General features: G+C 33.0%; 3 protein-coding genes across 3 annotated transcripts in view; 2 read left to right on the top strand and 1 right to left on the bottom strand.

Moving 5' to 3' along the window:
• The first annotated feature begins 11135 nt into the window (after window positions 1-11135).
• Window positions 11136-14516, top strand: LOC106773762. The gene is made up of 2 exons (XM_014660510.2): window positions 11136-11232; window positions 13964-14516. Exon 2 carries the CDS (start codon window positions 13989-13991, stop codon window positions 14373-14375), a length of 387 nt encoding a protein of 128 aa, XP_014515996.1. The 5' UTR covers window positions 11136-11232; window positions 13964-13988; the 3' UTR covers window positions 14376-14516.
• Window positions 14517-19105: 4589 nt separating this feature from the next.
• Window positions 19106-20903, bottom strand: LOC106773842 (pentatricopeptide repeat-containing protein At5g56310-like). The gene is given in 3 exon segments (XM_014660599.2): window positions 19106-19891; window positions 19894-20257; window positions 20259-20903. Coding segments are annotated over 3 exon segments (1518 nt in total). The 5' UTR covers window positions 20781-20903; the 3' UTR covers window positions 19106-19259.
• Window positions 20904-71978: 51075 nt separating this feature from the next.
• Window positions 71979-72089, top strand: part of LOC106773009 (riboflavin biosynthesis protein PYRD, chloroplastic) — a 2380-nt gene continuing 2269 nt past the window's right edge. Inside the window, exon 1 of the mRNA XM_014659670.2 lies at window positions 71979-72089. This exon is cut by the window's right edge and continues 319 nt beyond it. Within this exon, the coding sequence (XP_014515156.1) occupies window positions 72043-72089 (47 nt within the window). The 5' untranslated portion in view covers window positions 71979-72042.

Consider the following 72089-nt stretch of genomic DNA (forward strand, 5'->3'; position numbering starts at 1 on the left):
TTTCCTTGTGTCTAAGCACCCGGCAAAATCAGAATCCACAAAACCTTCAATATAATCTCCACCTTGAAAGTTATTCCCAAAAAATAACCCAGAATCAAGAGACCCCCTTAAGTATCTGAGCATCCACTTCAACGCTTCCCAGTGAATTTGTCCAGGATCAATCCTAAACTGACTGAGAACACTTACCCCATGTGCCAGGTCATGTCTTGTGCAAACCATACCATACATGATGCTCCCAATCCCATTTGAAAATGGAACAGATTCCATCTTCCTCCTTTCATCCTCGGTTTTTGGACATTGTTCCTTGGTGAGTTTCAAGTGTTGACCGATCGGTGTGCCAGCAATTTTAGATTTAGCTATCCGATACCTTGAAATCACCTTTTGCAAAGAACACTTTTGAGATAAAAACAAGTTTCCACCCAATTTATCTCTCTTTATGTCAATGCCCAAAATCCGCCGAGCTTCCCCTAGCTCTTTCATTTCAAAAGCACCACTCAACTTTGCTTTCATCTCGCGAATCATGCTCCTGTTACTGCTGGCAATCACGATATCATCCATGTAAAGCAGAAGATATAACACCTCACTGTCACGATTCAGAGTATATACACAGTCATCATAATTGCACCGCTTGAAGTTCAGCTTTATCAGAAAATCATCAAATTTCCTGTACCACTGTCTTGGACTTTGCTTCAAGCCATAGATAGACTTTTGCAACAGACACACCCTATCATCCACAGCGAAACCCTCTGGCTGCTTCATATAGATGGTTTCCTCCAAGTCTCTATGCAAAAACGCCGTTCTCACATCCAACTGTTCAAGATGCAAACTGCAATGAGTAACTATTGCCATCAGAACTCTGACCGAACAGTGCTTCACCACCGGAGCAAAAATCTCATGATAATCTACACCTTCAATCTGAGTAAAGCCTTTGGCAACAAGCCTTGCTTTGTTCCTTGCTTTCTTACCCCCAGTATAGCTTCCTTTCTCTTGAAGATCCATTTTGAACCTACAACCTTCTTACCCTTTGGCAGATCCACTAGTCTCCAGGTGTTATTCTTCTTCAAAGCCTCCAACTCTTCCTCCATAGCACCTTGCCAAAAAAATCGATCGTTGTTGTCAAGAGCCTCCTTGTAACTTCTCGGTTCATCCGATCGTTCAAGATCTTCAGCAGTGTTCAAGGCGTAGCAAATAAGATCTGCCTCTCTAAACCGTTTGATTGGCTTAGAGATCCTTCTTTCTCTATCACGAACAAGCTGATAGTTCCTCAAATCAACATCAGCCGCTCTTGAGTGACTTCCATCGCCAGACATACCATCTGTATCATCACCAAGGTCTGTTCGCATTTCACCCGTTCGTTTCTCTTCTAACGACCGAACATTTTCATCTTGCCCTTCACCCGTTCGATTCTCCTCAATCAATGACCGAACGTCTTCATTAGTAGTATGCTCCACCTTTACAAGAGTCTTCTTCTCGCCTCCAGAGTTTTCAGCATGCATTGCTATCCTTGTTTCATCAAATATGACATCTCTACTAATGATTAATTTTGAAGGTTTAGAATCTAACCTCCACAGCTTGTATCCCTTAACACCTTCAGCATATCCAAGGAATACACATCTCACCGCTCGGGCGTCCAACTTATCACCTCTGACATGAGCGAATGCCAAAGAACCGAACACTCTCAAGTGTGAGTAATCAGCCGGTCGTCCACTCCACACCTCCATTGGCGTTTTAAACTTGAGAGCCGAAGACGGAGTCCTGTTAATCAGATATACGACTGTATTGGCAGCCTCTCCCCAGAAAGCCTTTGACAACCCCAATCCAAGTAACATGCACCGAACCCTCTCCAGAATTGTTCTATTCATCCTTTCGGCCAAACCATTCTGTTGAGGAGTTCCAACCACAGTCCTGTGCCTTCTGATCCCTTTGTCTTTGCAGAACTCATTAAACTCCTCTGAAACGAACTCCAGCCCATTATCAGTTCTCAGACATTTCAGCCTGCACCCAATTGGTTCTCGGTCTTTGTGTGCCACTCCTTGACCCTTTTAAACGTTTCAGACTTATTCTTCAAAACATAAAGCCACACTCTTTTTGAAAAATCATCAATTATAGTCAGAAAATACGCCCCTCTAGCATGAGTTAAGGTTCTTGCCGGTCCCCACAAGTCAGCATGGACATACTCAAAAGGCCATTCGGTTGAGTGCTTCCCTTGACCGAACGGTGTCCTGTGTGATTTCCCCAAGACGCAATGATCACAGAAATCCAGCTTCTGCAGTTTGTCTCCCAGAAGTAAGCCTTGCTTCTCCAATTCTTCAAGACCCTTCTCACTGATATGTCCCATCCTCAAGTGCCAGAGCCGGGCGGTATTCTCAGTCCCACTTGCAACCGAGACATGACCAATGACAGTCGATCCCTCCAAAATGTACAAGTCATTCTTCCTTCTACCTCTTACAACCACAGAATCTCCAGAACATACCCTCATCACTCCATCTTTGACTTTTGTGGTGTAACCTCCAAGATCAAAAGAACTAATAGAAATCAAATTTCTCTTTAGTTCAGGCACATACCTCACATCCTGCAACACCATCTCTCGGTTGTCAAACATCTTCAGCCTCACCGACCCCACACCTTGCACTCGGCAAGCTTTATTATTTCCAAGCAGCACATTTCCATGCTCTTTCTGATCAAGATTCTCAAAAAACTCCTTCACCGGACACATGTGATAGGTTTAGCCGGAATCCATGACCCAGCTCCTTTGAGAATCTTCAGACGAAGCTACCAGAACTCCAGAAGATTCATATCCCTCAGACGCCTCTGCCACATCAGCGGTTTCTTGTGACCAAATGGCCTTTCCCTTCTCCGGACAGAACTTCTTGATATGACCCATCTTCTGGCACTTGAAACACCGGCACCTGTTTCACACCGTCTGGCTTCGACTTCTTCCCATTTCCAGCCTGCTTCTTCCATTTCCCTTTCACTGAGATCAGTCCAGATGCTACCTCCTCGGTTGCCTTCGAATCTTGGAGCTTTTGGAACTCCTTGGTTCGAATTGACGTCATAACCTCCTCTAACGTGATCACTTGATCTTTACCGTAGAGCAAAGCATCTTTGAAATGCTCGAAGGTTCTTGGAAGAGCATTCAACAGGATGACAACTTTATCTTCATCCTCCAACCTCACATCAATATTCTCCAGATCATCTACAATCTTGCTGAATTCTGCAAGCTGCTCCTTTATCGTTCTTGATTCTGACATCTCGAATGAATAGAGTTGTTGCTTCAAACACAACCTATGGGCCAACGTTTTCGTCATGTACAGAGACTCCAGTTTTGCCCAGATTTCAGCTGTAGTCTTCTCCTTCGCAACCTCCCTCAGTACCTTATCACCAAGGCACAGTACGATTGCACTTCTTGCTTTATCCCCCATTTTCTTCTTCTCTTCTTGCGACATCGCAGCACCCATGTTCAACTCACCCTTCAACGCTTCATTGCATCCCTGCTGTATCAAGATAGCCTCCACCTTGATCTTCCACAACCCGAAATCATTAGAACCATTGAACTTCTCAACGTCAAACTTGGTCGACATCGCTTCTGGAGATTCTTGAATCAAAGCTCCACGGTGGGCGCCAATTGTTGGGTTCGTGAGAAGAAACAAAGAAACCCAGAAAAAACCCAGAGAAGAAGAACAAGCAAGAACACTGAAAGTTTGTAATCTGAATATTATTGTAATTGAAAAACTAAAAACTCCTGAAAGCGTGAGTTGGCAACAATATATAGTCAACTTACGCCACAACACAAAGAATAACTGAACGGTCAAAGCAAAAGACCGGACGGTCTAAGAGAGACAAAAACCCAAACAAAAGACCAAAAACCAAACCAAGGAACTGTACGATTAAACAAGCCATAAGGACCGTTCGGACCACAAACATAAAACCGAAAGTTCAAGTCTAAACAACACTGAATTGAAAATTAATTTGGATAGCCTTTCTTCCCTTATGATAGGATTGGTGCAGTGTCCTCATTTATACGTGCTTATTGGTCTATTTTGTTTTGGATTCAGTTATTCAAGTTGTTTCTGATTGCTTGGGTTTGTTAAAGACCTGTTTTGTCCTTCTGTGTACCTTATAAAACTAAAGCAAATTAGGAAAGACTATCCGGATAGATCCATAGCAAGGAGAAAGCAAAGCAACAGTGCTAGAAATGGTATGGAGATTAACGAGTCTGATAACGTTTCAAGTTTACACATGGATTCGTCAGTTAAGAATTTGGAAATAGCTAGCATCAGTCGTATATATATAATGATGATCTCGCAAAGAAGAGCAGCGACACAAGTCTCTGTCTTAATTCCAGGTCTAATAAATCGAACGAACCATTAGAGTAGACAACAATAAAACACTAATCACTGTATGATCGACCACTAGAGATTAAAACAACTGTTGATCGCATTCGTGTATATTTCATCTTCTTGGGTGAGTCATTTACATAAATTTGTAAGATAGTTGTTGCATCTCCTATTTGGCTAAGACATGATCTTTGTTTTATCTACATATGATCTTCTATGTAAACCTCATCAATGCTTTGGCTAGAAGCTTGATATAGAAAAATATCATACGAATCTCCATTCACACTTCAACAACTATTCTGTCATAAACAATTCAAACAAGATTTGCATATATGACAAAAATAATAATTAGAAACTCTTTTATTATCTTAAAAGTGTGATTATTTAACTGCTTGTCAAAATAAAACACTTTCAACCTTAGATAAAGTAGACGACGAAGTAATCATTTAATATCATGTTTAAACACTTGTTTTATATATAGAAAGCATTTGATAATCATGATATTTAAATTATTAAATATGTTTTTGGTTCTTTAATTTTTAGTAAAAATTTGAATTAGTTTTTTTTTTAAACTTTGATTCAAAATAGTCTCTCAATTTTAAATGTGTAGATTTAATTCTTTAAATTAAATTTTATTAAATTTATTTGATATTTTAAATATGTTTTATAATAATATTTAAGTTATTTACATAATTTGACAATATTTTGTTTTCAAGTTAATTTTTTTGTTTAAATATAAATTGAAAAGCATATTTCAAAAGTTAAATAAATTTAATAAAATTTGATTAAAAAAACTAAATTTAAATGATTACAAAGAAGAAAGACTAGATTAATCAAAAGTTTTAAAAAAATTAATTGACAAAAACATATTTAATCGTCATTTAAATTTATATTGTTACGGTGATTAATTTAATTTTTTTTACTTTTTCTTTAAGTATTAATTTTGAATTTTTTGTTATTATTTAATTATTTTTGTTCAATGTTTATCTACATTATTATTGTTATAGAAGAGACCACAACTCTCTCTCAGTGGTTGTCTCTCTTTGGTATAGGGGAAGAAGGATGGGAACACGAAAGAGAAGAAGAATCACAACCAAAACCCACTAGTAAATACATAGTGCACTGAGTTCTAGGTTCCTTACTTCTCTTCCAGTTTCTATTTCCATTTAGCCTTGTGTTTTGTGACCCTTCATACCATCTCATTACAAGCCATTAAGACCTATTGATCTAGATAAAGCCAAGAGCTGAGCATTGTAACTTAGAATCTTTTCAAAATTAAGAGTTGAGGCTAGCATGTCATGCTTGAGTGAAACAGGACACCTCTAAACAGTTGAGTGAATTTGAGTGCAAACACATGTTCGTGTGAGGTTGAAACTGACTTATGATTTCTTTAGTGTGTTCATTGCTAAAATTGGTTGAATTTGGTTGTTTCTGAAATGCTGGGATTGCAGAAACTGAGGTTTGAAGTTGAGGATTATGATTGTGCAGTTCTCTTTGATGAAATGGCTGTGAAATGATTGAAATTGCAGGATTGAATGAAGCTGTGAATGAACCTAGTGTTCCAGGTTGTGTGTTGAGCCTTTTCCCTTTGTAGTTTGATTCTTTGCTTTTGTTTTTTTTTTCTTTTTAGTTTGTCCCTACCCAGGAGGGCAGTTCTTTAAGTGTGGGGGTGTGATAACTCTTTATATTTGCATATTTTTCTTTTCTTAGAAGCTTTTGTTAGTCTATTTTAGTCTTTAATTTTCTAGAATTAGAATGATTTTAGAATTTTTCTTTAAAATTGTAGTTTGATAAAATTCTAGTTAAAAATAGGTTTATAGATGTAATTTTTAGTCTTTGTAAATAATTAGGAATTTAATTTTCTGTTAATAAAGGAAAAAAATAAAAATAAAATAAAATACAATAAAAATATTTTTTTGGTTGAATTTTTCTTTTCTTTTTCTTTAATTGTTGATTGATTTTTTTGTAGATTGGGCACTGCTCTGAAAAGAATAAAAAAATCTGATTTAAGTGCTAAAATTTAATTAGGCCGGTCTTGGAGAGGAATTGGCACTGCTGCTAGGCTTGGAGAAGTTGGAAATGAAATTGGGCTTCTCCAAATAATTGAAACGTTGCTGGCACGTTGAGGTTTTTATGTTGTTGCTGATTGGAATTGGCTGCCTGATGCCATTGCAATGGGCTGGATCAAATTTAAGTGGAATGACGTCGTTTTGGCTTAGCTGCTTCTGAAGGGGTATTTATGTTATACACTTCACTTGGCAGAAGGAAGAAGCTCGAACATTGGAGAAGGAGAAAGAAACCCGAGAAGCTAGGGCTTGCGCAAGTGAAAAGCGAGAAGGGAAAGACAAAGCCAAAGCTAAGTGACCGGACCCTGATAAGTGGAAATGAAGAGATGATTGAATGGCTGGAGATGGAGCTTGCGAGGAAAGAATATTGGTCGTCTGATGAGGAGCTCAGAGCATCGCCAAGCAAGTTTCTTCTTCCTTTTTCTTTACTTTCTTTCGTTTTTCTTAGACCCTATAAAAGGGCTTTTGTAAACAGACTATTGGAAACACTTTTTCATAGATACACTAAGATACTTTTGAGTTCATGTTTTTCTAGAGTAGATAGGGTGAACACAATTTCTAGGGTTTTATCGCATTCTTCGGTAAACTCGAGTTCTTGCGCTCTCGCTCGCTTCTGTTTGGTACATTTTCGTTTGTTCATTGTTCATTGTTCCTTATTAATATTATTTCCATTCGTGATGTTTCTGTTGAGTGTTTGTGTTAATGTGATTGTATTCTTTTCAATGTTTTCCTATTCTCGTGTGCTTATGTGAATATTTTGATTTGAAAATTAATTGAACTTGTAAATCTACACTTCTATAATTCCTTTTTGGAGTTAAACGACCTCGAGGTGGGCGTGAATTCACGAGAGGTCTTCTCGAGTTAGATATAGAAGTTCGATAAATAAAAAAAATACTTGTTTTTCATGTTGTTTTATTTTCTGTCATTTGTTGTTTGTAGATTTGGTTAAAAATGATGAAGTTGAATGAAGTTTGTTTTGATTCGGTAAATCATTTGACTGTTATTCATTTTTTAGTTCTAAATTAGAACTTGAGACCCCGAGGTGGGCCTTTTATGAATGTGATGTCTTCCTGTAGAATAACAACTCAATTGATACACCATTTCAAGAAAGTTTGGTTTAGATTTGTGATTTTTACTCACTGATCTTGTTTTGTTTGGTAGTTTAGGTTATGTTCTGTTTGTAATGGTTGAAGTTAGTTCTGATTCATGAGTTTTTCACGTGATTTTTTGCCTTTAATCATTAGTTCTAGGTATTTCTTGTTGACTTTTCCTTACTTTATATTGTACATTTTTGTCTGCAATATTAAATTTCAGTTACCTCATACATGTACATATTCATTTGGCTTTTAGGATTTGCTTAGTTTTTAATAGTCAATTTTACTTTGCTTGTTTACGGTTCTAGTTTTAGGTAATTTTAGTTGCATTTAATGTCCATATTGGCTTAATTTCTGTTGTTGTTTTAGGTAGTTTAGAGTTCTATTTTCTTTTATTTCATTTCAATTCAATTTCTTTCTTCTTTTAAAGAGTTTATAGATTTTAGTTTTTTTTTTCTTTTATTTTAGTTTCATTCATTTTAAATGTCCCCACCTATTTAGTAGTTAGTAAGTAAATAATTAAGAAATAAGTACAAGACCTAACTCTACACTTTAATCTTAATTAGCTGAGTCCTAGGATTGATATTCTGGTTACCCTATGCTACATTAGTGGGGACCAGTTCTTTGTTCTGCCTTAGGCGACTAAAAGGCAGTTTAACACCCTGATACTCCAGGTCGTGGTTCTCGACCTCATTGTTCACCGACTGCTGCACCGATCCTCCTCTCTGTCTTGCACTTCGCTCTGCCCTTATAACCGTCATTTCCGCCCTCATCTCCTGCATTTGACGTTGCATCTCTTGAAGCAGCTGCAATGGTAGTTGCTCCGCCATTGTGGTCTCTATAAGTTTTCTTCAAAATCCTTGGCCCCACGGTGGACGCCAAAATGTTTCAGATAGAATTAGACCGAGGATACCTTTGTGAACTTCAACTCCAAATGTCCTGCAAGCTTCCCCTTCGCTCACCCTTCTTACGATTGTTGCTCTTCCTATCACGCTTCAACCAATTAGTGGTGTTCCTGCAGGAAACACTCTGAAGCTCAAGTCAACTTCGAAAAAGGGAGACTGTAACAATCTATTTTCATCCTAAAAACTTACCTCATGTTTAAACCTGTATTTATAGGCCTTACCAGGGTCTAGCCCGCTAATCAGTCATTAATGGCAATATCTTTTTGTGCCAAGTAACCTACAAATCTCCCTTAAATGCCAAATATTGCTTAATCTTTATAAATCTTTCATGAATGTCTAATATTGTGTAATATATGCAAATCTTCCATAAGTGACAAATATATAAAATACCATAATTGATTATGAACATTTATCTTATTTGGCCTTTTGCTTGCTTCGATCGGTCAGAGCCAATCTTATACCGATCAGTTCTAACTGTACATATTTTATTAAGTTAAATTTAATTAAAATTAAAATTAATTTATATTTTATAAGGTTAAATTTAATTAAAATTAAATTTTAATTTATATTTAATTTAATTTATATATTTTACATATTTTTTGTAATTTTATTTAAATTTTTTAGATATTTGTGGGTATCTGTGGGTTTTAAAATACCCACAGACATTTTTTTAAACGAGTATCTGTGTGGGTAACGGATAGGTAGTAGATGAATATTTTTTTTTTCGATTCAGGTTGCAGATAGACACTATCCGTATCCGACCCGTTACCATCCGTAATCCCTCCTCAAATATATCTAATAGGAGAGTAAAATGTTTTCTCCCTTAAAAGCCTTCTCATCAACATTTACACATTCATTCATACATATACATTTAATTCACAATAAACATAACCAAGACAAGCATAGTAACAAAAAAAAAAAAAGCCAAAAAAAAGAGACATATCACACATAGTTCATTCATTATGTTTTCATATAAATCTTAACATCACACTATGTCATATTTATGTAATTTATCTCAATCTAAACTCATCTCATAACCTAATTCACTTTCTATTTATTTCAAATCACATGTTAATAATTCATCATTTATTTTCTATTATATTATCATGACATTTCATTACCATGTTTCCATTAAATACACAAAACAAAATTTGGCACATGAGATATTTATATCATTGTTGGTGTACTAAAGAAAATAATTAAATTACATCAATTTCTCAAAAATTGACCTCTAATTGAGAGAAAAAAATTTGTAATGCTATATGAAATATCTTGACGAAAATATACATCAATAGTTGTAATTAAACCTATTGTAAATGATATTTGTATGATTGAAGCTGGGATTTTTGTAATCTATGTTACGAGAATGAACCATATCAAAAAGATTGATGGCAACCCCGTCAATGACTCTAATAATCTTTTTTTCCTTTAGATGTTTATAAGATCATTTGCAAAAATAGATCTAAATTTGGTTCCATTATTAGAATAAGTATATTTACACATCACTAACTTGTTGTAAGTCAAGATAAGAGAAATTGTGGGTTTAGTGTATGTGCATTTGAAGCTTTGGGTCCAGTTCTTCGTTTTCTGAAGAGTAAACAGGTAAAAGATATGTCTGAGAAAGCATGTAATCATCTCAAAAAATTATGGGATGAAGTTATGACATTTGGTTAGAATCTAATGTTGAATCTGCCTTGGATTTGAAAGTTTATACGGAAAAGTTTGCTAACTGAAAAAGGCTAAAGAGGATGTTTTATTTGTATTTGAATCATATTATCGAAGTGATGATGTTTGAAATAGTTGAAAGTCTCACATCGATTAGACATAAAATTAATTCATAGCATATAACTGAGTGTAAACTTCATTTTACAAACGAATTTTGTAGAGTTGAATTAGACTTAAAATCTATTTCTAACACAAACACGAATATTTAAAACAAATCAATAATTTGAATGTGTCCAAATTCTCTTCCGCCTCCAGTGTTTTCATATTTCTGCGATAACATATCAATCAAATATAACTTAAATCTTAAGTCAGTGTTGACAGATTGTAATTAATTTAATTATGTAATTATTCAAACTCCAAATTCAGTTTAGTTTAAAAGAAAATTATTGAAGTTGTTTTTTTTTTCTATTGTATTTTATTCTTTTACACATTTTTCATGAGAACTTATTTTTAATATTAACCTTCAATATTAAAATAAATAAAATGATATTTGAGTCTTAAAAACTACTTAAACTCAAAACTATCTTTTATTATTATTTCAAATTTTGAAACATTTGAGTCTTAAATTTTAAAAATAAACTGATACAGTATCTTAATCCAAAATGTTAATTTATTTTATATATTAAATGATATTTAATATTGATATTTAAACTCGAAGGTATCAAATGATATATTATTTGACACATGAAAATTTTGAGATAAAAAAATATTTATTTAATTGTGAAGTTTAAATATTAAATTATATAAAAATTTAAATCTTGAACGAATTCTAATTTAATATTAAAGTGTGAGAATTAAAAGCATATTTAATTATAAATAAAAGTAAAAGTGATACAAAAACAACTTATGAATTAATCACACCCAATAAATTTATAATTATTATATTAACAAAATAAGTCATGATTTTGAGTATAGGACTAAAGAAAAATAAAGTAGTCCTTTAATTTTTGAGTATTAACTTTTTTTTTTCAATTAAAATAGTAAAGAGTGAAGTTATTTATTAAAAGATTGTCATCAACAGCACGATAAATATCCGGGGACTGCTAAAGAATCGTTTTTTCTTGTTTTGCCGGACTTCTTAGTCGAATCCCTTTATTGGTGACAGGTGATATTCTTTCTCCATTCCTCCAATCACGAAAACCCAAAAGAAAAATTAAATTAGCTTTCTTATTATGTCGATCTTTGATTTATATCTCTCGGATTGTATGGCATTGACTGTCAAATTTGAAATCTTTGGAATGTTTTTGTGCGCCCCTTTTGCTTTTAGATCTGGAATTGCAATGACTTTGGAATTGCAATGACTGCGGGAAGGGGTGTGTAAAGAAGTTATCTTTTGCGTTTATTCTTAATTGGGTTGCTTCTGGTTTTACATTTGGTCTAGCTCAAGTCTGGGAAAATGAAATGTACTGGCTTTATATTACGACTATATTTGGATTCTGTTTTTTGGACTGTGATGCTGAGAATGATTATGAAGCTTGTGATTGTAGTTTGTTAGTTTCTCCATTTATGATCTGTGGCCAGTTGGGAAACCCTACTTGTGTTTTGCTTATTCATTTTTGACGTGATTTGGGCATTGATATTCCTTGCCTCAATATTTTGTGTGAAGTTAAATTTGTATATTCTTTCATATAATTTGACAGAAGAAGTTTGTTTCTCTTTTTTGGGTAGTCTGGTTGTGTTCTGATAAGTAATGCCTGCAAAATGGAATGGACTTATTTTTGTAAATTGTTTTTGTAAAGGTGATGGTATTTCACATCATGGTTAAGCTACACATGTTTATGTCCTATAGGGGTATAAAGAAGAAATTATCGGTATATGTAAGTAGGAGGAGAAGGATAATTTTTTTTTTTTTTTTTTTTTATAGCTAGAAACTATAAGCATTTTTGGAGGTTGACGTTTCATTACGAGTTTGCAATGTAGTTAGTGAGGGTTGTAATCTGATTAAAGTGTCTGCAGTCTCTTCATGTTTAAGGAAAGTTTAAATCACATGATTTGTACACCTTCTCCATGTCAACGTTAAGCTTTAAAAGTGATACAGTGTTGGTCTCACAAAACTTGATCTTGTTTGTGTCTTAACACAGCCTTTGAGGTTTATATCTGCCATGATGTTACTTTTGGCTTGGGATCATATTGGCTAGATGTTCCTTGAGTGTACGCACAAAGATATGCAATCCAAAATCCCTCATTTTTTTTTTTTTATTTTCACCATAAATATGCTAATTTATTTTCTCCCCACTTTTTGTCTGCATACAATTCGCCACTTTAGGCACGTTAGTATTTACTTTTTAGGGTTTTTTCATTGAGATAAACTTAAACCCTTTTTTCGTTGAGATAAACTTAAACCCTTTTTTCATTGAGATAAGGAGCAGCTAATGTATCTCAACAAAAAGGAGAGATATCCTGTTATCATTGTCCACGAATGACGTGTTTATAGGTTAGGGGAGAGAGTAGCAAAGAGGAGAATGGAAATTGGGTGAGGAATCGGTTAGGCATTTGCGTTGGGAACAGAGTTCGCCTCTTGCAACTATAGCTGTTGTCTTCTATTCTGCATTGCTATTTTATGTTTCCTGGTTTCTTTTTCTAAGCTGGAGCTATATTGCTGCTGTAAAGGAGTTGTTCTCCTAGAATATCATCTATTTTCTTTCATATACTACCAGTTTTTTAGTTCATATGATTTAAGATTTTTTTATTTAAGAACCACAAAAGATTCTTGAGGACAGTGAATCCTATTAATGTGTCACAAAGCAACCGAGGTGTGCTTAATGTGAGATATATGGCTTTATCTTCTTCAATGCTTTTCTCTGTAGCAACCAGGGTGTTCAGTAAAAAACAGTTGTTTAGGTAGGATTGATGATCTAGTCCTTTATTTGTGCCTCAGTAAATTGGATTTTCTACATTCATGGGAAAATTTTAATACATAGTTTTGGTATAACACTGGTGAAAGATGCATGAAGCCTGCCCCAACTGAAACTTGGTAGCTAGAATTGCATCTTCTCCAGAATCTCACTCCCACAGACTCAAAGGGGAACTACCAAATGAGTGTAGTTTTATGTAATTCGGAATGAAAATATGAGAATGGGTCCAGCGAATTCTTTGCTAACACGAAAAATAATCTGTTCATATCAACAATTCAAGCCTTATCATATTTATAGTACACACAAACACATGAAAACATGGTAAGATACACTTTATTGCTATTGATAAAATGGTGAGGACCTCCAATAGGAAACAATTTTTGATTTATTATACCCTATTATAAATGAATTACAAATTTCAACAAGCTCCCTTCCATCACCGTCAATCGTTCGTGCATATAGCTGGATTTTGGTAGTTGTTGGATGAGTTATGATTTGATATTTATTCTTATATTCTTTCTTCTTGTTATTTTATGGCCTCAGTAGTTATTTTGTTTGGTTGCTTTTGATGTTTATGATTTTTGACCATATGGAGTTATGTAAGTTTTAAGTTCAAAATTATCAACAGGTGAGAAACTACCAGTGGTGGAAGAAAATGAAGAAATAAAACCATTTAAGGATTTGGGCTTTTCTGAATCCCTAGCAATGAACAAACATTCAATTTCTTCAATTATGAATTATATCTGATCGCTTCTTTTCTGAAATCATGACCTAAATTGAATTTTGTTTGCTTCTTCACTTTTTCTATTCACAGTATGTTTTATCTCTCTGGAATTTTATTGTTTCTCTCATTATATATTTCATTTTCAGAGAATAAGCAATATGAATGTAGTCTGTAATCATTTGGTCCAAAATAGAAAAAGTTTTGGCCTAGAAGTTGTTTGTGAACTTGCCTGATTGAGTGGCTGTTGTCATGTGTAGAGCACAAGAGTTTATTGCTACCTTTATGGCGGGCAAGGGTATTGGTTCAGTGACAAAGGCAGTAGCAGAATATCAGTATCCCTGGCGTGAGAAGTTAGTGAAATACAAGGATGAACTTGCTAAGGGAGTATGGGGATACTGGAACCTGGGCGCATGGAAGCCACTGAGTATCAGTGCTCGACGACGTGCCAGACTGCGAAAGGAAGTGCTCCTTGCTGGGGAAGATTGGCCCTATGATCCTGAAAGAAAGGAGATGAAGACCAGGAGGAAAGGACACAAATGTGATAGGATATCTGCCGAGAAGCGGGAAAACACGGCAAAGTTGATGGAGAAGATGCCCCAGATGTTGCAGGATTACAAGAAGAGAAGGTGGCAGAAGAAGATGAAGGAAGAAGACAAGGGAAAACTTTGATTTGGCTCCTCCTCTAATTTGGGAAGGTTTGTTACAAACTGTCTTTAAGAGATGGTACATTATGTTACACCTGCTTTTGGGCTTACTTGATGATTAACTTTTGTTATGTGTTTCAATTCATAATCACCCCTTCTAAGAATATGTCCGTATGATTGTCAGGGTAGGGGTGGGCAAATTGCCCACAGTATACTGCACTATAAAAATTTACAGTTAACTATAAACTATTTCAACAAAAACTGTACTGAACTAAAATATAGTTCAGGGTAATTGAACTAAACTACTTTTTAATTCACTCGTACTGCACTGCACTACAATTCAATTTGCCTAGGAACAATCTTTCTCTCCAATCTGAATCAAAAAATATTGGGCATTTTGACTAGTGCCAAAGGGTCCCAACCTAATCAAACAACCCAAAATCTCATGATCTCATTAATTTTATTTTTGGATGCCAACATTAACAGAGATGCTTCCTGAACGAATCAAAAACCATTTCCTCATACCAACCCCACATCTCAAAGGCATCAACTTTCGCGTCCCACCGCGATTTATTTTTACTGTGAGAGTGAAAGAAGAAAGCATGGAAGCGGTACAACTGCTGGCATTGCGGTTGTGCGCAGTTTCGGTGGCAGCATACCTCTTTCGAAACGCCATCGTAATGGGCGGCGACTTTCGCAGCAGCACCACCACCAGCACGAGCATGAGCGCAATGGCAGGGAAGAGGATGAGCTCTGGTTCAGGATGGTTGAGGGGTATCGAATCTAACGTGCAACCTAGAGAGCGGTTTGTGGTAAGAAGCCAAAGGGATGGGTGATGACAAGACGGACGATAGCGAGATGGTTAGCTGCAGGAAGAAAAAAGGCAATGGACCTTGGCAAAGAGAGATTCTGACAAAGAAAAGACAAAAAGAAGCATACCAGTTAACCAGTTAACTATACTAAAATTATTAAGTTTCAGTTCTTTTAATCTGAATTATAAAATAATTTAATCAGTTTTTAGTAAAAACAGTTCAGTTTTTCTAAGTATAAAACAAATTAGTTAACTGCAGTTCAAGTTCAATTTAATGAACTATGCCCACCCCTAGTAAGGGGGAATGTTTTGAACACTGAAGATTGGTTTTTCCTTTCTAATTAAAGTTTTGAATTGATTTCATATCACTTTAAAATTCAGTTCAACTTGCATCCCGATTGGAGTTATGGAAAATTTCTCATAAGATTCATGCCATTGGATTTTTTTTCTTGACCTTGCTTCAAAATTTTAACCATCAAAATGACTAATATAGATTGACTTGAAGAGGATGTAAAACCTATTTATGTTTGGATTTGGAAGCCCCGTGAGTTTCTATGCTCTTGTGATGAATTTCTAAATGTAACTTTTCCAAGTAACATTTGTTAGTAATGGATATATATGTATAAGAATAGATGGCTTGTTCCATACTTTTGTGTTACGAATGAGAAGTGTTTTTTCTTTGTGAGGATGCTATTATAGCCATATCTAGAGTTACTCTCCCTATTCCTTGACCTAAAATAAGTTGAATTTTTTTCATAGATCGATAGAGGATTTGATAATCTAGTAACTTAGCAACACTTAATTGAGCCTACCTAAGCCGACAGTCTAGTATAAAGCTTGCTTAAACTAAACAACACAAGAAGAAAGGACACTTCTTACATAGTGGCTTTTGAACGAACTCGGTCAAATTGCCAATTTACAAGCACAAATGAATGACCAAACGACAAGCTTGGCCAAATGGCCAATTTACAAGCAAGCTCAGTCAAATTGCCAAACGACATACGAGCTCAATCGAATGTCTCATTTACATGCAAGCTTGGTTGAATGGCCAAACGTTATATGAGCTCGACTGAATGACCAATCTATCTACAAGCTCGACCGAATGGCCAAACAATATATGAGTTTCGCTGAATGGTCAATCCATCTATAAACTCAGTCGAATGGCCAAATGATATATGAGCTTGGTCGAATGGCCAAATGATATATGAGCTTGGTCGAATGGCCAATCTACCTGCAAGCTTGACTAAATGGCCAATACACCTACAAACCCACGAGAATGGTCAAATGATATGTGTGCTCGATTGACCAAACCACCTGCAAACTCTACAACTCAGTAAAGCCAAACCTCAAGGACAATTACGAACATTTCTTAGGCTAAATCAAACCTGAGACTGAAGGAGCTTATGTATATACTCGACCAGATGTGCCTGATGAAATGGCCAAACAAGGGTCCATTGGTAGTTTTAGGGTTAAATATGCTTTTAGTCTCCCAACTATCAAGCAATTTTAGTTTTCGTCCCTCTTTCAAACTTTAGTACACTTTGATCCCTCTTCTTTAGGAAACTGTAATTTTTAGTCCTCTGTAAGGCGTTAATTTTTTTCTTAGGTGGCTAATGGTGTGCCACATATTTTTCATTTTTCTGAAACGTGTCAATCCACTGCATCTTCGTCTTCATGCCGAGCTTTTCTCTCTTCCTCTCCCTCCGTATTTGGGTGGCACACTGTCTCCCTCTACACGATCAGACCGACACCAACATCTCCCACTTTATCTCCACCGCTGGCGAGGATCCCACCACATTCACCGATGAATTCTGTGAGGCAGACCCTTATCACCTAAGAAAAATGTTGACCTTAAAACCAAGCTCTGAACATAATCACCTTTGCTTCTGTCGAGTTGTTCAGGATTTCGATCTTGGTGGCTCTATGTTTTTTTTGCAGGTTTTTTTCCTTATTTGTTGATCCGATGGGAAGGTGATTGACAAAAGGGAGACGAAGACCGAGAGGATGTCGAAGTAAATACCAATTTTTTTTTGGTTGATGGGTATTTTCGTAAGGTGATTCGTTTTTGAATTTGTGAAACGTTGTTGGTGATTGTAAGTGGTTCAAGGGTTTTTATGCATTTTTGATGTATGGTTTCCGAAGTAGTTCCATCTTCGAATTTGTTGAAATGTTGCAATTGTTCCATCTTCGGATGTTCAATCTTTGGGGGTTTGGATTCGATCTGTAAACGAAAGCATGATGAGTTCAAAATGGATGGTCACCTGGCCATGCCGGCATTTACAAAGGTCGAAATTGAGAATGAATGTTTGGCCTTGCGTGAAATGGTTAGTATGCAGCAGAAAACCATTCACATCTAATTATGAGATCAAGCACATATTACTAATATATATATATATATATATATATATATATATATATATATATATATAATAAGAAAACCGCACAAAAAGGCTGACAGTGATGAACTTTTATATAAATGCTGAAACAAAAAGCAAAAGGTGAAATGATGCGTCATTAGTTTAATTCAGTATTAGGAAATGATATTATGGATCTTTATTCAACTCAATGAACAAGCATCGGTTACTGAGCTTTCAGCCATTAAAATAGGAAAGAATGGGGAAGGTTTCCGCCATTAAAACACTTTAGGAGGTTCTGGTTTTCGGTTCTGAAACAGTGGGCGGTTTCAACCATTAAAAATTCTCCTTAATTTCTTTGACTTGTTAATCTATTCACACACTTCTTTAAAAGAGAGAAGATACACTGCAGGAAATGGAGAAGGTTAGATTTGTCATAATGAAAAAGAAGCAGCCCAGAATAAATCAAGCTACTTGCTTCATAAATTTGGTCATCTTGCTTACAGAAAAGTGTATAGGAAAAGCAATTATTTGGGTTAGTGATTGATTTTTTGAATACTTCGATGATAAATGTATGAGAAATCTTTAATTTTTAATATTCAGTATATATTTGTTTGGGAACAAACTCTATCAGTATGACTCAATGAACAGAAGATGTTGGTGGCGAGAGAGTGGTCAATGGAGATAAGAAGGTTCTTTGCTTGTTTGAGCGATGAGGTTTTAACGACAAGGTCGCCATGGTTGTTGGCTGTAGCGAGAAGATGGCCTGGTCCTTGGTAGAAGCGGACATGAGTATCTATATGTTTTAGGGTTTTGAAACCATGAGGAATGGATGAAGAAGGTTTATGTAATGTTGGAAACGGGAAGAATAAAAAAGTGGCACACAACTAAAATAATAGATGTTATCACACAGCGGTTAGCCAAGTTAAACCAAATTTAACGCTCCTAGTTACAGAGATTAAAAATTACAGTTTTCTAAAGGAGAGGAATCAAAGTGTATCAAAGTTTGAAAGAGAAATAAAAAACTAAAATCACTTAATAGTTGAAGAATTAAAAACATATTTAATCCGTAGTTTTATTATATTCTTTTAATAGCCATTAAATGCCTTTTAATACTCTAAAATTCATACTTGCTATTTTACATATACATCCAAGTATCCGTCCACTTTTCGACTTTACGAAACATATTTCCAATCCAATCACCTTCCACCACGTCAAGGAAGACTACAATGCAAATTCCGATAACAACTATAATTTGAAAATAAATATAATATTGTTTTATTGAAACATATGCATACATTAAAGTTTCAAATCAATACATATAAAAACTCAAATTAATTTTATTTTTCATTTATTTTAGAAAATAAACATTTTTTAAAATTTATAACTATCTTTAAAAAAAAAATTTCATTTTAAATCTGACATAAAATAATATTGTTCTTATGTAAAGTTATATAAAGTTGGTACTTTTAATCCATTAAAATAAAATTTAGTCCATTTAAAAAATCATTATCAACGAAAAAACATGTTTTAATTCAAAGTGATTATTCTTTAAGTAGTTAATTTATGAAGAATATTTTTATAATCCATTAAAATTTCACTGTTAATTATTTGTCTACACAGGATCAGAACCAACTAAGATAACTCACAATATCAAATACAAATATTACAACTCAAACTACAATTTTATCATCCGCCTACTCATAGTTAGAAGCATCAAATCACAAGGCTTTAAACTCTTCCATCAATATAGTTCTATGGATGATTCCCTTTTCACATCAATCATCTTGAGTTGCCCGTTTATGCTTTGTAGGACATGACAAATGTCAACAAATTTGATGTTTAATCTGTCTCCCGCGATGAATTCATANACTGTATTGTTCACCTCAATAAAACTGACACCTGCCACCTTTTCCATACCCGTATCCCGCATAACCTTCCTCACCATACCAGCTTCCTTCCACCTACCAAGCGCAGCGTAAGTATTGGATAGGAGAGAATAATTCCCACAATTCTGGGGCTCNATCACACTTAGATGGCGCAAAGCTTNCGCTGCCAGCGCAGCATCGCCGTATCTATNTGAAGCAGCNAGAAGGGATCCCCATACAGCTGCATTGGCTTCAGACGGCATCAACCTAACTAGCTCCTTTGCTTCCTCAAGATAGCCACCACGGCCAAGCAAATCAACCATGGACCCGTAGTGCTCTATCTTTGGTTCAATTCCATATTTGGATCTCATACACGTGAAATAATAGCGGCCCAGATCAACCAATCCAGCATGGCTACAAGCAGAAAGGATGGTGATAAAGGTCACTTCATTTGGCCTGATTCCAGCCTTCTCCATGCAAGAAAATAGCTCGAGGGCCTCTTTCCCAGACCATGTAAAGCAAGTCCAGCAATCATGGTTGTCCAGGTTATAATCGTTTTACGCTCCATACTCTCAAACAGTTGGCGTGCTTTAATTATGTCACCCGATTTGGCATACATGTCTATGAGAGAGTTATAAAGTGATACAATCTTAGGCAGTTTATGCTTTTCAATGTAGTTGTGAATCCACACTCCCAACTGGAGAGCACCCAAGTCGGCACACGCAGAGAGCACAGCCAAAATGGCAATTTTATCCGGCTGCACGTTGTGGAGCAGCATAGTGCGGAAAAGCGTGATAGCCTGCTGAGGACTGTGAGTGTGCGTGTATCCCGAAATAAGAGTAGTCCATGAAACAACATCCCTATCCTTTTTCAGGCATAGATTCAAACAGGTTGCGGGCATTGGATAGATCACCCAGCTTGGCATAACCGGCTAGCATAGCGTTCCAGAGAGAAACGTGTTTGAAAGCGGCGGCATCAAATAGCTTGCGGGAAGAGGAAACGTTAGCGCAGGAGGAATACATGTGAATGAGGGAGGTGAGGACAGTGGGATGGGTGGCGAAGCCGGAAAGAATGGCTTGAGAATGAATCTGGCGGCCGAGACGGAGGGAAGGTGAAGAAGCAACGGCCTTGAGAGCAAAAGGAAAAGAGTAAGAGTCGGGTCGAAAGCCATGGAGGCGAATGGCGTTGAAGAGAGAAATGGCAAGAGTGGGATTGTGTGAAGATAGAGCATAGATGAGGTTGTTGTAGAGGAAGATGGTGGGTCTTTCTCGAGAGCTCTGGTAAGCATGAAGGCTTGAGTTTGGTGAAGATGGATCAGATTGGAGCAACGACAAAGCAGCTGCTCTACATTTGCATGCTCTGATCTTGGAAGCAAGGAGAATAACCGTTGCAGACATGGCCTTACATCACGCACCTTTCCAAATAATTCCAAAACCATAGATGCCCACTGTCGTTCTCCAGGTTCACCTCTATCATTCTTACCATCATAACAAATTCATACTACATTGTAATTATTCATTATGAGCAAATTTTAAATATTTTTAAAAAGTTATAAAGTATGGAATTTTCAAATATTATTAATTACATTCGAATTGTTTCCGAAATAATTAGAAAACTATTTGTAGGAGTAACATACTTTGATATTTATTTTAATTGTGCATAATATTGGATCATGATATTTTGACAACTTTTTTTAATAACTTTTAACAATAGGACACGTGTCATTATTTTACTGGTTTATTTAAATTTATGATTAAAAAAAATTGAAACAGACCAATCACAAACTGACACGTATACGTTGTCAAAAAGTTGTTAAAAATGTTGTTAAAAGGACTTTTTCCTTTGATATTTAACAAATAAACACACATACACACACACACACTTATATATAGGGGTTTGCTAATGCCGGTTTTTCAGTTGATACATTTTATCAATGTGTACCGGGTTTTAGCAGACAAAAATATTTTCATATATTATGGTTTCTAAGTTTTAAAGTCAAGGGTATTTGAATAATTTTTATTCTCAAACTAAAAAAAGGAAATCCTCAAACCTTTACTCATTTCCCTCATTCCTCTCAACCCTCCTTTCTTTTTCATCTCTTTCACTCCGACATTTTCTCTGTCATCTCTACTGTAGCTCCAATTGAAAAAATCATAAACACTGGTTAAACAATTTCTTATAAAAAAAATGATTTTATAATGAGTTTTCATTTTATAATTTTTGTCTTATCTAATTTTCACGAGCATAATGACATATGAAGGAATTGGTAATTCGCCTGGAAAAACTCAGAAACACTCGCGGTTAAACAATTTCTTACAAAAAAAAATGATTTTATAATGAGTTTTCATTTTATAATTTGTCTTATCTAATTTTTCACAAGCATAATGACATTAAAGGAATCAATAATTGGCCTGGAAAAAAAATCAGAAACACTCGTTATTAAACAATTTTTTACAAAAAGTGATTTTATAGTGAGTTTTCATTTTATAATTTTTGTCTTATCTAATTTTATCCAATTTTCACAAGCATAATGACATCAAAAGTAATTGGCCTGGAGGTTTTTTAAGTGATGATGATTGAACATCTGCAGATGATGAAATTAGAGAGGTTACTGAAAGAGAAAGGGTTGAGAGAAATGAGGGAGGTAAGAGTTCGGGGGTTTCTTGTTTTTCTTTTTTTTTTTTTTTTAGTTTTGAGAATGAAAATTAATCAAATACCCTTGACTTTAAAACTTATAATCCCTAAACCCTAAAGCCTAAACCCTGAACCCTGAACCCTGAACCCTAAACTCTAAACCCTAAACCATATATATATATATATATATATATATATATATATATATATATATATATATATATATATATATATATGATTGGACACCATCAAGATTAAAACTATTTTCTTTATTAAATATATAAATTTATATTCTATTTTTGATGATTTACTATGAATATCAAAATTTACTTACGTTAGTAAAAAATTGATATTTCTCACTAAAATTATTAATATAATTATAATTAGTTTTCTTTTGAATATTTTAGTGTCTATTGGAAAGTTTAAGTTTAATATGTTGTTGAAGAAAAAACAAGAATAATGATAAGGTCTAAGAAAATATTTACCAAGTAAACTAATATTTAGATGATTTAAAACAAACTAGAAGATTTATAAGTTAAACTTGGGACTATATGTATATGAGATGTGCTAAACATTAAGGTTAAATAGTAAGTTTATATCTTTTAATGTTAATAGACAATTGAGTATTTCTTAATAAAAATATTGATATAATTATAATTAGTTTTATTGAAGTTAGTTGTTCGGTGGATTACTGTTAAGTACAGTAATTACACCTTTGTTAGTTATTTTTTAGTTAGGTTTTCATATCTTGTGTAACCCTCTACCCCATGTCTCCATGAACTCTATAAATAGAGTTCCTTTCTTTTATTTTAGACATATAGAACACTACATATCACGGTTGTTTCACCAGATACAATATTTTTCTCTGAAACATAAATAAAAGTAGTTTCCCACTAACCTGAGACGCTCCTTTTTTCTTTTTCCCTTCATCGCTTTCCTCTTTTCTTCACCACACTGGGAGATCGCCTTCTGCAGAGAAGCCTCTAAGCAGAGCTCCATCTTTTCTTGCTTCAAGCACTAGCTCCTTTCTCTCTCATCAATTTCTCTGACCAAGTAGAAGTTTCTCGATAAAGTGAGTCTTTTCTCACTTAAGTCTGTCAGCAGAAGACTTATTGGGCCTTGGACTGGGTCGACCCAATTCTTTTATGATATCAAGAGCAAATCATCACTTTCGCTGCTCAATCTTTCATTCTTGGTGTTTCTTGCTTGAATTTCTTGAAGTGTTCTTGATTCTCATCAAGATGACAGAAGATCAGTCTAACCCTGTCAACAACCCTACTAGCCCCTTCTACCTACATCCTGGGGCGAATCCAAGTTTAACACTCATTTCTCAGGTCTTGAATGAAACCAACTATTCTTCTTGGAGTAGAAGTATGAGAAGAGCACTCCTTTCTAAGAACAAAATCAAATTTATTGATGGGTCAATCAAGAAACCCAAAAGAACTGAAAATTTGTTTGATTCATGGGAAAGATGTAATATGATGGTGCTCTCATGGATTATAAAGACACTTTCTCCATAAATTGTAGAAAGTGTGATATATGTTGAAGAGGCAAAAGAATTATGGGATGAATTAAGAGAAAGATTCTCTAAAGGAGACTACTTTAAAATTTCTGACCTCCTTCAAGATATCCACTCAATCAAACAAGGATAAAAGAGTGTCAACCAATTTTTTACTGATCTGAAAATTCTTTGGGAGGAATTGGAGTCTCTTAGACCCATACCCAACTATACTTGCAAAGTCCCCTGCAGCTGTGAACTCTCCAAGATTTCTCTGAAATACAGAGAGATTGAGCATGTCATATGCTTCCTAAAAGGGCTCAATGACACCTACATCACTGTTCGTACCCAAATCCTTTTAATGGAACCCCTCCCACACATAAACCGTGTTTTCTCTCTTATTATGCAGCAAGAAAGACAAGAAAAACCTGACATTGCCCTCAATCAACTCGCTGAAACAACAAAAATCCTTACCACTGTTAATAACAGAGGTAGCAACTGGAAAGGGGACCAGTCTTGGAAGAATCAAGGTCGTGGTTCTGGACAGGGAAGTGGCAGAGGCAGAAATCCTAACTATGGGAAACAATGCTCATACTGCAATAAGATGAATCACACTGTGGATGAATGCTACTCCAAGCATGGCTATCCACCTTGGTATAAAAAGACTGACGGGAATCCTGAAGGCAAGGGAGGCTGGAGTTCAACCAATGCTTGCCAAAGCACCTCTGGACTAGAGATAGTTCAGAAGAACAACACAAGTACTGCCTTAAGTTCATTAACACCAGAGCAAATGCAGAAGCTTCTCAAAATGATTGAGAAAGCTGATGAGCCCAGCCACAATATCAATCACATGCAAAACAATGATAAGGAAGGTGATCCAGGTACTCTTTCTTGGATTATTGATACTGGGGCCACCGATCATGTGACCCATGAGAAAGAAAACTTTGCAACTTTCTATAAAATTAAACCCATCACTGTTAGGCTGCCTAGTAATACTATTATAACAGCCAAATATGCATGGACAGTTCGATTTTCTAGAAATTTTATCCTTTTTAATGTCTTATACATTCCTGATTTTTCTTTCAATCTAATCTCTGTTCAAAGTCTTACAAAAGACTTAAATTGCAGTGTAACTTTTTCTTCTAAGGATTGCCAGATAAGGGAGAATTCTACATTGAAGATGATTGGGTGTGTTAGCCCTTACAAAAGCCTCTACTACCTACAAGACTTTCCCAGTCCTGATCAAAATTTCATTTCCAAAACAGTTTTCTCTTTTAAACATGTTGACATAAATTTGTGGCATTATAGGCTAGGCCATCCTGGACATAAAGTTGTAAAACATATATGTGAACACTTTCCTTATGTGCAAATGAATGCTAACATTGTTTGTGATGTTTGTCACTATGCCAAGCAACATAAATTGCCCTTTCCTATAAGTGTTTCTCTATCTGCTGAATGTTTTGATCTTATACATTGTGATATATGGGGTCCACTTTCTATTCCTTCTGTTCATGGCCATAAGTACTTCCTACTATTATAGATGATTATAGCCGACACACTTGGATATTTTTAATGAATAATAAGGGGTAGGCTAGGAGTCTATTGCAGAATTTCGTTATTAGGGTGAAAAATCAATTTGGTAAGGTGATTAAAACTATTAGATCCGATAATGGCCCTGAATTCAACTATACCGACTTGTATGATTCCTATGGGATTAATCACCAAACTAGTTGTGTGGAGACTCCTGAGCAAAACTCTGTGGTGGAGCGTAAACACCAACATATTCTTAATGTAACTCGTAGTCTTATGTTTCAATCCAATTTACCCAATGCTTATTGGTCCTATGCTGCCAGCCATGTTATTTACCTCATAAATAGGTTACCCACTCCCATACTTAATGGGAAAACCCCACATGATCTCATTTATAATACTCCTCCCACTTATTTGAATCTCAAAACTTTTGGATGTCTGTGTTTTGCTTCCACCCTTGAGGGTGGCAGAAATAAACTTGAGCCAAGAGCTACAAAATGTGTCTTCCTCGGGTACAAGAATGGAGTCAAGGGTTATACTGTCCTTGACATTCACACTAGGGAATTTTTTATAAGCAAGAATGTTGTCTTCTATGAAGAAATTTTTCCTTGGAAAGATCAGCAAAACAACACAGAAATAAATGATCAAGAAGCTGACAAAACTACTTTTCTTAGTGATCCTATGAGCAGTTTTGTCACTAGAAATAGTGAAAGACCTGTAGAAAGGCAGACAGAGCAAAGTGACACTGACCACGGTGACATTGGGAGTCAAACTGGTGGCAGTGCAGAAGATCCTAGATACAGAAGGTCCGACAGAATCAGAAAGCACCCAGGATATCTGGATGACTATATACATCAGGTTAATCAATCCTTGACTTTAAAGAACAATCTGAAAACACCCTATCCCATTTCTGATTTGTTGTCTTGTGAATCTTTGACAGAGAAACATCTGAAATATACTATGGCTGTGGCTGCCAACACTGAACCTCAGTCTTATAAAGAGGCCAAAGATGTGTATGAGTGGGCAGATGCTATGTAGAGGGAAATCAAGGCCTTGGAGGAAAATAATACTTGGTTTTTGATTGAGCTTCCTCCAGGGAATACTGCAATAGGATGCAGATGGGTGTATAAGGTCAAATATAAGGCTGATGGCATTGTCAAAAGGTATAAAGCTCGCCTTGTGACAAAGGGGTATACCCAACAAGAAGGGATAGACTTCTTAGACACATTTTCCCCTGTTGCTAAACTGACTACAGTCAAGCTGCTTATTGCACTAGCAGCATCTAAGAATTGGTTTCTACACCAACTAGATATGGATAACGTCTTCCTACATGGAGACCTAAATGAGGAAGTATACATGGAACCACCACCTAGTCTGAATGTTCGCAAAAAGGGCCAAGTTTGCAGGCTTACTAAATCCCTATATGGTCTAAAGCAAGCTAGTAGGTAGTGGTTTGAGAAACTGTCTACATTTCTCATTTCTGTTAATTATGTGCAGTCTAAGTCAGATCACTCTCTTTTTATCAAAGGGACAAATACCAGTTTCACAGCTTTGCTTGTCTATGTAGATGACATTATATTGGCAGGAAACTCCATGGAGGAAATCAATCACATTAAAAGCCTTTTACACAACAGGTTTCACATAAAGAATCTAGGGGAACTCAAATATTTCCTTGGCCTTGAAGTGACAAGGTCTAAGAAAGGAATCCATCTATCTTAGAGAAAATATGCCTTAGATATTCTTAAGGAGACAGGAATGTTAGGTTGCAAGCCCTGCATCACTCCTTTCCTAAGTGACACAAATTCTTTATACAAAAAGGAGAGCTACCTAGAGGATCCAAGCTCATACAGAAAACTGATAGGGAAGTTGCTTTATTTATCTAACACTAGACCTGACTTGTGCTTTTCAATTAACTTACTAAGTCAGTTCATGCAATCACCCATTAATTTTCATTTTCGTGTTGTTCAACATGTTCTCAGGTACATAAAGTCTAAACCATCAGAAGGACTATTCTTTTCAGTTGGTTCACCTATACATCTAAAAGCTTTCAGTGATTCAGATTAGGCAACGTGTCCTACTACAAGAAGGTCTACTACGAGGTTTTGTGTCTTCCTGGGATCATCACTCATCTCATGGAAATCCAAGAAACAGAACACTATTTCTAGGTCCTCTATAGAGACGAAATACAGGGCTCTAGCAGCCACTGCTTGTGAAATACAGTGGATCGATTATCTGTTGAATGATTTACAAGTGTAGAAAGTCGAGACTCCAGCTCTCTATTGTGATAATAAGTCTGCAAGGCACATAGCTCACAATCAGAGCTTTCACGAGCGAACCAAGCATATTGAGCTCGATTGCCACGTCGTTCGTGAAAAAATACAAGCTAATGCTCTATGACTTCTCCTTCTTCGTTCAGACGAACAAATCGCAGACATCTTTACGAAGTTTCCACATCGCGTTCGGTTCAAGTCCATCGTTCCCAAGCTTGGACTGATAACATCATCCAGCTTGAGGGGAGGCTATTGAAGTTAGTTGTTCGGTGGATTACTGCTAAATACAATAATCACACCTCTGTTAGTTATTTTTTAGTTAGGTTTTCATATCTTGTGTAACCCCCTACCCCATGTCCTCGTGAACTCTATAAATAGAGTTCCTTTCTTTTATTTTAGACATACAGAACATTACACATCACGGTTGTTTCACCAGATACAATGTTTTTCTCTGAAACATAAATAAAAGTAGTTTCCCACTAACCTGAGACACTCCTCTTTCTTTTTCCCTTCATGACTTTCCTCTTTTCTTCACCACACTGGGAGATTGCCTTCTGTAGAGAAGCCTCCAAGCAGAGCTCCATCTTTTCTCGCTTCAAGCACCAACTCCTTTCTCTCTCATCAATTTCTCTGACCAAGTAGAAGTTTCTCGATAAAGTGAGTCTTTTCTCACTTAAGTCCGTCACCAAAAGACTTATTGGGCCTTGGACTGGGTCGGCCCAATTCTTTTAAGTTTTCTTATGAATATTATTAATCTTTGTCAAACCACACTAAAAGATATATATACTCATTTTTAATATTGGCAATATTGAGTAGATATAAGATATATATATATATATATATATATATATATATATATATATATATATATATATATATATATACTTATTTTAATCTTGGCGATACTGAGTAGATATAAAATAGTTACAAGTTTGACCTATAAATCTTTAATAATAATGATGATGATATTAATACTAATAATAACAATAATAATAACAAAAATAAAGTATAATATTGGTTTAAATACCTTTTTAGTCCCCAAGTTCGGATCGAAATTTTCGTTTTGTCCATCGGTTTTAAAAATGAAGCCCTTTGGTCTCCATGTTTTCAATTTTGAGTGCAATCGATCCCTTCCGTTAAGTAGATGCTAACGGGGGTTAACTTTTCTTCTCTCTCCTCTGCTATTCGTGACACTTCTTTCTTTCTCTCTCTCCTTTTTCTCTTTTTTTCTGTGTTGTGCACCCTTTTCTCTCTCAGTTTAGCTTTCTCTCTCTTCTTTCTCTCTCTTCTACTAAGATGACTCCATGGATATGCGACTATGTCATAGGAGGCAAGCTCCGCGACAGGGAGGGCAAGGAGGTGCAGGCAGTCGTTTGCCGGGAATACCAAAGTTCTGAGGGGTGGTGATAGAGAGTGATTGGTCATGTTCCTGATTGTAGAGGGCGTGCCACAAGGAGTGACAAAGCTTCTCTCTGGCGCGCATAAAAGGGTTGAACCGCTGCGTCCGGTGTGGACGACATCGCCGGCGACGCTCTTGGTCGGCAGTAGGAATACATGTCGTATTTTGCACCGTTGGGCAGCAAGGAGCATCCGTATCAGTGAAACCTGAAACACACAGACCATTTAGGTTCAACTTGTAATCCAGAATGTGAAATGGAGAGAGAGAAAACGTGAATTGGTACTAGTATTGGTTTCACTGTTTACGATCGCGAATTTGGCTTTAGAAGATAACTCGTTTTCATTCAATCGCTCCACTTCAGATTCAATGAATTGCCCTGTAATGGATTGCATCTCTCGTATACGTAACTAATGGATTGCATTCAATGAGACCCAATTTAAAGACAAGGAATTTTCTTGCCCCGTAATATATAATTTGGATTTAAAGACCCAGTTTAATTACGTATATATAATAGATAGTTGATTCAGTAGTTTAATTTGGATTCATAATTAAGTCTGGTAAGGTAGAATTTACCCCATGCTAATTTATGAGAAAAGAGAAAAAGAAATAGAAATGTGTAAAACACCTTAATAGTAATAGAAATGCTAATTTGTCGGATCTCTTTCCAAACTGATAATGTCACCCTGCATTGCGTACGTAATAGTAATTTAGTGCCATTGAAATAATCCTCCAAAAAACATAATATATAAGAATGGATGATATAAAAATAATACTCTTTGGGAGCCTGTCTGAGGGTGAATCCCTGCTGCAGTAGATGCATAGTTGCATATTATCCACTCTGCACCTTTCATTCACTCTTCAACATACTGCATCATCATCTCTTTAAATGATCATAAATTAAGGAAGTTTATGAAAGATAAAAACAACAAACATTAGAAATAAACAGAAATGAAGCTAAAGGCTTCATAAACAAAATACCAAAAAACAAATACCAGTACTACACTAGGTAGACTTTCTTGATCCAAGTAGATGCAGATTGTGTACCAGAGCCAGGTAGTGAATTTGAGCAAAACTATTTTTGAAATCATTATCCAAACTAGCAATGAATATTTGAAACAATTCACAAGCATTATTTTGAGAGAAAGAAACTATAGCAATACTTTAAATAGATGCAGCCTATATATAATTAGACAAGGAGATAAACATGGCAATCAAGAGACCATTAGAGGTTTTATGATACAAAGGTCCTTTCAACATGACTGTCGATGGCTGCAAAGGTCCCCCATGACCTTGGCTCCAATTCTGTTGGTTTCTGCTTTCAACATGCATTGTTTCTCGTCGTTTGTCATGCCACGGCCGAGGTCTACTTTTACTAGGTTGCCTCTCCGAATATCTATGCTATGGTGAAGTGGATCAGTGAGATGATGCTTTTGTGTTGTTCTTGTATTCTGTTATGTATTGTATTTTTAGAAGCAGCATGCCCAAAATCAACAACAGAAGCTTAATAACAATGCTACCGGAAAAAAGAGAGAAGAAAGAGAAGAGAGAGGAGAGAGAAGAGAGAAGAGAGAAAAAAGCTGGTGATACAGGAAAAACAGAGGAGAGGAGAGAGAAAAAAAAGTACGCCACGTGAGACCAAGTTAACGTCGTTGCTGTCAATTTAACGGAAGGGACCTAATAACAGCAAAATTAGTAACCTAAGAACTAAATTACATCATTTTTAAAAGCGGGTACAAAACAAAAATTCAGCTTCTAACTTGGGGACTAAAAAGGAAATTAAACCTATAATATTTGGATATAAATTTGTTTGTTTTAAATTATAAAATAGGCTTTGTACTATATTTAGAAATAAGTTTTATCATATTTCATGATAAATATTTTAAAGATTACGAAAAAAAGATCGTTGAAGATAGAAAAAAGAAACAAATAAATAGGAAGAAACTTACCTTCATAACCAATACAATAGTACAAGAAAAAATTCAATAACGACTAAAAAAAACCATTTTTGACCGTACATTTAAAAACTAGACAATTTTATATCAATTTTTGGATAACTACATAATTGATTTTGCTTAGAAGAATCTAGATGATTTGTTTTTGTTAGATATATTATTTTTATCTTTTCTTTATTTTTAGTTGTTTTGTTATTATTTCTTATTTATATTTTGGGTTTAACTCATATTTCTTCTATTATAAATAAAGGGTGTATATTCAACAAAAGAGGGATTACTCTTATAGATAGTTTTTCACTATATTCAACATGATACCTAGAGCCTAAGGTTTTTTTGAGGAAGAATTTGTTGTTGCCTCTATCACTACATCCGCCATTGTCGCTTCGGACAACACCATCGTCTACCATCACCATCTTTCACGATCACTATCGAAGTTTCAGTTTCAATCGACGATTACACGATTTTGATCGCCTCGGTCAGCGACCACCGTGTCGTCAACGACACCTTCGTTGGAGCTCCTAAGGGCTCTCAACGCCTTTTGAAGTTATGGATTTGCTTCATTTTGCATCATACATGGTGGCATGTCTCATTTTCTCTTAGTCAATTATTCAGAGTGTCAAGGTCACTTTTTTCCTCTTTCAGGTTCATCGTGCGTGGTCACATGTCCCGTCTCCTCTTAGGAAACTATTCAGAGTGTCGAGTAGGGATTACAATAGGTCAGGTCGGGTACGGATAGTGCCTACGTGCAACCCGATCCGACAAAAAAAAAAATCCACCTGCTACCCGCATGAATATCCGCTTAAAAAATATCCGCAGATATTTTAAAACCTGTGGGTACCCGTGGATACCCGCAAAAATGAAAAACCAGGAGTGTATGTGCAGTCCAAGCCCATGAGTATAGGGGTGCAACAATGAATTTATAGGAGTACTGCCGGTGAATATTGGTCCAAGCCCAAGGCCCATTTTTTTGTTCAAATCAGATTAGGGTTTCTTATTTTCTTTATCCAGAAATGAAAAGAGAACTTAGGTCTCTTCTTCATCCCAATATGCGGCCGACCCTACTATTCTCTTGACCGGGGTCGTCGTGCCTTACCGTTGCCAGCCAAAAGCACCGTCGACAAGGTCACCCGTGCTAGAAGCGTCGCCGCTTTCCGCAACGTTCCTCCCTTTGTGTATTGCGACTATCGGACTACGCCAACCTCTGCGACCAAGGTCCGCCACCAAATCGCCACACTACACCTTTGGCAGCTCATCGTCACGTCGCCGTTGAGAACCCTGGCCGTCATCGAAGGTGTCACCCGTGAGGGCCAAAACGCAATAACCACCTCCCTTACGATATGCGAGGATGAAACCTTGCCACTGTGATCGCGTTGCCTCTGCCTGGAATCCTCACTCGCCGTCGACGTTGCCACCGATGATTATCTTCATCAGACATGAAAGCTTTAAAAGTTTTCTTCTACCCTCATCCAAACCCGCGAAGGTCATTCCTTCTTCTCCCCTCTCGACTTCTTTGCCTTTGTTTGAATGTAACTGGGAAAAAGAATATGTGTGTTGATCTGTGCATGCTGACTTTTGAGGAGATGGAGAAAAATAAAAGTGAAATGAGATAAAGGTGCAATGAATAGAAAAAACGTTGGATGATGAATGAATGAGTGGTCTGAATCAATGTAGTGGAGATGGAAAAATTAAGAACATGGTGGTTTATCTATTTATTGTGTATCGTAGTGGGTGAAGATGGTATTAGGGAACAAAGATGGTGAATGTAGGACTGTGAATGTTGAAAACATTGAGAAAAAAGGAATCATATTGGGCGTTTGTAGAATACTTGTGTTTTTGGTGATGGAGAAGAAGGTCCATAATGGTGGAATCTGCTTTAGTTTTTTCTTTGGTTGGGGATTTTTATTTTGAATGAGGATCAAAGTTGTTTAAAATGAAAAGAGTGTTGCCTAGGTTTAACTAAAATAAAATTTTAGATAAATTAAATTAAAATTATTTTATAAATTAAAATTAAATTTTTATTATTTTTTTGTCGGTAGCTGAAATCTGCGGATACGGATAGTATAATACCTGCACCCGACCCGTTTAGAAGTGGGTATTAAAATACCCGTTACCGTAACCCGCGGGTAGTAAATATCTGCGATACCAACTATCCGTCGCGGATTTTATCCGCAGGCACAAATTTTTTTGCCATCCCTAGTGTCAAGGTTGCTCTTTTTCCCTTTAAAGGTGCCTTGATGGGAGAATCTTGGATTTTTTAAGGTTTCTCTCTCCTGTTCATCCATGACTTCTTCTGCTGTTGTCTCTTTTGACCTCCCTTTTGTTACTATTGCGTTTGACCCATTCATATATGTTTTTTCTCCTGTGGCAAAGATGACTTTTGTTAGTATATTTATAGTCATGACAACTCTTCAACAATGACCTCTTTATCCACTAGATGTCAACAATGCATTACTTAATAACGATTTGCAAAAAGATATTTACATGGAGCAACCTCCCAGATTTGTTGCTCAGGAGCATCTTCTGGGTTGGTTTTCCTTGTCTTTACAAATCATTAATAATTTGGTGTCACTCGAGTGCAGAACCATATATTTTCACTAAGTCTGTTGATTATATTGGTAGCAAGCTTGGTATATACGATTTGTATGCACAAGCTTGAGGAAGAGTGCTAGATATATTATCTTTATCATTTCTTTATCTTTAGTTAGTGTATTATTATTTCTTATTTGTATTTTGGACTTAACCCATATTTTTCTATTATACATAGAGGACCCTATGTGTATATTTAACACAAGAGAGATTAATCTCATACATAGTTTTCACTATATTCAATAATTTTGACCTTATTGAGTTTATTACTTTTAATCCAAAACAGCTAACACTTTGTGTGTGAATTTTTGAAAATGCGAATTTGAGTTTAGTTATCATGAGCATTTATGCCATTTCAATTGTTTTACAATCTTCAGTGAACTCAATGAAATGAATGGACTTATTTTGGACGATACCTTTATGGTTAAAATTGGTTTTCTTTGTCATCAAGTAAGTGTATTATTGGATGATACTCAATTATTTTGCATTTTTTATTTTTCTTTTCTTTCATTTTCTTTCTCCTAAAAAACTAGAAGCTTATTCTTCAATACTCTATTTTTCTTCTTCCTCTCCAATATGCTACATGACGCATGTTGTGTCACGATGGCACTACATATAAATGGTGGTTCACGTTCATCTTTATTGTGAGTCTTATCAATATGTGGTGCATTTAACAACGTCATAGAGTTCATAGCGTCTAAAGTTTCGAACATGTTCTCTTATCACGACGAGGGAGACAAATTTGTTTTGTTTTTTGCAAGTTCCCTTTTTCCATGTGGTTCATCAACATTGGTTTTGTAAAATTGGGAGAAACTTTGTTAAAAATAAAGAATAATTGAAAGGAATGCTCTTGCTATATTATTAATTAAGATATAAGCTCTTTAAATAAACGTACATAAAACTTATTAAAGCGTAAAAAAACTAACTAAAGATCAAACAAAACTTTGAACTACCTCCTAAAAGATATTATCATGTACTCAACATGGATGATTACCCTTTTATATATATATTCTCAAAATATGATATGCATTTTTTAAAAACTAGAATAATTTTAGAGATTGATAAATATAATTAATATTACGTAGAAATAAATAATATCTCACAAAATGTATTATTAAACACTATTGTATATAAGCATTTTTTTCATAAACAATAAAAAATTCATACTTTTCTTATTGTATTGTTTAAATTGAACTTTAAGAATATTTGTCTTACTAATAAATATATATATATATATATATATATATATATATATATATATATATATATATATATATATTTAAACATCATTAATATTTTTATGTTCTTAGCTAGATACCAATGTTAACCACTTTTAAATATTTGCAATATTTAACATTTTGTCTTTTTCTTTTTGTGACATATACGTTCAAGTAAGTTTATATAAATTTAAGTACGTATAACTGAATTTTTTTTTTAAGATATTATTTTTTTATTATAATAAAGAATATTATGTGTTGGTTGTTAATAAAGTTATTAAAGTGAAGAAAGTAACTCAAATAAATTATATGACTAAACTTAAGTCTCATGAAAATATATAAATCGGTTTAAAGGAGAAAATTTATTTTCAAAATTAAATTAAATTTTAAATTAAAATTTTAGGTTAAATAATTTAATGTGTTAGTTTGTTGATTATATAATAATTAGATATTATGCTTTATACTATTTAAAATTAAAGAAATGTAGAATAAAGAAATATTCTCATTTAAATATGAGAAGAAAATATATTTAACGGTAATATATTATTCTAATTTTATCCGCACTTAAATGTAAAAGAAGGAAATTTGGAACAAATTTAAAAAGAATAACAGGTGAGTTTGAAGATAACTATAATCCATATTTGACAAGAATATTCGTGGCCGAATTTGTCTCTCTATATACATGATTCCAAGTAATATAATGAACATTGACAGTCATATTTATTATTGAAGAAAAAAGAGCATAAAATTGATGAGTTTGTTGGATGACTCTTTAATTAATAAGTTGGATAACTGATAGCGAATCACTTTCAACAATCAAGTTGTTATATCTCATTGATATGCTTTCCATTCCAAGCTTGATTGATTGCAAATAATTCAGCTTCTACCAATGAAACACACTAAAGAAGCTTGTATCGATGAATCAACGAATCAACTATTAACACACTAGAGAGTGCAAAAAGAAATTCACCATCAGAATCTCTAATAACACCTCCTGCAGCAGCCTTTTTTCCATTCCGGGTGTAAGCTCCATCACAATTAATTTTAGCACATCCTTTTGAAGGTGAAGTCCACCAAACTAATCTTCTAAATTTTCAATTGTCTCTCTAAAAAAAATGTTTATTTATTAAAGGGTAAATTAATTACATAATATAACCATGTAAAAAGTCGAATGAACATATAAATTTTTAACATCTAATAAAAAGTAACAATAAAATAATAATGTTAATAACATTATAGTAATAATAATAACAACAATAATTAATATTATTATAAGAATAAATAATTATAATAAAAGATATATTTTTATATTGAAAAAAAAATGAAGACATAATTTACAATGTCACTAAAAAAATGTCACCCTATTAAAGGCATAATTAAGAATCACATCGAAAAACTTGGAAGTAACATTACTACATTAATTTACAATTCTAAAACAATCTAAAACATTTTTAGCCTTATTTCTTATTCTGGGCAATTACTATTATTGATTGATAATAACATTAATCACCATAATTTGTGAACAATATGACTTTTCTTTTCAATTCAAAACTAATACTCATTTAAATTAAAAGGATAAAGTAAGAAAAATTTATCATTATCAACATTTTAATGCAAAAAGATAAAAGAAATTCTCCTTATCACTTTTAAAATTGTTGTGTATCAATCCACTATTGTAAATTTGGACATTCTTCACCTGTGAACAATTACTATTTATCCTTCATTGATGATCTTTGAAAATTCTTCCTTGCTACCTCCATACTTTTTAACAATGTAAAGTAAGTAACTGTGTTTATAAATAACTCTTTCAAGAAAATGACGGTTATCAAGAAAATGAAAATGATGATTTCAAGAAAATGATGATTTAATATCTTTTGGATATGTCTCATTTATACAGTTAAATGAAATATCATAGGATAAAGAATTAGAGATATAAATAAAATAAAATATAATAAGAAAAAATAAAATCGAGATGTAATAATAAAAAAATATAAAAATAAAATAAATTACAAAAGATAAAAATAAGAAAATAAAATAAAGATACCATCAACCATATTTAATTATTTTATCTTTGATTTTAAATAAACCATTAAAATTTCTTTATTTATTAACATGCATAAAAAATACCATTCTAAAAACAAAATATTTGTACAATATTAAGTACTCCAAATTTATAAAATTCTCTGTAACCTTAACTGAATATATATATATTAATAGGGTAAGTATTCCTATAATATTTCTAATATATAATTTAAGCAATAAAATAAGAAAAATATGAATGGTTTATTGTTTATGAATAAAAAAAAATACTTATATATAATATTGTTTAATAATACTAATTTCTATGTAAATTATAATTATATTTATCAATCCTTTAAATTATGCCATTTTTTATACGGATTGTAGAAAACTAAATTTATAAATTTGGAGTAGTTGATATTGCACAAATATTTTAATAGGGTGACATTTTTTAATAAATAAAACAATTTTAAAAGTTTCATTAAAATCAAAGATGAAATAATTAAATATGGTATATTGTTATCTTTATTTTATTTATATCTCTAACTCTTTAATTTTTTTATTTCATTTCACTATTTAAATGAAACATATTCAAAATATATTAAATCATTGCTTGAAAATCATATTTCCATTTCATTGAAAATCATTATTTTTTTTAAAGAGTTATTAGTAATTACGGGTTATTTAATATTCACTGTTGTAAAGTATGGAATTAAAAAAAAAAAAAATTCAAAAATATCATCGACTACATATGTAAATATTAGATAAATGGTAATTGTCTAAAAAAATGTTTTCTTAACAATTGTTTTTGACAAACATTTTTACAACATGGTTTGTGGTTGATCTAATAATTGAAAGAAATTCTCTTGCTATATTATTGATTAAGATATAACTTATTGAAGCGTACAAAAAACTAACTGAAAATCAAACAAGAAAAGTTTTGAACTACCTCTTAAAAGATATTATCATGTACTCAACATGGATGATTACCCTTTTATTGATGTTGATAATCCTTTTTTTTTTTCATAATATGTTCATCACATCATTTTCAAGAATGAATACAGAGTTTGTTCCATTGTTAGAAAAAGCATGTTTAGAACATCTTTAATTTCTTATAAGTCAAGAAAAGAGAAGTTGCAAGCATACTAAATTGGAATTCTCAATTTTAGGTCAACGTCTTCACTTTTTACGGCTACACAGGTGAAAGATATGAATGATGAAATTTGGTATCATCTAGAACAATTATGGGATGAAGCTAAGTCTTTTTGGATTTGATTTGAGTTGGTTGAAATCTAATATTAAATCTGCTTTAGATATAAAAACTATATACAAATTGTTTCGAAAGTGACAAAGGCCAAGGAACACTTGGATCTTTTAGAGAATGAAAAAAACGGCTAATGGCAGAACTTGAAATGGTAAGGAGGACGCTGATGGCCACATAAAATGGTCTTGTAGAGAAAGTTGTGGGTTTCAAATTAGAACATGGAATAAACACTTTCTTAAATCCACAGAAGAATTGATTGTACTTGTTTTGATAAACTTTTCTATGTTATTTTCTAATTAGTATTATTGTTTGTCTTTAGAATTTGTTTTGTATAATTTTCCTTTAGGTTTGATAGTATTTTCTGATCACAAATCATACTAGAACAAATTACTTTCAAGCATCAATTTATGTCATTTGTTATTCTCCATTTTAATAACTTGCAAATCACAACCTGAAGAGGTGCAACAAGCAATTAAACGTGGGTGTAAGGAGAAATTAAACATGGGACGTGTAAGGAGAATTTAAATAAAAGAAAAATGGGTGTAAGTAGTGAAACGAAGGTGTGAAGTAGTAAACAAAGTGCCAAATAATGTGGGTGCACGAAATTAAAAAGTTTGTGCCAAATGGTGTTTCTGAACCTAGAAAAGGTGCTGAATAAAAATCGAGGTGGAAATAGTAGAGTGATTTGATACAAAAACAAAAGGTTCAAATTGAAAACAATAGAGTGTAGAGAGAAAATTGGAAGTGCAATACTTCCTTATTATTTGTTCATTATTTATTTTTTATTTAATATTTCTCATGCATTTTTTATTTTTCTTTTCTTTAATTTTCTTTCTCCTAAAAAACTAGAATCTTATTCTCCAATACGTTATTTTCCTTCTTCCTCTCCAACACCTTACAATAAGACACATGTTGTGTCACGATGACATTGTGTCACGATGACACTGCATACAGGTGGTGGTTCACTTTCGTCTTCATTATGAGCCTTATGGACATGTGATGCATTTGACAACGTCGCAAAGTTTATAGCGTTTAAGGTTTCAAACATGTTCTCTTGTCGCAGCGAAGGAGACAAATTAGTTTTGTTTTTCGCAAGTTCTTTTTTTCTAGGGGTTCGTCAACAATGGTTTTGTAAAAGTGGTAGAAACTTTGTTAAAAATAGAATATAATTTGAAGGAATTCTCTTGCTACATTATTGATTAAGACATAAGTCCTTTAAATAAGTGTACAATAGACTGACCAAAAGTGTACAAAAAACTAATTGAAGAACATAAAAGGAAAATTTTGAACTACCTCTTAAAAAATATTATCATGTACTTAACATGGATGATACCCTCTAAATCATGTCCATAATCCTTTTTATCATAGCATGTTCACTATATCATTTCCAAGAATGAATCCAGAGTATGTTTAAAAAAATCATGTTTAAAACATCCTTAATTCCTTGTAAGTCAAGAAAAGAGAAGTGGCAAGTATACCAAAATGACTTTCTCAATTTTAGGTTGACTTCTTCATTTTTTCAGGACTACACATGTGAAAGACATGAATGATGAAATTTGGTATCATTTACAACAATCATTGGATGAAGCTAAGTCTTTTTGATTTGATTTGAGTTGGTTGGAATCTAATGTTAAATTTGCTTAGAAAGGAAAAACTATATACAGAATGTTTCAGAAGCGACAAAGGCCAAGGAGCACTTGGATCTTTTAGATAATGAAACAAAGAGACTAATGACAGAACTTGAAAGGGGAAGGAGGACGTTGATGGCAACATAAAAAGGTCTTGTAGAGAAAGTTGTGGGTTTCAAATTAGAACATGAAATAAACACTTTGCTAAATTCATGGAGGAATTGATTGTACTTTTGATAAACTTTTATGTTATTTTCTACTTAGCATTATTGTGTCTTCAAAAGTTGTTTTGTATAATTTTCCTTCAGGTTTGATAACATTTTTTGATCATAAATCATGCTAGAATAACTTACTTTCAGGCATCAATTTATGCCATTTGTTATTCTCCCTTTTAATAACTTGCAAACCTAAAGGAGGTGCAAAAAACAATTAAATGTGGGAGGTGCAAAGAGAAATTAAACATGGCAGGTACAAAGAGAATTTAAATAAAAGAATAGTGAGTGCAAGTAGTGAAAAAGAGGGTGAGAAGTAGTAAACAAAGGGCCAAATAATGTGGGTGCAGGAAATTAAAAAGTTTGTGTCAAAATCTAAAATGTAATTCTAAACCTAGAAAAAGTGTTGAATAAAAATCGAGGTGGAAATAATAGAGTGATTTCATATAAAAACAAAAAGGTTCAAATTGCAAATAATAGAGTGTAGAGGGAAAATTGGAAACAAGTTGGTGCTTGGTGCCAAGATGATGTCATTCGACAATACGCACGAGCATATATTTTGATGATAATTGGGAGCGTATTGATACCAGATATTTCTGCAAGTATGGTACATTTGATGTATCTCCCACTGTTAGCTGACTTGTAAAATGTGTCCAACTACAGTTGGGGATTCAATCTTGTCCTACTTGTATCATTCGCTTGATCATGATACAAGAGTTGATCAAGATAATATCGGAGGGTTTGCATGGGTTTGTTACAATGTTGGGCATGAGAATGAATAACATGCATTTATCCAGAAATACATGAAGTCACTAATGAAGATATTGTTATCGGTACTGTTTTCCCCCTTGCGAAGAGGTGGTTTCGAACCACACAGTCAATATTCCATGACACCACTATTGTTGTACAATTTCGTCAAAAAATGGACGACCTTCACTTAAGACAGGTAATCAAAATTTCGTTTGTCATAGTGTCTTTTACATGTCATTCAACGTAATAAAAATATAACTATTGTAACCAATATGACCATTATTTTAGTTCATCTGGACTCCGTATAGACGCGACGACATTCGTTGGATGATTGATGTTGAACTGCGCCCCACTTGTCGGACATTAGTTCCTCTCATATGCTTTTCTTTAGTTGAATATCAACAATCAAAACGTGTGATGCGTTAGTTTGGGTTGCGATAGATAATCTCGTCCACCCCAATGAATCTAGATGATTTTCATAAAGAGGATATGAGAGGACAAGCGAAATGAAATTGGCAAGAACACCACCAACAATGGATTGCAATATGGAATGACTAACACAACCGTGTATTTAACGAGGTACCATTCCACAAAAACAATCATCTGCGCAAGGATACATCGTATGTGCAATGGTATATAAGTCATATCATCCACTATGTTGCCCCTATTGAAGAGTCATCTGATGATGAGGTACCGCAATAGTTTCAATTTCCATTTCATGTTATACTTTTATCGTCACAAAGTCACTTAATCATTGTTTTCAACAGTATGACATGGATCATGAAGAACATCATCCACCAACAACTGCATACCGTCCACCACAACCGTACCATGAGTCGTACATGTCTTCTTATGATCAGTATCCATCACCATATTCAAGCTTCCAACAAAACGTCCCACCCACATCATCCTATCCTTGAGTTGGAAGCTCTTATGCCTATTTTCCACCAACAACACTGTTCAATGAAGGTCATTCACCATTTAGTGCGGGTCCTTCAACATTTATTGTAGGTCCTTCCTTCGTTAGTGGGGGTGCGTCAACATTTAGTGTGGGTCCTTCGCATATGTTTGGAACATCGACGATGACTCCACCGTTTGCATACCAAGAGCATTCTTCATCACAAAAATTCTATCGACCGACCTTGGATTTTCAACCACCGCAACATCTTTTAGAGTCTATTGAATCTAAACACAGTGATGAAGACACCCCCACCACAATAACAAAGATGATGACAACGACAAAGAAGACGACCAACTTGTGGAACTGGCATACATAGATAAAAACTATAAATATAAACTAATTGTATGAAATTATTACTTTTGTACAATCAATAAAATATATGAATATTAAAGTAGTTCAATCAATGCACCTCACACATTTACACTATAAATACCACCCCACATGTCATTTATGCTCACAAACTCAAAACACCACTTGTTTGTTCTCCTTATTTCCTCTTTACCCCATTCCCTTGCTTTTGAAGTCATTCCACACACATCTTCCCTAACACAAGATGAACCACTTCGATAATGAACTCATTGACATCACTGCCACAAAGAACTTATCTAATTCCTACCTTGTTGTCTTATTTCAAGATGACAAAATAAAAAATGGTGACCATGGGGTGGAATTTGTATGTCACCATCCAACATTGTTTCGTTTTCCACACTATTTCATGTTCAGATTCCTTAACCAAAAAGTTTGCACAGCTTCTGACAATCTAACTAACACAACCATCAACAAATTGTACTTCCGACATTCCACAATTAATAGTGATCAAACACTCTGAATAATGATTACGAAAGATATGCATAAAATATGAATTTAATGGACATTATATCCTCGTGATGTTATAGCATAATAAATATTTTATTACTTACATTATTTATGATAATGTAGATTACAACAGTAAGTTATAAAAACTTGATGGAGATTTTTTTCACACCAAAATCATTTGTAAAATATAAAGGTTTAAGATGTAATAAAATGACCTTGTTTTTTTATTCTTTTATTTTCTTATAAATCAAATATTAGAATGGATTAAATATTAATATATGGTAAAATATACTTTAAATATTTAAGAAGACGTTTATAAATTCTTCTCCATTTTGTATTTAGTGGTACTTAGGTCCAATATATATCTATAATGAGTAGAAATGGGTAGAAAAAAACATTGATTGTGTGATAACCTAAAAAATACTAAAAGGGTGGTGGTTTTTATTAAAAATAACCACTAAAATATTGAGACTTGTATTTACTCGATTTAATAGATGTGTTAAATAACGCGGTTGGTTCAACAAGATTGAATAAGTCTCATGGATCCAAAAAGGTTATAGAATATTCTAAGATACATGTATTGGAACAAATATTTACATATTAATAGTAATTATGACAAACCTATTTGATTATGTCTTGATATATCTTGATACTCAGTATTTATAGGATATTTGGTATATTAAGTAAGGTGTCATATTAATATTAATATTAATATTATTATTATTATTATTATTATTATTATTATTATTATTATTATTATTATTATTATTACATATTTGAGTTAAGTTGTTATTTTGTTGATATTGTTTGATATCATATTACTAGTTTTATTACATATACTGTTAGACCTAGAAACCCTATTAATACATTTAATATTTCTCAATAAATACACACTTACTCATACTCATTTTCTCTTACTCAAAAGATCTTTAATCTCTTCCTTACTTGAACAAAGAGTCCTTCATAGGTGGATCTTCCTCTATTCCTTAGGAGCGTCCAATCAGGATTTGCCAATGATACGATCTTGTTCAAGAAAGTATAATATTTTCTAAATTTGAATCCTAAGAGGCACAACAAAAATAAATCAGAGAAGAATGCAGGATAAGACCGAGATGAGGACTCCACAATCTAACAAATTGATAAGTTAAGTGAAGATTCACCACAAAGATGGTAATCTTTAATAAGAATTAAAGTTATAATTGAAGAACTAAGAGAATCCTCTCTCAAATAATGCAAATGCATATAATATGACTCAAAAGTGTTTATATATGTATTTGGTGCTCCTCTATATATAGGCATAAATGTTTGAGCTACCTAAGAAACCTCAAAAGAAAGCCTAAAGATATCATACCCAAAAATAACTTGAAAACTTCAAAACAAAACAAGTTGTTTGCAATTAAAGAAAATTAAAAATATTTTTATTTGTCTAAATTATTGTATAATTATGCTCCAAGCCATGATCTTAATGTCCTTTGAATTATGATCTTCATGGAGCATCACGAGCCTCGAGGAGATTTGTTCTTCCAATTGTTTGCTTCTTAACCTTGTCATAGGTCCTTTGGATTACAATGTCTCTTCTTCAAGTTCTTGTTCTACAGGATCAAGGAATAATCCTCTATCATTTCCTCCTTCTTAAAGAAAATGTGTCCTTTAATTAGTACTTACATCAAATGGAGACAAGTCATTAATGTTGAAACTAGAACTAACTCTATAATCATTAGGTAGATCAACAATGTAAGCATTATCATTAATTCTCTTAAGAACTTGAAAAGGTCCATCTTCTATAGGTAGGAGCTTAGATTTCCTTTTGGAAGGAAACCTCTCCTTCCTAATATGTACCCACACTTACTCTCCAGGCTCAAACTTCATCTTCTTCCTCCCTTGGTTAGCCTTAAAAGTCATTTTCTCCATCCTTTTTTCAATTTGTGCCTTTACTTACTTATGCAAGTTTCTAACAGAAGTAGCTTTGGCAAGACCACCTTTGTTAGTCATAGAATCAACAAAGACAACAAATCTAAAGGAGTTAGAGGGCTAAAGCCATAGACTACCTCAAATGGAGACATACAGGTAGTAGAATGAACTACCTTATTATAAGCAAATTTTAAAAGGTATCCATTCCTTCAAAGTTCTCATATTTTTATTTACAAAGCATCTAAGGAGTTGAAAAAGTGATCAATTTACCACTTCAGTTTGTCCATCTGTTTGAGAATGATACGTTGTAGAGAAGATAAGTTTTGTACCTAAGTTACCCCACGATACCTTCCAAAAATGGCTAACAAATTTTACATCTCTATCTGAAACAATGCTCCTTGGAATACCATGTATAGTCTCACCACTTCCTTGAAAAATAAATTGGAAAACATGATTGGCGTCATCACTCTTATGGTAGGGAATGAAGTGTGCGATATTTGAGAACATGTCTACCACAATAAAAAGAAAATATTTTCTTCCTTTGGACTGTGGAAGTGCCAAAACAAAATCTATAGAAATATCAGTTTAAGGAGAGTCAGGAATGGGTAATGGAATAAATATTCTATGATGCATGGATTTAGATTTAGCATGCTTACAAGTAATGCATATGTTACAAAAAGAAAACAAATCATGTTTCATGTGAGGCCAAAACAAATGATCATGTAATATATCTAAAGTCTTTTGAATCCCAAGATGTCCTATTAACTCCCTTCATGAGCTTCTTTGATAAACAATTCTCTCATTCACTCTTTAGACACATACAAATTAGTTTTTTTAAAAAGAAAGTCATCTTACTTATAAAAATCTCATTTTTCACCATCTTTATATCTTTATATTTTTTTAATGTGGTAAAACATTTAAAAATGTTGTTTTGCAGCTGCTATTAAATGTTTAATTTTACTAATTATATACGTGTTTGATTTTTTTTAAAAGATTTATATTATTTTTAATAAAATGGTTAAATATGTTTTTAGTCCCTATACTTTGGGATGATTTTAGTTTTAGTCCCTCTTTCAAACTAAGGTACAATTTAGTCCTTCAACTTTAGAAAACTCTGGTTTTAGTCCTTTTTACCAAATTCTTTTAACTTTATTTGTTGTTTCAAGCACGTTTCATTATAGCATTTGGATTGTTTACACTGTTTGACACATTTTTGCTTCAATGTTAACTGAGAAACGCATTTGAAACAACAAATAAAGTTAAAAAAATTTGATAAAAATGACTAAAACCAGAGTTTTCTAAAGTTGAAGAACTAAATTGTACCTTAGTTTGAAAGAGAGACTGAAACCAAAATCGCCCCAAAGTATAGACACTAAAAACATATTTAACCCTTAATAAAAAGATGATTTTTCATGTGGACAGTAGGTGAAATTAAATAAAAAAGAAACTCATGAACATAATTCTAAATCTATTTTTGTAGATTCTTTTATGATCTAATTTTAAAGATATAAATATTAGTAACTCAACATTTTTTTTTATGTTTAGCGTAAAAAGCATATATTTTCTTCAGGTTTGTATATACCGTGCTTCTTTTATATGCAAATAAAAAGTTTTATTAAAAAATAAAATTTCAGCATACTTACTGAAAAAAAAAAGTATTATAATATATAATCATTATAAAATATTTTAATTTATATTGTTTTTCTACTAAATAACAATGATGATGGAGATCCACATCAAACATAACATAAGTAATTTGTTTCTTTGCGAAAAAACAATTATTATTTAAAATAATTACAAGTAAGATTATATTTGCCTACCAAAGAAGTCTTGGTGTAGTTGATTAAAGAACAAAAAAATATTTTAAAAATTATTTTTAAAATGATAATTAGATTCTTCTACCTAAAACATCGTCTCTTAACTTTTAAAATAATTACCATGAAAGTTAATAATGTTTTTTAAATAGATTACAGGACATAGTACAAAAGCTTGAAATTTAGAAAGACGAAAGTATAAAAAAAATAATTTTTCTTATAGTCGATTTGCCATTAACATAATAAGAGTGACATTTTTTTTTTAAATTGTTGGGAACATATATACAACGGTTTCTCGATAACTAAAACCATATGTTTCCAGTAATTTAAAAAGATGTCACCACAATTTTATTGATTTATCTTTTTTAGATTATTTTTTGTATTTGTATTTATTTTTAGTTTTTAAGATTATATCAAGATGAAAAAAATATTCAAAATCGATGTTTACAATAAAAGATTAGTTACTCTTAGAAAACTAAAATGATATTTACGTACCGTTAGAAAATTAATGCTAAATTTAGTCTTAATTATTATACGGGAAAAGTTTCTTTAATAATTTTTTTTTTTATATTCATAGTGCAGTAAAGTTACCCAAATATTATTTCTAAACCAAATTACTTTTGTTAATGCAATTTTTTTCTTAAAAATATTTAAATACTTTTTGTTTTTATTTTCAATTAAACTATTTCGTTAAAAAGTTAGAATAATTAAAAATTGTGATTAAAGTCGTTTTTTAATGCTTTCAATTATTTTTACTTTTAGTTAATAACCTTTACATTTATTTTAATTATAGCGTGTTGTAAGAATATTTAAAAATTATAGTTTTATGACTGTTATTAATTGTTTTCAAATAATAAATTAAATAATAATCAGCTAATGAAAAAACCAAACTAAATTTAATTTAAAATCTCCAAAACATAATTTTAAGTCTAATTTCATAGACATTTCATGTTCTAATTTTAACTTAAGATTCAAAATTTACAGATCTAAAAATTTATAACTTAAGAATTTTTTTATACATATTTCTATGTAAAACACCATATTTTTTTGGGAAAATAAAAAAATTAATAGACTTTTAGCATACTTATTAAAAGAAAAGATTTTTTTATTATGATATATAATCATTCTTTTTATAGGTTAAACTATCTTAAGTTTCTATTCTTTAAGTAATATGTGTTATTATTAGGATTAATTATTATATTTGAAATATTATTTATTTTGGAATATGAAACTCTATTATTAAAAAGCACTTTAAAAAATGAAAAAAAAATTATTTAAATTATTATAAGTCTCAATTTCTAAACTATTGAATAATGAAACCACGTGCCAGAAGTAACTATCTTTTCGGGAAAACATTTTAGAACTATGAAATGTAAGGTTATATTTACTTATCAAAGAAAGCCGGGTGGTATCGTTATCACACACTTGGAAAATGACAATTAACTTTTTTGGTTTTGTTCTTGCAGTAGTTGATGTCATTGATCCACTTGTTCAACCATTCAACATGAATAATTCCGTTGCTGGTGCATCTAACAAAATGAATGGTTTTCTTGATATAAAAAAATATTCAAATTTTTTAAGTTTTACTGCTTTTAACATGTTAAAAGAAGGTTCAATCATTTAGACTGCTACTATTTATATGTTGGGTTTTCTCAATTAGGTTCCAGTATTTTAAAAGGTCTCAATTAAGTCCCTGTTTTCGCAAAATTGAATCACTTAAGGACTTGCCGTTAACTTTGATGGACGACGTTAAAATTGAGTGTGCTTGGCATCCAGGCTTGGCTAAGGTAGCAGTGTATGCTGACCTGAGTTGGTTTTCTCACATCAGCAACCCAACCACAAGACCCCTGGGTTCACACATCCTCCCCTCATTTCGAGCTTCTCCCAACTCCAAGAGACCTAGGGTCTCTCTCCCTCTCTCCGCCGATGACCCTAAGAGCAAACATCTCCCACGCACACTACTGCCCCAGTCAATCGGAATCCCTACCGGCCCTTCCGGTTCGTCCAAAGAGTCACCGGCGACTATCGCCAGCCGTCGTTCATTCCTCTCCCCCTCTGTCTACATGCTTTGATTGGATATTGACAATGAAAACGGTGAGATTTGGGGCTTTGGTGATGACAATGTCGTGAGAGTGGGTGAGGATGATTGTGGTTGTTCTGTCGGATTTGCAGGTAACGAGATGATGTTGTTGGGTGATGAAAATGGAAGAAGGAGGTAAAAGTTTCTCTGTTTTTTTTTTTCTTTTGTTTGGCTTTTATGTGATGGAGGAGGTTGGTTCCAAAGGGGGTGATACTATGGAGTTGATAAAGAGTAGTATGTGAGTGAATATAGGAATTGGGGGTAGTGTGAGAGGTGAATGATGGATGATGGAAGAATCGATTTCAAGTGTGAATCGCTACCACGGGCCAAGGGCTAAGAATAATGTTTGTGTGAAGATGGAAGATTTCAGTGAATGAAAATGGTGGAGGTCATCTGATGTTGTTCTTGCTCTGTGTTTGTGAACTGTGGTGCTCGGTAAATATGGGTTTTTTTCTATTGAGTGAATGGAGAGCCATGTGAACGTGAGTGATGGATTTCTTTGCTATTAGAAACGGAAAAATGTGAGAAAACCAACTCAGCTCAGCATACACTGCCATCTCAACCAAGCCTGGATGCCAGCACACTCAATTTTAACACCGTCCATCAAAGTTAACGGCAAGCCCTTAATTGATTCAATTTTGCAAAAACAAGGATTTAATTGAGACATTTTAAAATACTGAGACCTAATTGAGAAAACCCAACATAAATAGGCACAATCTAAATAATTAAACCTTAAAATAATGAATGAAAATGAAAACAAACAGAAAAAAAAAATTGATAAAGCTCTTAAATACATATAAAAATTGAAAACCATCAAAGTTTTTGAACCATTGTTATTAAATTTCACTAAAACAATTAGAATAAACTCTTTGATCCTAATATATCATCAAATTGCACTCTTCAAACCCTTCTGTTTTCACAAGTTTCTTTTTGTCATTTCATGTTCTGTCTCTGTTTCCATCACGGCTGCCTTCAACTTCTTTGTTATAAGTTCCAAATCATCCACGATCACCTTAACCTTTCTTATGTTAGCAGTATTTTCCATACAATTTTTCAAATTTGAGACAGACTTAAATTCAAATTCTAACCAACTCAAATCAAACCCAAATATCTTAACTTCATCCCATATCTTTTGGTAATAATTACATGTTTCATTATCCATGTCTTTCTCCTGTTTAGTGTTTAAAAAATAAAGAAGTCGACCCAAAGCTATGAATGCCCATTCGGTAAACTTGCCACTTCTGTTTTCTTGACTTACAAGAAGATATGGATATTGTAGACATACTTTTTCTAACAGTGGAACATAATTCAGATCTATATTTGTAAATGATCGCATGAACATTTCATGAAATAAAGGATTTTTGGTGTCAGCATTCTTATCAATCATGCGTATAGTATGATATAGTTCATTCTCGTACACATTCTTGATCACAAAAATCCCAGCTTCAATGATACAAGTATCATTCTCAATAAACCCACTGCTAGGTTCATCCAAATCATCGAAAAACATCAAATATTTGCTAAGAGGAACATCTGCACTAAACTCACATTCCAATCCTGAAAAAATTACGAATCAATTAGATTCTTGTATCCAAAATCACCTAATTTTTAAAATAAGAAAGACAATGATTTTTTAAAATTTAAAAAGTGTGAAAAATACCTTCTCTTATAGTGTTCTGGTCATTAACCTGGTTAATTAGAGCCAAACTGATATTTTCAGTTCTTTTCCAGTCCTTTGGTAAATTTGCACATTTCTTATCAGCTTGTAAACAAATTCCCAAGATACCTCCAACTGGGAAGATAACTATGTACCTAAAAAAGCAAAGTATAAACACTTAATAAAGGAAAATAATAATATTACAAGTATAAACTGTGAAGAAAATTTGAATAGAGCACCATGGAAAACCATCTAGTATAAATTTGTCGGACTTATGTAGTCCGTATTGGAATTTAGAGAAGTTGTTGATCCTCCATGTGTACTTCTCAAAAGTCAATTTAGGCCTTTTGTTGTCGTTCTCCATTTCATTAACTTGCAAATTTCAATCTGAAAAAGGAACAAATGTTAATATTTATTCTTACCAGAATTTTCTTGTGAAGGATCCGGTTCTAAAGGTGGATGAGAGGAAAAATTCACCTCTAAAATCTATATCTTTTTGTTTTCATAACTATTCCGTAACTGGTTTTTGACTTATCTATTTTTTAGCATTATTTTTTAAGAATATTTATTTTATGAATTTAATAACATTTTTATTTTAATAATAATTATAATAATTATTTTTTTTTATTTTTTTTAATTATAAAGTAAAGGTTGACGCATGTTTCAAGTAGTAAATAATAAAAGAAGTTGAATGAAAATTGAGTGTGAAATTGGTTATGTACTCTTACGTTGGATTGTCTAGTTATAGGTTTATTGGACTTATGCATAAACTAATATAAATATATTAAACAAAAATTGTTATTTAAATTTTTATAATCAATTATTATATAGTCAAATATATATTATTTGTTCTTACTATATTTGGGAGAATGACAGATGATGGTATTTACTGTGTTACTAATGAAATATGCATGTAAAGAATATGTCTATTAGATACATACACTTAATAGTAGTTAAAAGATAAATAATTGTCAAAACTATAATAATATACTCCTCATGAGTCACGTCCCAGGACCTATTTAAATCGAATATGTACATTAGAATCTATCTATTAGATACAAACAATTAAAGGAACACAGTTAAAAGATAAAAAAATTGTCGAAACTGTAATAGTAAACTCTTATGAGTCACGTCTCATGACCTATTTAAATTGAATATGTACATTATCTATATTTTAAAAATATTGGATAATTAATTATCATATTATAAGATATTATATTTGAATATTTTAGAAATATAATAAAATTTGATTATTAGATATCATAGAGATATTTCATAGCATTAAATATTCAAATATAATAAAATTCAAACATGAAAAAAAGAAGTAAGAACTCAAGTTAAATTTTAGAAGTTTAATATGTGCTACAACAAATATTCTATTAAGGCCAAGCTTTTGGAGATCACATTCTCCTATTTTGTTTTTCTTCTTTTACCATCTTATTTAATTTTTGTTTTAATAATAATTTTCTTCACAGTTTCTTCAATTGACACTTTCTTCAATTCATCAAATAGGGCAACATACATTTAGAAATGGTAGTAATCAAGCCAATTAAAATCCCAATAGATAGGGTCTAGAGACATAGTTGATCTCTCAAAATATAAATATTTTCTTAGGTTTTAATCTACTTTAATTTTTTGGGTTAAATATGTTTTTCGTTTCTTAAGAATCATTGATTTTTGGTTTTAGTCCCTACTCAAAACATTGATGGCTTTTAGTCCTCATAGTATTGAAATATGTAATATTAGTCCTTAAAAATGGATGGCGATAACTTTTTGTTGACCTAGCAAACGGTGAGACCATCTTCCATTTTAATTATCTGTCACATTACTTGTTTAATTTGTGAAATGAGATTAAGTAATTGATTGAAATCAGATTACGAATGCGAGGTTCTTCCTCATCATCTTAGTTGGGGCAAAGCTGGGGTCTTCTTTGTCATCTCAGTTGCTACATTTTCCAGAAAAATCAACATTTTCACTCATAGCCGCATAACAAACAGTAACTACATCTCTGGTTATTTAGAGAGAGGGAGGGAGAGAGAGAATGAAGTGACTCAGAAAAAAGGTGTGTGAGCATACCCATGAGTGAAGCCTCCAGCAAGTGGGTTTTACACAGAACCCCATGGGTGACATGGTACCAAGCTTGACACCTTTGTTCTGGATCTTAAAAATGCTCATAAGGCTTGAGAAGAGAATCACGGACATGGTGCCAACAATGGTCTTCACTGTAGCAGGACCCTTCCCCATATTTATCTGATCCAACGTCTTAATAACAAGATCTCTCAATGGCCCAATCTTCACCAACAAAAGAAATGCCATAGCACCCTCCACAAAAAGCACCAAGAACATCAACTGAATCATCCTTTTTTAACCCCACAAAATAACAGATACCCACCTCAACTACAACTACAAAAATCCCTTTTTTTTTCAAGAAAAACGAAAGAAAGCTACCTCCACAAACACACAATCGTTCTTTCCACAAGCAGTGTATCCAAACTAATAGTCAAAATCAATAGAAGAAAATAAACCCTTCTCACATAAACTCATACCCATTTGTCATTTTTTCTGAAACTGGAAAATGAACAAATCTCCAGATGAAACTGGAAAACTTTTTCCCTTTTTCTCCCTCACACACTACATGGCTGCTGCAACTTCGTTTTCCTCCTCTGTCTGCAACAGAACATAAACCTTACCCTCACCCACTCTTCCATTTCACGCACCTACAACTTCCTTCAGAGACCCATTTTCCAAAAACCACCCAATCTTAGCCACAAGTCCTAAAATTTCAGTCTTTCATTTCTCCCACTCGTCTGTCCCCACCCCCACCACTTTCGATGGTTTGGAAGTGGGTCAAGACATCACAGAGTCCCAACAAGACGACCACAAGCCGTTGAGCCAAGGTCGCGCCGGTGACGCTGCTCGTCGCCGGAGTCGTCATCGGCCACGGCACCAGATTCTCTCCCCTCTCTTCCTCGTGCGGGTGAGAAGCATCATGCTCCTTCAGGCGCGAGCAATCCCGGCCGCCACGAATTAGGGCACCACCAGCATCGCATCGATGTCCTTCACCATCGGCCAAACCAGCCACCACCAACCGCTGATGAGTCATCCTCTTTCTCAATCACGGTCTCCTTCTTCACCCCTCTCTTCCTTCTTCTTATTGCGTTAGAGGGAAATTCGAGACACCAAATCCTCTTCAGGATCAGAGAAAAAGAAGAAGCGAGTTGTGTTTTTGTCGATGGGTATTTCGGGTTACAGGCCAACGACACAGCAATTCACAGATATGAACTTGAAAGGGCAAAAGAGAAATCACTTAATCTCATTTTACAAATTAAATTTAATCTCATTTCACAAATTAAACAAGCAACGTGGCAGATAATTAAAATGAAAGATGGTCTCGTCGTTTGCCAGGTCAACAAAAAGTTAACGCCATCCATATTTAAGGATTAATATTACATGTTTCAATACTACGAGGACTAAAAGCCATCAATGTTTTGAGTAGGGACTAAAACTAAAAACCAGTGATACTTAAGGGACGAAAAGCATATTTAACCCTAATTTTTTTTACATTGTTATTAGGCTATCCATCTACATTCTTCTCACATGACCAAATCACTGCAGACAAATTTTTTCATCTTCTCCTTAATATTGCAAATCAAACTTTTACCACAATATATTCATTCCTATTATCTTTTATTTTATGTGTAATCATTTAGCATTCTCATATTATTCTCTACTAAATTATTTACTTTAGTTGACACTTCACTACCCATTTCCATTTTTTCTTTCCAAAAATTCTTCTTCACCATCATCGTTCCAACTCCCCTCCAACATCAGATACAACCAATTTTCATCTTTATCATCACAACTTCATATTCCATTTTCCATTTCTCCTTTAGGGTTAAATATGATTTTAATCCCTATATTTTAGAGCGGTTTTGGTTTTAGTCACTCTTTCAAAGTAAGGTACATTTTAGTCATCCATCTTAAGTAAACTTTGATTTTAGTCCTCAAAAACTAATACCATTAAAAATCTGGTGAGCTGGCTAACGGTAGTCTGACACCATTTTTGTTTTCTTACGCTGAGTAAATAAGTAAAGAAATCAGGTGATGTAACTGGTGAGGGTGAAGATGAGAGAAACCTTGTTGGAAGGATAAGAGACGAGCTGGAGGGGACCGACAAAGAGGAAGAACATGCGCATAACAACATCTCTTCTTCGACGAAATAAAGAATACCAATAATCTCAGGATAAATAAAAACAAAAACATACAACGCACACCACAGTTTCACTCTTCGATGCATTCTTCCCCATCCGTAAGGCTTCCACCGCCGACTTCGACACCGATGACGCTCCTCTTCTGCCTCCACCGTCGGTCTCCGCTAGCGTTTGCAACAACACCTCGATCGTACTCCGCCAGTGTCCTCCAGGCCCATCAAAATTTCTGCTCCTTGTGTGCATCGCCAAATCCCTAATCCGAAGACGAAGCAGCTCGTGCCTTTGAAATATGAAATGTGAATCTGATAGAGATTATGATAATGTTGGTGCCAATTTGGTTGGTGTAGAGGGAGATAGCTAGTCGCAGACAGAGGGAGAAGGGGCATCTTGACGATCGGAGGCGGTCCGGCGATCCTTCCTCAGCTTGATTTTTCCTCGTCGCGATTCTCGAACGATAGAGATTTGGGTAAGAAGCTGACTCAGCGTAAGAAAAACTGACTCAGTGTAAGAAAACAAAAATGGTGTCAGACTACCGTTAGCTAGCTCACTAAATTTTTAACGGTGTTAGTTTTGGAGGACTAAAATCAAAGTTTCTTTAAGATGGAGGACTAAAATGTACCTTACTTTGAAAGAGGAACTAAAACCAAAACCGCTCTAAAGTATAGGGACTAAAAACATATTTAACCCTCTCCTTTATTATACTCCATAGGCATCAATCATCGTTGTCTTTTTCACCATGATTTTTCACAAGCACAAACAAATATTCCCCTATAGTTCTAATCTTCTTCTCTTCCCATTCATTAATGCCAACCCAATATTAATGATTTTAGTATGATAGGTCATATTTACTGTTCATATTTTCCTTCCTCACTGTTAATAGCCCCTTCATCACCGAAACATTGCTTTTCAATGCTAGAAAACCCATCCCCATTCACAATAACCCCACCGCACCCCTCCTCACTTCTCAAACCCCCAACATCTTCCCCAACCTCCTTTGCTTACACTAAACCTCGAACCATGCTCCCACTTTCTTACATAGGAGATAAACTTGGTGCCATGTTGTCGCTTTCATTCGTGCCCATTTGAAAAAGATCAATTTTTTCTCGACAAAAATCAACTTATTTTGAAAAAAAGAACACCAAAAAACATGTTAATATGATCACAGAGTAAAATCACACAGAGGGCAAACATAAGAGTGTCGATGGCTAGTGCCCACCTCCAATCGTCGCCGAAATGGCGGTGGTGCTGTAGAGGGGAAAAATGTCGGTGACATGGAGGAGGACTAGCATGGTCGCGGTTGAAGCCCCGAGTAGCGCGGTGTTGTCTTCGGTGAAGGCTACGTGTGGATCCCGATTTGGGGCTTAGTAGAAAGAAAAATGGAATGGTGTTGTCGGCAACGGGCTCGACGCAACAATGGATGTAGCCGATGGAAGCTGATGCGGTTGTCGGAGGCGATTCAACCGATAGTGCTTCAGGTGAAGGGTATGGCTCGCATATTGGGAGAAGGAGGAAGGGGCCACATGTGCTTGATGGGGAAGAAGAAGCCTCATTGTGAAGAAGGCAACATGAGAAGAGAATGTCGCCGGAGGCTTATCTGGTCGCGAGTTGGTGACAAATTGATAAGGACATATTTTACCATGATTTCAGTAATGAATTAAGAGAAAATATTAACTTTTCCTTTACCTTTTACCTTGTAAATCCTAGTTTTCTCCTAGTTTAGTAAGTGGTTGCACTTTTAACTTTAATGGAATAGTTTGATCATTAATCCCTGCTTTTATAGGCTTAAAGTAGTTGGAAGAAGTCTGTGCATCAAATGAAGGCACTAGAACCCAAAGAAAGCAAGAAAAAACAGCCAAAAAGGTGAATTTTGGGATGCTGCCGCTAATCTGCCGCTGGGCTACCGCTTGAGCGGTGACGATGCTATTCCAGCCAAATGTGGCGCCCGGGCGCCCCAGAAGGGCACCGAGCGCCCTTTAGTTCGCTGTTTTTCCCAAATTTTGGCGCTTGAGCACCCTTTGATGCGCTGTTTTCATTTAATAGTGGCGCCCGGGTGCCCTAGAAAAGGGCGCTGGGCACGACTTTTTGCTGACTTGGCACCCTAGACCTATAAAAGGCTCACATTCTTCGAGGGTGGCATCTCCTTGGCGGCTAAAGCACTGAAACATCATTTTGGACACCTTGGAGCAAGTTTTGGGTTGTGGGAACTCTTCCTTCTTCCTCCTTGGGTCTCCTTCTACCCTATTTTCTTCCATTGTAAGCTCAAGCTCTCCGTGACTATGGAGAGCTAAGTTCTTTTTATTGGGGAATGATGTAAACTATACAAACCATTTGTAAATGCACTTGTTTTAAATGAATTTATGCTTCTTTCATTACTTGTTAGTGTTTATTTCTTTGCTTAAAGCTTGTTATGACTTGATCAACCATGGCATGATGTTAGGGTTTGCTTAGTATTGGGAAATATTTTGTGAACCTTGAAATGAACATAAACACCTAAAGGAAATTGTGTCTAGGGATAGAGCTAGGACCTTTGGTTGTCTTAAACTTCTTTTCATAATGCGGGTGAACTTGTTGGGTTGCCAAGGGATTGGGATTTTACAAGTGAACCTAGGCTTTCTCACCAAGGGATTGGGTTTAATTTGGCTAGTTGACAAGAACAAGTTAATGAAGAAGAGTGGTTGAGTGCATTTTCATAGGATTGTATTAGTTGAAATCATTCTCCAACATATCCATTCCATATTTTCATCAATCATTTCATTTTTAAGTGTTTTGGCCCCAAGTAGTTCAAACCTTTACTTATGCATTACTTTTACTTTCATTGCACAATTTCACACTAAAAGGGAATCATTCTTTAGCTTAAGATCCAGTTTGGGGGACAAAGTAGGATATGATAATTGAGCTAGCAAGTAGGTGCATCCATATCCGAAGATCCACTTTGGGGGACATAGTAGGATATAATGTATCTGAGTAAAGTACCACTGCAAGCGTAGAACCTATTTAGAGTTCGATATACACACGCTTATTTGATTGGGTTGAGTTTATGATGATTATGGTGTGTTTATAGTATTATTAAGAGATTTAACTTATAAGTTAGAAATATTATTATTAATTTAAAAATATCATGTTATTTTGTGGCATTAGCTCACCCTTGCTTTATCTGTTGTTTGGGTGTTATTGTTGTGTTGTGTGTTTTCTCTCGGCGATGATCATCCGGTGCGTGTGAGCAGAAAGTGGTGAGACACTGGTGGAACGGGCGTTAGATTGAGGATCGACTAGTAGCTCGATCGACTAGTAGAACGGGTGGAACAAAATGTAGTAGCTCGATCAACAGCGGAAGCTGAGTATAGGGCAATGGCGTCACTAACATGTGAACTTATATGGGTGAAACAATTCCTTCAAGAGCTTAAATTNAATCAAGCTGCGCTCCACATTGCATCAAATCCAGTGTTTCACGAGAGGACTAAACATATAGAAATTGATTGTCATTTTGTTCATGAAAAGTTGTTGACTAAAGAAATATGTACTGAGTTTATTGGGTCAAACGATCAACTCGCAGATGTATTGACTAAATCATTAAGGGGTCCTCGGATTGAGTTTATTTGTTCCAAGCTTGGTACATACAATTTGTATGCTCCAGTTTGAGGGGGAGTGTTAGGATATTTATCTTATTTATCATGATTATATTGTGTCTAGGGTTACTCTAATTATCATGATTATATTGTGTCTAGGTTTACTCTAATTATCATGATTATATTGTGTCTAGGGTTACTCTAATTATCATGATTATATTGTGTCTAGGTTACTCTAATTATCATGATTATAGTGTGTCTAGGTTACTCTAATTATCATGATTATATTGTGTCTAGATTACTCTAATTATCATGATTATATTGTGTCTAGGTTACTCTAATTATCATGATTATATTGTGTCTAGGTTACTCTAATTATCATGATTATATTGTGTCTAGGTTACTCTAATTATCATGTACTCTTGTATCAATTTATTTATAAATAGAAGATTATGAGAGGGATCAATCAAGCCCTCTAGAATTATTTTACAGTTTAATTCTCAAGTCTATGTTCTAAGTTGAAACCCGCAGCACTCTCTAGAACACGTTTTTCTGTTTTCCTGAAAGTCATCTTTGTCATTTCAAGTTGGGCTAGCATCCTCCTTGTTTCATTTTCTAAAAATTCCATTTGTTTCTTGACCTTTGTTACGTCGGAAACATTCTGAACATAAATTTTGATAGCTAAAGCATATTTAACCTTAGATTCCATTCAACCCAGATCAAATCCAAAAGATTTAGCTTCATCCCACAATTGTTCTAGATGATAGGAAGTTTCATGATTCACATGTTTCACATGTTTAGTCCTAAGAAAATAAAGAAGACGAGCTAAACCTGAGAATGCCATCTCAGTATACTTGCCACTTCTTTTTTCTTGACTTACCAGAAGTAAGGATGTTCTAAACATGCTTTTTCTAAGATGTGAACAAACTCTGGATTCAATCTTGGAAATGCTCTAATGAACATAATGTGGAAAAAAGGATTACCGACGTGGCTAGGAGGGTAATTATTCAAGTCATATACAGGCTGATATTGATATGGTTCACTGTCATACTCGTATTTGGTAAAAAAAATAACCACCTTCAATCACAAGGGTATCATTCATAATAAACCCATTCGTTTCGTTGAGTTCATTAAAACCCGCAAAAGTTGACAAACCGCAAAAAGGCTGATGATAACTAAACTCAAATTCAAATCCTGAAAAATTCACACAAAATGTTAGCTGTTTCGGATTAAAAATAATAAACTCAACCAGGTCAAAACAAATCAATTAGATTATTGTAAACAAAATCTCAACTGTTTAGTTATCCAAAAATTGATATATAAATGTCTAGTTTTAAAATGTATTTCTTTTTCCTATCTCCAACCATCTCTTCTCCTAATTTCTAAAAACATTACAAAGCCTATTAAAAAACAAAACTAGATCACAGAAACTTAAAATTATAAAAGATTAAAAGTATAAAAAATACCTTGTTTTATAGTCCGTTGCTCATCAACCTGGTTAATAATAGACAAACTGAAATTTAATTCTTTTTTCCAGCTCTCAGGTAAGTTTATAGTTGTCCTTTCAACTATTAAAAAAATTCGGAAGTGATCCAGGATGCTGTCCACACAAAGGAACCTAAAAAGAAAATTGAAACACTTAATAAAACTAACAAAAAAATAATATTAGAACTATAAACAGTAAAAAAATTTCAATAAATTACCATTCAACATCATCGTCAATTTTGAATCTTAAAGTGCAAACCTTCTCTCTGAAACTCAATGTAGAGAAGTTTAAGAACTTGTAATTAAACTTCTCAAACATCAGTTTAGGCCATTTATTATTTTCCGTTTCAGTAATTTGCAAATCCCTGAAAAATTGTAGGTGCAAACAGTGAAAAAACCGTATCAAATAACGCGGGTAGAGGAAATTAAAAAATTAGTGCAAAAAGCTAAAATATGCAGAGAATGATTTGATAAAAAAAAAAAACACAAAAACATTCAAATAGCAAACATTACGGTGCAAAGAGAAAGTTTGAAGAGGCGGACCAGTTTCCTTATTATTGGTTTATTATTATTTTTTTATTTCATTTTCTTTTCCCTGAAGCTTCTTCTCCAAGACCTTCTTCCTATTTTCTTGAACATGATTAAAATATAATGACAAATGTGGCTAGAGTTTATGTTGTTTTATAATAGCAACTAGAGTAATAATCAAAAGCATGGTTATCAAACTCTCGAGTTAACTCTTAAACTCTTACGAGTTTACATTTTTAGACATGGTTTCTGAGTTAACTCGGAAGTAAACTCTGCAGAATTAATTGTGAAATCGGTAGGATAGTGTAGAATCGCAAGTTTAAAGCAATTCTACGAGTTTGAAAGGTAAAAAATTAAGAAAAACAAGGTTATATAGTCTTTTTTTATTATATATTTAATGAAATGCATCAAAATTAATGACAATAATTCAAATATTTATGTTTTACAATATTTATTTTTATGAACTATATATCTATAAATTTTATTTATTTAAAGTTATATAATTTTGTAAACTTATTTGAATTAAGATATTATTTATATAGTATTTTTTATCTGAAATAAACTCTTACGAGTTTACGAGTTGAGTGTACGAGTCGAGTTTACTCGATTCTGACGAGTTTACGTAAACTCGTGAGTTTGATAACCTTGATGAAAAGAATGAAAAGTGATAAAATCTTGGATAGCATTTAAAAACAACATCATGCATCTATTGAAAATGGCAAGAAGATGATACATGTCGATCTTTGAATGCTACTGCCTGAACTATGAAGAGAGCAAGAAGACGAGAAAGACTGGACTACGAAAGATTTTATTTTTCATTCCTATAAACCATAACTTTCCCTGAATAGGTTGGAAAAAGATTATTTGTAATCTTATTTCTTATAAACGGTAATTTTATTTTTTTACATTAGTTTTTTAGGAGTTGGTGTTTTAATATTTTTATATATGTTTTTATTACCATCATTTGGAATTTTAACTAGAATAAGAATTAAATATTTTTTTATTTTAAATTATTATAAAAAAAAAAGATTATTTGTAATTAAGTTAAATTTTGAACTATTTTTTTCGTACAGTTTTAGGAAAATCGTATAAAATATGTTATCCCACAAACATTTATATTATAATTTAATGTGAAATTTCTTTAGTAATATTTATTACGAAAATGTTTTAAATGGCTTTTATAAAATATAACAATTAAATATTTTATAATTTAGTTTATAATAAAATACAATTTTTTTAAATACTTTAATGAGAAAATAACATATTTAATATATATATTTATTACAAAAAGAACATATACACTATTACTTTTCACAATTTTATATTTCTTAATTTGTATTTTTAAATTTTTTTCACTTTTTTCTACTAATCTTTTTTAATATTTTGTATTCTTGATCAAACATAGTTGGATTTTCGTAATACTCAATTTAAAAAAATGAGCATTATTTCTATACACACATCCAATACTCAATTAATATAAATATTTTTTATTAAAACAGAAATGTCCAAAATAATTGGGAGAGTGGGATGTTTACTGGCTTAGTTTCAACACACCAAGAGGGGGTGAATTGGTGAAATTTAAAAATCAGTGTCTTTTTAAAATCTTTTTCGTGAAGTAATGAACTTTCAAAAGTTTCTTGAATCTCAAAGAAAAAGATAAATCAAGTACAGTGGAAAATAATTGACTGTGCAGAATATAAACTCGACTTGAAATGTAAAGAATTCAGGGATAGAACATTCAAACGCAGTTTTTATACTGGTTCGACTAAACTGCCTACATTCAGTGTCCTTCCTGTACCCGGAAGCAAATGCACTATAATGGTCAAAGTTTTTACAACAAGGTTTCTATAGAGACCTCTACGTCAAAATATAAAACACATCTCTAACCCTCTAACCAAAATATAGGCATACAACACACAAAGCACAACAGCAAGATATCCCGTCTCCTAGAGTCTTTGTCAACTTTGAACAATCCTCGAAGTCTCCAGAACGCAGCACATCCTCTTCCTGTAATCACAACAGGGCAGCCACAATCTTCACAAGATTGAGAGAAGTAGTTAATCACATTCCAGTACACCTCAATGTGTAGTATGATCAATATATCTTTCAGCACAAAATTTTTGCTCTTCAAGCAATCACCAAAGAACGATCTCCACGGTCTTCTTGATGAATTCTTGAAGCTAAGCATGTTCTGCAAATCTGAAAAGAATCAATGAAAGTGTTAAATTCTCAAAAGTCTTTTTCAGAAACCAAACACGCATCTATTTATAGTTTATCAGAATACAAACGCTCTTGTAATTGATTATGCTACTAATACAGTAGACTAAACACAGTCAGACAAAACAGTTATAATAAATAACATCAATCAGACCCATTAAATTGATTACGCATTTAATTCAGTTGACTCACATTAAATGCTTAGTCAAAGAAACAAAATATAGTCGTTATACTTCACAAGCTATAAAAGATCTTCAAAACATAACTAACTAAGTCAAATGGCTTGCGAACATAGTCGACTAAGTAACACTTAGATGCAGTTTTGAAAAAACTTTCTTTGCAGAACAGTTCACAACACACTTTGAAAAAGTTTGTGCAAAGCCACGAGTTTTAATCGACTCACTTCATAATGAAGTCGATTTAAAAGTGTTGTTTTGTCACACAATATAAGTTCAGAAAAAGGTTTAAACGAATATAATCTAACCAAGGTTTAAAAAACTACCAAATAATAATAAACGAATAAGGGGTAGTAATGTTGAACTCGCGTACCATCACCGCAAAAAATATTGTCTCCGACAGAAAAATAACGGTCATCCACCCTTGCACCAAGATCTTTACCGTCATCATCCTTAACCTGCTGTTTCATCCTTTCTTCGTCCAATTCTTCTAACTTAGAAACAAAATTCATGTATAATCAATTCTTGTTCTTTAACATGTAAAAAACTTTGCCTTTAAAACTAAATGTCCTTTAAAATTTAGTATTTTCTTTTTTAAATCCAACACCAAAATTTTCAAATATTACTTTGACAATAGGATAACAAAATTCTTCTTTTGACACAATAACATCACTAACAACTTGTATAATAACAAAACAAATTCATTCAAAGAATCGAAAAATAAACTTAAATGCAACAAATAAACAATAAAAATACTAATTATTGTCTTATCCAAAATACTTCTAATAACAATAACAATGTCACCTACTTTGACATTTATGCAATGTAACAATTGTGGAAATTTTGTTATCCGACAATTAAAATTTGGATTACAATCAACAAAATGATAAAAAAAACACAACTGAAACATTAACAATCACAAAACTAGTCATACATCATCGTATAATATTAACAAAATCAATTACAATGACAAGTAAATACGAATGTTTACCTGCAATAAGTACACGCATCTAACAACATAGAAGTGACTTCTACTTTTTTCATTCTTCAATATGAAACACTGCACAAGTTCCCCACCAAATAATAATAAACTAAACTACCCCATTATATTTACCTATATTCTATAAGTTGTCCACAATGTTAAAAGAAATATGCAAAAAAAAAACAAAATTCAACTTAGGTCATACAAAAATCACCAAAATTCTCCGTATTACCATACAAACGCACATATCTTGTTGTCATGACTACATTCACTAACTTCACGACTTTTATCCATTGTTAAACCCTAAAGAGGATGTTAGAGTTCAATGCAGAGGGCTCCTACCTTTTTTCCTCTACTTCGTAAAAATAAAGCGAGCACAACAACAATGGACAAACACTAGAATGACAGGTCTCAATGGTTCAAGCACAATCGAAAACGAAAGCGCGCCATTCGATTTGTCTCGTTTTTCAATCCTCTGTTTTCCACTAAAAAATAGGATAATGATACTTTGACAACATTTTTTTTACGTTTTAACATCATTTACATGTCATTTTCCTATTGGTCCAAAATTACTCCACAATCAATAATAATAATCATAAACACCATCATACACCAATCACAGAATGGCACATATGGTATTAAAATGTTGTCAAAATATCATTATACATATAATTTAAAAATTGATTTGGAATTTGATACATCACCTGTATCAAAATGTTGTCAAATACTGTTGTTAAAATATTGCTTTTTTGACATGTTATATTGAGATGTTTCTTCACACTATCATAAAAGAAAGACAAACTAGAGTACCGCAAACTTACTATTATCACGTTGCTGAATATCATACTATTTTAGGCTGGATGATTTTTTCACAAGATTTCTTCTTGTCGTCTGTCACATGTATAGTCCATTTTGGTATCGGTGTGGATTGGGGAATAGCTTCAACTCTTTGTCCAGCATAGTCCAAGTGACCAGCACACAAATTGTTAATTTAGTGTAGTTTTATGATGACACTCTGCGGAGTATGCAGTGGAAGAAACAATTACATGTGCAGAATGGGAAAATGTAAAACCAGAAATGAGCATGTGAAGGCAATGCTTATTTCATTCATTACATGCACAATAGTTCCTGAATCATAGAGCATGTGAGGGCAATGCTTATTCAATATCAGAAATAATCTTTGAGTACAAAAAAAACAAATTGGGAGCCAGTGGCAATAAATATAATGAATACTATTTCACTAACGGGTGAATATCATCTGGTGCACGTCTTGAGCTACTAAGACCATAAGCAAGTAGCGCCGACAAAATAAGTTATTAAGCACACAACATATTGTCGTTTTTTTAAGTATCACACACTCCAATGTAAGCTCCCTAGGCCAGGTTTCAAAGAGTTTCTCCATACGAAACAAGTTTTCCCATAATCATTCATAGACTTTCAACCAAAGATACTCTATTTTGTGATTGGCAAGTTGGACCTCTCTTTATAGATTCCAGTCAGTGGCTTTCAGTGTCAAAATTCACCAAGCAAATACCAGACATGCTCATAATTTTGGTTATCTAATACTTTCAGAGAGTGCAACTATGTATACTACTGTTTATTTCATGTTTAAGAGTAACAACTAACAAAATAGAAGAATAGCAAACTTTGCAGCACTGAGGCTGGCTTTTTGGAGGAGATGAAGATAGTTCATCTTTCAAAAGAATTTCACAAATGAAGCATTTTTCATGTTAAGAGCCAACTCTCCTAAACTCTTACATTATGTCCCAAGTACTCGTATGGATATATTTCATCTTTAAAATGCTAAATTGTGTACAAATGCACCCAATTGTACCACTGAAAAGTTCTGATAAATCAATGCAAAATACATGAGCAATAGTTGTTTTGCACCAAAGCGTAACTTTGACTTCATGCCCTTAGTATTGGACATGCTTATTTAGTTCATCCAAGATTAATTAAGTACCTTGATGCATGCTTGTTTTGAACGACTTATGCTTTGGAATCAAAGACATATTTAGTTAAGAGTAAACCCAGAGTATATGAGTACAATTTTATGGAAAAACGAGTTGTCATTGTTTAAGGTGAAAAAATGAAGATTACATCTTATCAGAATTCAGAAATTGCATGGTTTAGGTATCATGCAAGAGATGTAGAGCTTGAGGCGGATATTGCATATAGAATTCAAGCATGTAGATGAAGTTCAGTAAACTGTTATAACATTATTTGTGATCAGAAACTTCTATCAAACCCGAAGGAAAATTATCCAGAACTTCACAAGCAATAATGCTATGTAGAAAATAACTATCAAAACAAGTACAATAATTCTACAATTGATTTAAGAAAGTGTCTATTCCATGTTCTAATTTGAAACCTACAGCTCTCTCTGCAACACTTTTTTCTGCTTCCATTAGGGTCTTTCTTGTCATTTCAATTTCTGCCATAAGCCTCTTTATTTCCTTCTCTAAATCATCCACATGCTTCTTGACCTTTGTCATTTCGTAAACATTCTGCTTATAATTTTTTATATCTAAAGCAGATTTAACATTAGATTCCAGCCAATTCAAATCAAATCCAAAAAGACTTTGCTTCATCCCATAATTGTTCTAGATGGTACTGAGTTTCACTGTTCATATCCTTCACCTGTGTAGTCCTAAGAAAATGAAGAAGTCGACCTAAACATGAGAATGCTGTTTCAGTATACTTGCCACTTCTCTTTTCTTGACTTACAATGAGTAAGGGATGTTCTAAACATGCTTTTTCTAATAATGGAACATACTCTAAATTCAATCTTGGAAATGATCTCATGAACATACTGTGGAAAAAAGGATTACCCACGTCATTACGAGGGTAATCATCCACCTTGACTACAGGTTGATATTGATATGGTTCACTGTCATACACGTACTTGATAACAAAAAAAACCAACTTCAACCACAAGGGTATCTTCCAGAATAAACCCATTCATTTCATTGACTTCATTGAAAATCTCAAAAGAATTGAAACTGCATAAAGAATTATGATAACTAAACTCAAATTCACGTCCTGAAAAATTCACACGTGTTAGCGGTTTCGGATTAATCATAATAAACTCAATAACGTCGAAACAAATAAACTAGATTCTTCTAAGCAAAATCTCTATTTTGTAGTTATCCAAAAACTGATATAAAACTGTATATAAGTTTAAATGTACTGTCATAAAAATGTCAAAAACGGTTTTCCGTATGTCTTTCTCATATTTTTGCTTATGCTGTTGTATTAGTTAAATTAACTTACTACTGAACTCTATCTCTGTCTCTCTATATGAATGTATTTCTTTTCTCTATCTTTAACAATCTCTTCTCCTAATTTTTAAAATAATTATCATGAAATACTATAAAAGTGATTTTCAAATACATTACAAAATCTACTTCAACAAAAAAAACCAGAAACAAAATTAAGAAAGATTAAAAGTATGAAAAATACCTTGTTTTATAGTCAGTTTGTCATCAAGCTGGTTAATTACAGACAAAATGAAATTTACATTTTTTTTCCAGCTCTCAGGTAAATTTATACTTTTCCTTTCAACTACTAAAGAAATTGCGAGGTGATTGTGAATGCTCCCAACTGCGGTAATAACAAGGTACCTAAAAAGCAAATGGAAACATTTAATAAAACTAACATAACAAATAAAATAAGAATTTCAATGAAGTACCATTCAACATCATCATCCATTTTGAATAATTGGGAGTGAATCTTGTCATTGAGATTCAATTTAGAGAAATTGAAGTTCTTGGTAATCCTCTCAAACATCAGTTTAGGCCATTTGTTATTCTTCATTTTAGTAACTTGCAAATCAAATCTTAACCTGAAAGAGGTGCAACAAGCCATTAATCGTGGAAGGTGCAAAAAACAAGTGTAAAAGGTGTGTGAAGTAGTAAACAAGGTGTCAAATAATGTAGTGCAGGAAATTAAAAAGTTGGTGTAAAAAGCTGAAATGTGATTCTAAACCTAGAGAAGAAAGTGTGTGTGGAATATAAAGCTGGAAATAGTAGAGTGATTTGATAAAAACAAAAAAACAAAAAGTAGAGCCTTTCTTAAACATACATTTCTGATAAAACCTACATTTCGAATCAAAACCTAATAACAAATGTGAATAAAATGAAATAGATCAAACCCTCAGAAAATAATCTTATTTTGAGAGATCAATTGTGTAAAAAATGTGTATCTCCATACCTTGTCTATTGGGATTTTTTTATACCATTACGCTGCATTCAGAGTGTAACAAAAACAAAAAAACTTAAACAAAAAAAAAAATGAGAACTTACCACATGAAAAGATGAAAAGAAGGCGAGATCAATACCAGATTATGAAAGAAAATAACACAGATGCACGATGGAGAAGAAAGAAGATGAAAAGCTTTATAGTATTATATTTCAATTTATAGTATTTATATATAGATGCCTCTTTTATATACAAATAAAAATTATTTTTTCAAAATAATTTTTAAGCATACTTACTGAAGAAAATATTTATTTTTATTATTTATATTTATACGAAGGTTCATCATTTCAATATCTATTTTTCTTTTTTAATTTTCTTTTGATAAATAATTTCTTAAAATTAATATAATTATCTTATAATTTTTTTATTTAAGTGATATTTTTTTAAATTTAATCATTTTTTAATTTTACCTTTTTTATTTTACTATTTTGAAAAAAATAATAATTTTTTAAAATAACATAATTATCTATAATACAAAAATTACTTATAAAATAAAATTAAAATAATATAGTTATTTTAGAATTATAATATTTATTATTATTATATAAAAATAAGCATACAAAGTGGTATCATATGTGATTTGCCTACAAATATATAATCATTTTTTAAATATTTTAATTTGTATTGTAACTAGTCTTATATTCGTCTGGACATACGGGTTAATTACTCTGAATTTTTATTATTATTATTGAAAATAAATTCAATACATTGTGCTATATATTTAAATGAATTTAATAATAAATTTCAAATAAATAATAATTAGTATTAATGTATTTCAATTCTTCCCTAAACAATATCATACGTTACAAAATTATTATATTATAGTGAATAAAATTTATTAACATAATTGTAGTGATAAAATTATAATTATGATAGTAATTTAAAAAAATAAAATTAAATCTATAAAAAATATTAAAATAATATTTAACAATAAAAGTAAGCAATAAATAAAAATATTAAATGTGTGTTATAAAAACAATTTATAAATTGAATAAAGAAAAATAAATGTATAATTAAATATATGATAAGATGAAAAATATCTTAAAGATCTAAAAATAAATTTTAAATAACCATTGAAAAATAATAAAAATTATTTTAACAAATAGAAGTTTTACAAATGAAACAAAAATTAATAATAAGAGATTGAGAATATAAGTTTTTTATATTATATAATAAACAAAAAATATAAATGGGAAAGAAGACGAGTATTATGTGATAATTACAAAAGACATCAATTGAAGGCAAACAAATACAAAGAAAAAAAGGATAAGTTAATGTTAAAAGAAGGGTTAAATATATTTTTAGTCCCTATATTTTGGGGCGATTTTGGTTTTAGTCCATTTTCAAACTATGGTACAATTTAGTCCTTCAACTTTAGAAAACTCTGGTTTTAGTCTTTTTTACCAATTTTTTTTTAACTTTATTTGTTGTTTCAAGCACGTTTCTTAGTTAACATTGAAGCAAAAATGTGTCAAACAGTATAAACAATCCAAATGCTATAATGAAACATGTTTAAAACAACAAATAAAGTTAAAAAAAAATTGGTAAAAAGACTAAAACCAGAGTTTTCTAAAGTTGAAGGACTAAATTGTACCATAGTTTGAAAATGAACTAAAACCAAAATCGCCCCAAAGTATAGGGACTAAAAACATATTTAACCCTTAAAAGAATTAAATATAAAGTTTCATAAATCATCATATATTACATTTCATCCTCGATCAAGTAGACATCCTAAGAATATCATTAAGATCTAGACTTAATCATCCAAATACATGTATGGATGTCGAGCTATGGCAGATTATGCACTTATGATGGTCTCTACTGTTCTATAGAGTAATTGTCAATGGGTTTCACCCTATCACACCCACAAGTTTAGTCAATTTTGTGTCTTAGGCCAATGTAAAACACCTAAACTAGTACCTCCAGCTACTCTCATCACATGCCTCAACCTTCTCTACTAGAGAATGGGTGACCATTAAAGTGTCACGATAACCCCAAGACTGAACTCTTATATTCATACATCTGATACTTGAAACAACCATTGAGAATTTCTTCCTTGGAATTCTTTTCCAATCACATTTACCCACATATATAACCTCACATAAACCCCATCATATAATTCCATAAATATTACTAAAAGTCATCAAAGTACTAAAACCAGTTTAAGCTCGACATGAAACAATAGAACAAAATGCATAACCAAAACCGACAATAGGACACCCAAGCTAGGAACTTGGCACCCAACGCCAACATCACTAGAAGAGTGGCGCTTAGTGCCAAAGATATCGCTCAACAAACCCAAAAATGGGTCTCTAGTTTGGCAACACTAAGCATCACTCAAGGCCGCTCAACGCCATATCAGATTATAGCAACCTATTTTTCTGATTTTGGTGCACCTAAGACCTATCCAAATGACCAATTTGGATTCTTTAACACTAAGATTGATACGAAAACATGTTTATAAATAAAAATGAAGTACCACATTGCTCATTTGGTTAGAAACAAGATGCACTAAACCAACCCAACCACTCAAAAACCATTATAACCAATTCTACACTTTATAAATCAAAATTTAGCAAACTAAGAGTCTAAACAAGTCATAATTAAATCAAAAACAAACATCAAACCTCCAGTTTTAACACAGACGTACTCCTTTAGATTTTCACTAGTTAAAACTCTTAAAATGAACAAAACTCACTTATTAGCTACTTAAAAACTCAATAGCATATTTTTTTTTTTATTAACTATAAGTCTAGATAAGTTTTAAATGACCCTAAAATAGACCCAAAAATACAATTTCTCCTATTTGACCATTACATCAACTTATCACCTATCAAAACTCTTTTTTTAGATCAAAAATCAACCTATAACTTAGTTTATTCTCTACTTCCCTATACCACATCAGTTGTTTTATACAGTTTACACTCCAAAACAACAACATTCAAAAGATCATACAAGTACCAATTCACAATCATTCATAGTGAAGCACACTTATCAAAACACAATTATAATCAATCAAACATATTAAGATGTGGGTTTTAAGCCTAACTCAACCCCACAAAACCGGCTTGTAAGGTGAGGTTTGCACCTCACTTATATATTATAAATTGGCTTTATCTCTAGCCGATGTGAGACTTCCAACACACCCCGATAGCGTGCGTGATAGTAGAAATTGGGTGGTCCAATAGCGGCCCGACAATGGGTGGAATAGAAATGTCCAAGAAACAAGAAATATCCCTAGGATAGGTTTTGACCATGGCTTTGACACCATATTAGAAAGTGAGTTTAAGGCCTAATTCAACCCCCCCACAAAACCGGCTTATAAGGTGAGGTTTGCACCTCACTTATATATTATAAATTGGCCTTATCTCTAGTCGATGTGGGACTTCCAACAAAACATCAACCTTACAACCTAGTAACCACAATCCATACTTAGTAACTTAAAAATAAAGAAATCATTAGTTTCTCTTACTTGTTAGAAGATTAAACAACTCTAAAGAACCTCAAACAACTCCCACAAATCAAAGGAAACTAATTGTGCCTACAAACAACAAAATCATGATCAAGGTATGCCGTTAGAACCATTAATCAGTAAAGAGCCTTATAGAAGACTCAAACTTAACATGCAAAACAAATAAGACTGGCATGCAAGAAAAAATGAAACTAACCAAAGAAATGAGCAGAAAATCAACTTACTCTATTGAAAAAATCAATTGGTTAGATATGAAGATTTCACCATTGTAATCACTCAAGTGGTTTTCTAATATTCAAACAAATAAACACAGGACAAGAACTCATAAAGAAAAGTTAAAGAACTCTATAATAGTGGTTTTTAGATAAGTTATACATTTTAAAACAATGAAACTTGTTTAAAAGAAACTATTTATATTAAAATCTTCTAATATTAAAATAATCAAATCTCGTTATTTTTAAACTATTATGACTCTAAAATACAATTTTCTAAGTATTTGTACCAAACTATCTTTCTCAAATATATTCTAACAAGTAAGAAATGATTAAAAAATATATTAAAAACATATAAAAGTACATTTACGTTTTATAGAATAAAAGAAATAACTTTTAATTCTATAACGAATGCTTTCATATTTTAAAATTATGCTTTTCTTTATGTTTATGATATTTGTTTTTCTCTCTTATTTATACCTTTTCTCTTATTTTTATTGTAAAACAATCAATTATTAGTATAATTCACGAAACTTAGATTCTTCCTACCTCATTTTGTATTTTAAGCTAAAAAAGTTTTTTTTTATATATAAATAGAACTGTTTAAAACATGATAAATGTCATTTCATATGAAAAGTTTATTTATTCTTTACACTTATCAGTCTATTAGCTCGTCACAAGATAATACGAGTTGTATTTTGTGGCTCATGTTATATAAACATATTAGTCCGTTTTGATTCATTTTTCAATATATATATAGTTTTTTTTAGATTTTTTTTAATATTATTATACTTTTATGATTACTCTTTACTTGATTATACAATATAATTTTATTGATTTTTTTTAATGTATTAAGTACTCAAATATTTATATTTTTTAATTGAATATTTATCTCTAATTCTTTCTTACGACGATATCTTCTTTTCTATCTTATTTATGTGTCTTCATATGTTAAGAAAGAAATATAAAATTATGTTATTAATATAAAACGATTTTTATTGTTTTGATTAATTGCACTATCACTTTCATATTAACTATAAAACCTCGTTTTTTGACATAAACTTAATTAAGCAAAATTAGAAGAAAAAATCATGTTTGTGTCATGAAATTAACAAAAAAATCAAATGACAAAAATAATCAACATTTAATCAAAAAAATAAAATATAATTTTTTTTTATGTGAGAAAATAAATTATTTTTCTAATTTTGAATGAACCAAATCATGTGCACCCAAAATTAATTAAACAAAAAAATATTTAATTGTTTTCTGGACAATCGTGTTTGGAAAAAGGTAGCTGGGAGAGCCAAGAATAAAACAATTGCTGTTCTCTTTTCGTTATATCAACAAACACTATGCAAGCACTGTATTCATATTGCAGTCTTCAAGTGCCCAGCTTCTC

The sequence above is a fragment of the Vigna radiata genome, chromosome 9, assembly GCF_000741045.1.
Source record: "Vigna radiata var. radiata cultivar VC1973A chromosome 9, Vradiata_ver6, whole genome shotgun sequence".
Lineage (NCBI taxonomy): Eukaryota > Viridiplantae > Streptophyta > Magnoliopsida > Fabales > Fabaceae > Vigna > Vigna radiata.

What these genes read in the sequence shown, in the direction of transcription:
- LOC106773762 (XM_014660510.2), top strand. Translation starts at nt 13,989, where the DNA reads ATGGCGGGCAAGGGTATTGGTTCAGTGACAAAGGCAGTAGCAGAATAT.